At 34.6% G+C, this 72089-nt stretch overlaps 1 protein-coding gene across 2 annotated transcripts; it reads right to left on the bottom strand.

Annotated features, from left to right (window-relative positions):
- Positions 1-13445: 13445 nt before the first annotated feature.
- Positions 13446-47444, bottom strand: LOC149572976 (uncharacterized). Of its 2 annotated transcripts, none has more exons than XM_089814107.1 (6): positions 47076-47444; positions 19660-19804; positions 19306-19569; positions 19128-19209; positions 18803-18999; positions 13446-14158 (listed from the first exon to the last, which is right to left on the bottom strand). In XM_089814107.1, the coding sequence occupies exons 1-6, from the start codon at positions 47237-47239 to the stop codon at positions 13841-13843; spliced, it is 1170 nt and encodes a 389-aa protein (XP_089670233.1). In that variant the 5' UTR covers positions 47240-47444; the 3' UTR covers positions 13446-13840. The 2 variants fall into 2 exon arrangements, with proteins under 2 accessions (XP_089670233.1, XP_089670234.1); XM_089814108.1 differs by having other exon boundaries at positions 46991-47196.
- Positions 47445-72089: the final 24645 nt, after the last annotated feature.

Raw genomic sequence — 72089 nt, forward strand, 5'->3', positions numbered from 1 at the left:
ATCTTTAGCATGATCTTTTGGTCTAATTAATTCTAGTAGAAGCTATGGTATTCTAGGGGTATCCCCTATTAACAACATTCTAATCCTGGAAGCAAAATACTTATCAAATCTAACAAAACTGGTATCAGTCACCTCCCATGTCATATGTGCACTCCATAAATGGACAAGGATCTTTTCTCCATCTCTTTCCAATTCCAACTTCATTTCTTTAGATAGAAAGGTAACTCCCTTATACAAGCATATGTACATCAGCATGGAGTACCAGTAGAAGGGCTTATCAACTTTAGCCTTTGCAATTCCTATTAACCTAGTATGAATTTCTTCTGCCAAGAGAGTAGCAAGGTCAAAAATAGAACTCAGACCATACTGAAGGGTTTGGACAATGATGAAGACAATGGAGCCTCGGATGTGGTCTTTATCATCCATGCCAAATATTTTATAGAGAGAAAGATACAATGCCTATGCTCTAGGGTTGAAATATTTCTTCAAGAAAGGCTCTGGAGTGTTTGGTGTAACCAAGGGCAACGATCCTATTGTAACAAAGTGTTCTTGTAATGGTCTTCCCCTTAGATATGCTCTTTGTGCATCATACCTAGCTTAGAGGTCTTCCATGTCTATCTTCTCATGGATTACATGGTTAGGGTTTAATTTAAAAACCTCTATGGTCAATTCTAATGAAACCCTAAAAATATTATCACCAGCATGATTCTTCACAATCCTGGTAATTGGATCATATTTCATTGACATTGTTGCAAGAAAATCATCATCAAAGAAAAATCCTAGGATAATTAATTTTCCTATATCAAATTCCCATACATTATTTAAGGGAGTATCTGGTCTTTTTTTTGCAAACTATTTACGAAAAAGCCCTAATCCTCCAACAGATACTTTGGCATCCCTCAACTAGTTTTCCTTGTCATAAAAACCCTCATGGACCAGTAACTTAGGGTTCTTTGGAGTAAACTCTTTTCCCCTAGCAAGCTCATTCATGGATTGTAGCATTTGCTCTAGGAAATCATCATGCACAACTCTTTTTAAATAATCTACCTTACCTAAAAAATCCAATCTACCTTCCCTGAAAAATCCCTTCATGGAGGCATGTTTGATAATTATCCTACTGCAAATATAACTTCTCAATTTTTTAGAAACTCAAGAGACTCACCCGATTTTCTTATTTTTTCCTCTAAAAATTGCTTATCAGTAAATCGAAACACTCGAAGAATTTCACTCCTAGCTCTGAAGATCCTTTCTCTGTGAGAATTTTGCAACCTTACTATTTAATAATGGAAAATTAGAATTATTATTGCCAAATTAACCTCACACGAAATAGCATTGATCAAAATTAATGCTCCAATAGTCATATTTCATGTCGCATTGTGAAATTTGAAAATCAGCGGTCGATCTTCTCAAATCGGACGATTTAGATTTAGACTCGGAGTGACTGCATTACCTTTTTTTGAAACTGGCCATGTGTCAACAAGGCGCTTCCTTGCATTTCCTAAAGTTCAAGCACTTTCATATTGTGAGAAAGTGTTGATCGTAGATCTTTATAAGATAAACGATTATGAAAACCTTTGGAATTTTCTACATCTACTTTTAATATTTTGGGCCCACTTACACAATCACCCTCCAACTCAGCAAACATGTGAATCGCTCAACAAATCAGCATAAAATATTTTAGCATGCATCCCAACTCAGCATGACTAAGCAATCTTTTAAATGATTGACCACACTTGTCTACATGTCAATCAGGTGCTTCGTCACATTCATTAAACATCAAACATCTTGATAATGTGGGAAAGCACTCTCCATCGATTTTTATAAGATCCACAGTCTCACAAGACTTTCTTTCTTTGCAATCTAGTCAGTAACAACAACCAATAAAATGAGTTACCTTTTCTAGTGCATCCTAACATTTTCCAATTGTTCCAACACCTTTTCAAACTAGGGCTCATGACCTCATCAAGTACACATGTCACCCTAGAACTTTCTCACATTTCATAAAGCTCGCACATCTTCAAATTGCAGGGAAGTGCACACCGTCAATCTTCAAACGATTGACGGTGCAATGTTATATCATTTAAAAGTAATCCCACTACCTAGTTTGACTAATGAAATAGTTCAAACTTTCCAACATGTCCTAAAAAACATCTGACAGCTATGAACTTATTTTGACATGTCTAGCTTTTGTGGCTCACTAAGGAACTGACATCATCATGGGATACATGTCATGTAGGTGCTTCCTTGCATTTGCTAAAGGTCAAGAAAGTTTGAATTGCGGGTAAGCGCTCTCCGCTGATCTTTTTTTGATCAATGGTTTGTAAAAGTAACCCTTCCATGGTTAAAACAAAAGGTTAATGGCAAAATATTTTTGGGAAAGTAATTTAAAATAAATATAGTAAAAGGTAAAGTGAAGAACTTCCCGCACAAAATTTTTTTTTAAAAATACTTTTCAGATTTTTGAAAACTAGGGCAAAAACATAAGAGTTTCATGAAATTTAGAATTTTATCTAGGGTTTTTAACACACCTTACCTTTAAAACATTATAACACTAGGTTTTCACTATAAAATGCAACAAAATGATGAAAGGTGAAAAACTAGGCCAACATCCATCACTGGTCTTCTTGACATTTATTCAAGAATTTACACTTCAGTAATCTCTTCACCTCTCTTTTGTTACTCTTTTCTTCACATGTTCTCTTTAAGATCGCCACTCAACAATGAACCAACCTTAGAAATCCTCTCTTATGCCTCCTTAAATAGGTAATTTTGATATTTTTCCACTTAAACATCATCATAGATCTCAGGGTTAGGTCATATTCATCAAATCCTTTCATCATTGTGTTCCCCTCTTTTACCGATACTTCTAGAAACTTCTCATCAAATCCTTGCCATAGATTGGTTAAAAAACTATTTTTGTGTATTAAATATGCCAACTCATCAATCCTTGTCATCCACACATTTTGACTAATCCAAAAAGTCGACTATGTTGGCCTTAAATTTGATTCTTTTACAATTTGTAACTTTTTTTGTCACTCAGCAATCACTAAGTTCTTCTGCTAGGTCATCGTTGTGTAGCTAGGCAATCATTGTTCTATCTCACTTAGCATTCACTATCCTACTTAGTCGTTACTAACACTCAATCAATACCAACATTTTCCTTCATCAACTTACTTAGTCACAACCATCACTCAGCTTATACTGTTTGTTTGGCTTATTAAGTTCCTTAATTTTATGCTTCATTGATTGACAAACATCGGTACTTGATCAAGCTTAGAGTTTTACTCAACTTCTTGTCATTTTTCTCATACATCAATTCACTTGTCTTTTTACTTCATGTAATGATTAAACAACACATTATCTTATCAATGACTAACTTATCAAGTGTACATTGCTATTTCATGATACTTAACTTCTCTTTTTCAATAACTTGACTAGCTCACCTTGCTATCTCCTCTTATCAAATCCTCCTCATCAATCAAATGATATGGCACTCTACATTATTATTAAAATGTCTCACCAATAGGTTTGACATCAATGAAAATATAACAATTGTTCCAATTGTGATTTTGAACACAAAATATGTTAACAAGAACAATACCAGCCCAGGAATCAAGTAGACTAGCCCTCACAACATATCAAAAAATTATGATTGAAATAGTTACTAAGTATGGTATAGAAGTACAGGAAACATATCACATGCTTCAAAAACTACCACTCATTATTAGTAGTCATCCTTTCAAAATTGTGAATGTGGGACATAAAGTATTCTAGCAAAAATCAAAGAAATCAAATTAAAGCCAATTGCAATCTACCTACATATAAACATATATTCAGAGGCCCCGCAAAATGGAGAGCATATCCCTATTACAATCTGCAAGATCTTAGACCTATGTTGCAAATTAAAACTAGTGCAAGTGGAAAGAGATAGAAGATAAAGCCATGATCAATGTTTACCCATGATCTTTGTCATTCTAAATGAGGACTCTAATCAATTTGAAATACTTTGTTGGAGTGAAGTGTTGTCATACAAACACTTTCACGGTGTAGAGAATGAGTTAGGTTTAACAAATGATTTGATAGCTCCAAATTGGAGGAAGCTTTATGAATATGGTTGTCAAGTATGGTACAACAATCACATCGCTCAAAATGAACCAGCCTTGGAAGAGGAAGAGAGAAATAGTGATAGTAACACAGGGGAAACCTAAGGGAGAGATAAATGATAATTATTTTCACAAATGGGACCTTCAAATGAGAATGTAATAGATGAACTTGATATGCTTAGTAAAGTAAGGTTGAATAGAAAAACAAATGGGATCAAAATGTGATACCTCAATACGCACCACACTTCATAAATACGAAGAAAGCATCTATGCAAGGAGGATGCATTTTGTCTGACTTTGAAACTCCATGGTATGAAATGTTAGCAAAGTAGGAAGTCGCACTTAATATAATTTTAGGCCACAATAAATTTCCCTTTACCCAAAAGTTATAGATGATCATCGAAGAAAAAATAGGCACAGGAAAGTCCTACTTAACAGTGTGCATAAGGAATGCACTAAACAATGAGTTTCCAAGAAGAACAACTAAAAGATGTAATTAACTAGAGTCTTTCATTAGCTCAAATCGGGATGACCAAACATTGAGCTTGCAACATATTAATATAGCTCAAGCTCCAACTATATTTGTAGCTAGGTGCAATAGAGGTCATAAAGTAACAAAATTTGTTCATATAGCCAGTCAATTTAAGGCAATTATCATCCCATTTGCAGCTCTTGGTGGTGACGATGCATTCAAAAGAACTGTTAGATTTTCTTATTAATCCATTTTTCAAGGAAATTTCTTCACTCATTCTCAATACAGAGGTCTTTATGGTGGGAATGTAAAGCCCAACAGTCCAATGATTGTTCAGCTTCTTGACTCTTGGCTTGAAGCTTGTATGGTGTATAAATAGATGTGTGCAGTCATGTATTGCATTGTATCGAATATTTGATTAAATAAAGTTATTCCCTGTTGGAGTGTTGATGTAGGCAAATTTTTCAAACCAGAATAAATTATGTCTCTTATTTGTTCATTTTATTTTTTAATCTATTTCTCTATTGTTTAAAATTTACAATTGGTATCAGAGCCATGGTGAAGTATTGAGTGGAGATGGTGCCAAGACGTCATGTTCATTTGTGGGATGGATGGACAAAAGAGAAGGATTTAGAGGAGGAAGTTGGGTTTGTTTCCTTCTCAACTCTTGATGCATTCGTCACTACAACTGGAAAAGAGATGGAAGAGAACAAAGAGGTTGAGATTCAAGAGTATTGTCTTAAAAAGGAAATTGTTACTCTAAAAGAGGAAATTTTGATGTTGGAAGAACAAATTTCCTATATAATAAAAAGGAAAAAGAGAAAGTTATGAAAGAGTGGGAGTTTTCTGAAAGGAAACAAAATGAGGAGCTCAAGATGGAGTTAGTTGAGCTTCATATAACTCTTAGTGAGTTGGGAATTGATGGGTAAATATGTGAAATCGAAGAGTCGATACAAGACGAAATGATTGAAATTGAGAGTAAAACTTTTGAAAGAATTGGGCCAAGAGATAGGTGTATGTTGTTTGAGGTTGCCAATAATAATTGCGATGGTGAAAGACTGTGTATTATCAATAGGAATGATATGTTGCAACAGCCAAGGAAGTTGAAGAGGTGGGGGTTTCCATTAAAGAGTCGCTAGAAAATGAATGGTCTACATCGATTGTGAAGGAGCATAGTGGCCCCAAGAATAATAGCAACAATAAGACTGTGAATGTGTTTGTTATTTCCAACAATGTGGCCAATAATGGAAATGATAATAAACCATGCAACAATGATGTAGCTAGGGATTTTCTCTTTGCAGTAGTTCTAAAGGAAATGCAACTCAAATATAGTTGTCAAGAGTTGCATGTGGCAGATTTAAATGATGGATGGGAAATGCACATAGAGTAGGAGATGAAATTTTTGGCCCTCCACGTTTATTGGGAAGATCTCAATGAATCTATTTCTAATCTCATTCAAATAAGTTATGTTAAATCTAATTGATCTTGGAGAAGACTGATTCAAAGTGTTTGTAAGAAAAGTTTGGTGAAATTGAAATCTTCAATGGCCCTAATTATGATGTAAAGAACTGGAAATGCAGGGAATCTTGCAGCATGGTTGTGCTAGTTGGGCTTCAAGTGGGAGATTGTTGGGAATGTGAAGCCCAATGATCACACAATTGTTTCGTTTCTTGGTTCTTGGCCTAAAGCTTGTATGGTGTATAAATAGATGTGTGAAGTCATGTATTGCATTGTACTGGATATTTGATTAAATAAAGCTACTCCTTGTTGGAGTGTTGATGTAGGAAAATATTCTAAATCACAATAAATTATGTGTCTCTCATTTGTTCATTTTCTATTTTAAATCTATTTCTCTGTTGTTTAAAATTTACACTATCCTCCTATTACAACATTAACTGATGCAACTATACCAAACCTCTCTTCAGTACCTTCCATCGAACGCATTTATTTCCATTTGTAGAACCAATTGACACTGCAAGTTATAGTGAGATTTTAAATGATCGAAAACATTTCACAAGCTTATAATCTTTGGTGAAGAAACAAGTTGAAGAAAGCTTTAATAAGCGACATTGTATTCACTTGAATTATCTCGACAGAGGATTACCTCCTAACCTTAGATCAAATAACTTTTTATCAAGATCAGAAGCGAATTGTGCAAAAGCTTCTAACTCTGCAAGTTGAGCTAATTCTAATTTTAATTTCCCAGCTACTTGTTTCATAGCTTTCATCTGAGCTGCGGATCCTACTCTAGATACGGAAAGACCCACATTAATGGCAGGTTGAATTCCTGCATTGAAGAGATCAGCTGACAAGAAGATTTGTCCGTCGGTAATGGAAATGACGTTAGTGGGGATATAAGCTGAGACATCTCCAGCTTGAGAGCATAGAATCCTATATTTAGTAGATATAATATAGCCTTGAATGCAGATTCATCGGTAACTATTGCCAAGAATTCGTATTTTCAGCTATATAACATCACCCAAAGAAATCTCAACGATTATTGTCAATTAAACAAGTTCGTTTCATACCTAACCTTGTAAACAATTTGTTTGACAAATTGTCAAGTTCTCAAAATTGAAAATTAGTGTCACAACTAGCAAGGAATATTAAAGGTTTAAGCTACAAGAATTTGGGAATGAGAAGGATATCATGATCTTGTATCCGTTGGAAAATAAATTAATTATAATAAGGACGTTCCAGTAACTTTGACCACTGACTAAGGAGGTTCTCAAATACTAAGAAAGAGTTAGTAATTTCTAGATTATTCTTCCAATCCTCAACACTTTCTAGATTGTTCTTCCAGTTTCCATATTTTTCTATTGATATAAAATTGATTATAAATTAATGAACCGAGTCTGATATTTGAGCTCAATTTGGGAAGAGAATCTAATAATAATTATGTTTCGAGTTTATTTGTTTTAGATATGTGTGTGAATGAATTGTATGAGTGTCTGGCATTACAAATTGGTTACAACAGTTAGCATTAGTTGCTTTAGTTGGGAAAAATCTAAATAGGAGATGTGATGATCTGTTAAAGCTTATTGTCATGGTTTTCTGATTGTGGATGTCAAGTCTTTATGTTGTCATGGTCATGTAAAAGAAAATTGTGGAAATGATACCCCTCAAGCAATTGAAATTATTTGGGAAGCTCTTAAAAAAAGGGCCAATTCCAAATAGTGTGCAATCAAAAAAATCTAAGAATGTTTTATACTTGATCAATTACAAGGGGTGCATTATCAGTAGTACCCGACACCCTAAAATATTTTGGTTTTTTTATTGATGAACCATGTATCTGGAAAGCTACACTCTTAGAAAAATGGCAACCTGTGTGTCTCAGTAGATGGGTTATTTTTATATGGACTAAATAATCAGTTTGATGCAAGTACGGAAGGAGAAAAGCCTATAGTGATGATGGTTTGATTGCTTTGTGGTAATTCAAAATCACTTGAGTGCAAAATTTTATGGTGGTCTTGAAACCATTTTTTTGCGAGGTTTGTAGTAAGCCAAAACCACTTGTTTGGGTGAAAAATCTAAAGCAAAAGTGATTGTATTGGTTGGGGAAAATCCCAAATGGTTATGGGTGAACCGAATAAAAATCCAAAGCAATAATGACATGGGGAACAAATTTTCCAAAAAGATACTAATAAGGGGAACTAGGATTTTATTTTGTAAATAGGCACGTAACAAAGCTTAATGACAAGACTCGTCCTATTTGAACTATGGGGGATAGTTATAAAAATTGGTATAATTAATTTGGGGGGATGTTGGAAAATAAATTAATTATACCGAGGACATTCCACCAACTTTGACAACTGACCAAGGAGGCTTCAAGATACTTAGAAAAAGTTAGTGCTTTCTAGATTATTCTTCCAATCTTTAACACTTTCTAGAGTGTTTCTTTCAATTTTTAGATTTATATATTGATGTAAAAACTTATTATAAATCAATAAACTGGTTATGTGATCTCTGAGCCCAATTTGGGTTTCTAATAATCTATGGGGTAAATAGTCTTCCAAGACTATTCAGTTTGGATATCGATAAATTTCAAGTGGACAAATATAGAATTGAGAATCACAGTTACCTATATTAAAATGTATCTCAGCACATTTTTGTGGTGATGATACATAGTTTAATTAGTGCAATGGTCTAGTGTTTTGGCATGGTGATTATGTACTGCTATATATATATATATATAGTGGTGACTTTAATATTTACTGTTTGCAATCCTACATGTTGGTAAGATGGAAATAGTATGGAAATCATTCTATATGCATTCAGCAATACACAGAATCAATCATAAACTACAAACTAGGAAACAAAGTCTCTTAGGTAGCATGCAAGTTGTTTGACGTAATGTATTTGCATATTTTGTAACAAAAATCTGATTGTCTTGGCAACCAAGTGTTTGAAGAAAAATAAAAATAAAACATTACAGTGACATAATTTAGACAATAAAAAATATTAAGAATAAAATCTTCTTCAAAGAGTTCAATGAGACATTCAATGGTGAACAACTTAGAGACTTGAAGAAAGAGGAAGAGAACGAGAATGGACTCCACATCATTGGTATGCATCTAGAACCTATAAAATTAGGGACAACCTTCTTTCTAAATTGGATGGATGTTTGAAAAAAATGGACAAATCTGATTAGAAGTTGTTGAATTCGACCTTGCAGCCCTCAATCATTACCTTAGTTGGGCACAAATTAATAAAGCATCCATATGAGGATGTGAGACTTCTAGTTGCCTCTTGTAGTAGTGAAAATTATCAAAAATAACAACTCTTGTTACACCTTACAATGATAGTGTCTTGAAGAAGGTTATGCAATTGATTATGGATAGCCTTGGTCGAGTACGTGATGGTAAAGGCCCAATCTCTGGTAAAAAGGCTAAAACTTAGAACTTGTGGCAAAAGCCAAAAAAATTATAATGTTAAATCATGGTCGTGAAGGAATGATTCTTCAATTGTTTCATTATTTTTTGAGTGAGTTTAGGAAGGGTCATCCAAAACATGTGAGAGCATGCATTAAAACTATTATGTCTGTAGGAAAATGATTACAATCAAATTTGTTGGCATTCTAGACAAGGGAATATAAAACCTCACTCATGGCTTATGAGTTCATGGAGGAATCAATTGAGCATTAAATTGGAAGGTTCAAGGATCACATGTTGGAATGTGAGTTGACTGTTAGGCATACAAGTTGCAAGATCTTAGAAAATGAGCAAGAACCAATTCGCACGAGCAAATTTATTTTACTTGCAAGCTTGGTCGCTTGGTCACACTTGTGAGGATAACAAGGAAGAAGAGTCAACTCAAGAGATTCAAGATCAGTGTTGAGAAAGTTAAGATTACTATAGTTTAACTCCAACAAAATAATACTCAAGCTTGCAAGGAGATGGAATCAACTACGATTAATGGTAAGGGATATACAAGTCTCATTTTGATGCTCCCAAGGTAGGAAATGAAATGAATCTTCCTAAGATGATGAATCACTTGAAAATAATGACATAATAGAAGATGTCGATGCATTTTGAGATTGAGAAAAAATTTAAAATTTGTATAGTAGATAATAAAATTACTTCCAATCAAGGGGTTTTTCAAAATTGTAAAAATGAGCAAGATCATGAGGATGACATTAAGGGGACTAATTTGAACAATCAATCAAAAATATATTTTTTTGATAAGAAAATTGGGGTATATACTATGGACAATAAGTTTGAGGTCTTGAATGATATGGTTGTTGCAGCCTTAGTGCATATTGATAATACCCATAAAAGCCTTGAAATTGTTTTGTGGGAAGTACAAAGTGAGGAAAGAAAGGAAAAAAGGAATAGTGAGTGGAATTAATACTGCATACATTTATACACTTAGAAATAATGGAATTAATAGTGGTACTTTACATTTGTAGAAAGAAATTAGAAACAATGGAATTAATAGTGCTACTTTACATTTGTAGAAAGAAATTTATAATGTCTGTATTAACATCCAATTTTTTCAACATCAAATCACATAATATTGATATGTTTTTTATTGATGCAAAAAAAAATTTGAAGGGACCCAAAACCCTTTACAAACTTAAACTAAGATGTTGTCACTGGAAGATAATCATGAAAACACTTGACAACCAAAGGCACAAAAGCCCACAAGATGACAAGAGTTTTAACTACATGCTCCCACAACTTGAACAAGTGTTGTGCAAAAGGCATACTTGCAGACAAGAACTAAAAGAGACCAAATAAATCTCCAAACCCAAAACCCACAAGCATGACCCATTAAATTTTACCTTTGTCTTGTTCCATTTGGGATCAAAGGGTCATATCAAAAAAGGGCAAAGGTGCCTTGGATTTTTTCCTTATGATCATAATCCAACCCTCCTCCACCTTGCCAACCATATATTGTCAAGCCAATGAAACCAGCACTAGAGTCCCAACACCTTGAGAAGGAAGACCAACAAAACCCTCAAGAAAATGATAAACATGGTCAACAACGATTTGAGAGACAAGACCAACAGATAAAGCACAATCTCCAGTAGCAATCTTATCACAGGCAATAGAATTTTGAGACACGAGGGGTAGAACCAGCAACACCATTTTTCTTTAGCACCCGAACCTGCCAAAGAAGCAGCTAGTTGTAAAGTGTTTACAACAACCTCCCTATTATCCACCCCAACTTGAGCAACTGAAGCGGATGCCTCAGCATTCCCATCAGCAAAAACTGAAACCACCAAAGGAGGAGAAGTAAAATGTGAAGGACCATGTGCAACCAGAGTGTCCCCGTGCAATTTTAATTATCGATAAATAATAGTTTAGTGTCGTTTCCTATTTTTGTGAAGCAACAGCTGCTTAAAACTTGGAAATAAGCTTCGAAAGAAGAATAGGGCTTAAAAAAAGCAATTGCTTCTTATTGAAGAAAGCATACATGTTTGCACCCAATTTTTTAGTCTCCTATTTATTTGCCTTTAGTTTTGCTTTCAATTTTTTTTTTGCAAGATTTACAACTAAAAACATATCTTCAATTGATATTTAACAAGACTGCTTAAAGACAGCAGCAAATGTTTATGCATGGGACCATCGGCGCCACAAACTATGCCTCAAAAAGTTGAGCAGCTGCTGCTAGCAAATTTAAGCTAAGCAGCAGCAGCACCAGGACTTGCCCTTAATGTAGATATATCCTCTATGGCCAACTAACTTTAAAATTGAGTGACATCATTTTCATTAAAATTGGATTATAGGATTTTTTTTCATTAAAATTTCAGATCACACCCTTATCCATCTCTAGGATCATCATGCTACATTGAATGTTTTGCTCATATTTTTTTCTGTATGCTCTCTTCTATCATATTGATAATAGATCATTGATAGGAAAAAAATAACATAATCTAACCTTAAAAAATTAATTAATCTCTACGGATTGTATAAATTTGTTATCATTAAATAACTTTCAGATTTATAAAATATTTATTATCTAATGCAAATGAATTAAAATAGTTTAATACCCTAACTAAAACATTATAACATTTCATTAAAATATAATACCTCCATTAAAAATGAATAATATATTTTTTATTGTGGATTGCATGTATATTGTATAGATACAGATAGACTTCTAAAATTAGGATTTTTTAGATTTTTTATTAAACATGCTGCATTTGTTCAATGAACCAAAATGACCAATAGTAAGCCATCCTAAGTTGCTTCTAATTTAAACTTAGCTGTTTATTTACCACTATACAGCAGACTTAACACATGTTTAAAGTACATAAGGCGTGAATGCCTGATGTCTTGGAGCGCCATTATAATAGTCATGCTTCACATTGATGGACTCAACTTGAACTCAGCAGATACCATTTTTCTGACTTGGCAACACCTGAGCAACTTTAAAATATACTTTAAAGAATATATAAATTTAATACACAATAAAGTTAAAATCTATCAAATGAGCCATAAAATGTTGAAGTATTTTCTACTGGTTTGAAATGTATATTAACTGCAAACAGTAATGTAGGATTCGACCTTACATATCCTTACACCCAGTTCTTTCCTAACCTTGACTCTTTTCCCCCACCATGCAATCTTCATGCCCTTTGTCTGACACCCTGCAACCTCTTCACAACGGATGTGATGTTTTGCCCATGTTTTGTATCAATCCATAACTTGCTTTGGAGGTTGATGCTTCATTCTGTTTGCAACATGGCTGCAAAGGGGTCGCACAAACTCATGACCTCAGACATATATTATGACCTCCCATGCCTTGTCTCTGTCCTTGCAACCTTTCTAAAACCTGTCTAGTCATGATTTGCAGAAAGCTTAATTCCAGACAGCACCCACTGCTGTTGACAGTTCCTCGTGACCACAATTCAACCACAAAGTTGCAGTGTCAATGAGTGGAAAGTTCCAACTCGAGCTACTCATTTTGTAATTTCACCCACAAGTATTTGCAGTACTCGCACAGTCTTCAGCTACTATATGTTTGCTAGGGTATTACGAGCTGGATTTTACTTGCTTGGTCATGTACAGTAAATTAGTAACAGATAATGGTAATAAGAACTTTCTAGAACCCATAAATAAAGAGCACAAGGAGTCCTCGTGCTCTCTTTCGTCCTAATGATGGATCATGTAGTGTGATCCGAAACATTGATGAGAAAAATTCTTTACACAATGAAATTCACAAGTACGTATGAACATTCATATAGATTGTGGAGATCCGATAGCTTTGAATGTTATAATTTTCCCTTCCAGATCTCAAAACCGTAGATGATCTATGTAATCCCATAGATAACTCATTAGAATGCCTTACATTATTTGAAGTTTAGGATAATTAGACCTCTCAAAATGTTCAGAGAATTATACACTTCCATGCTACTTAGATGGTAACATAAAATACGAATATAATAGTATTACCTGCAAATTCAAAAAGGCAAAATAGAAGTATATTACATAGACCAGTCCAAAGATTAATTAACCTCAACTTTTCTAAACAAAAAATCCCAGACACCTGTATAACAGAGTGGAGACTGCTGAAAAATGAATCAAACATCTCCCTTCTTAAAACTGAGCTATAGTGGAGACCTCACAGCTGGATCACATAATTGTATGATACAATGGTGTTAAACGTAACTATAATATAATTAACACATTTTAGCAAATCATGACAATGTTAGAAAATGATATCAAACCACTCTTAGATACAGTATTTATTTGAGTGTGTCTCATCCAGCACCGATGAATGCATCTTGCTAATAGCTTACTAGTATTCGGTTCATTCATCACCAATGCTTGTTTTCTACAGGTGGCCTCAACAACAGCTGTTTTTGTATACTGTCTTTTGAGGCACCATCTTTTTTAATCAATTTATTCACAAGACATACCACAGCAAGCTTTGCCCCAACAGAAGAATGGCCTTTTGTGAGGAAGACTGTTCCACCCAATAGCAGTAACCCCTTTGCTAGCAATTTCATTTTAGAATGAGAAAATAAATTTCTCTTCTGCTGAGTCCCTTTTTTGTCTGTGACAACGGATCCAACACTCGATGCTACTATTGAATGCCTACCATCATCTGGATTCTCTTCAATTCCACTTGGCAACTGTCCATGCAAATACTAGATTTAGATTAGTCCAAATAAAAATAATTGACAAAAATATATTAGTGCTTACATATTACATATTTTAACAATTTAATAGTTATTGTGGTAATTTCAAAATGTACACTTCATTGCAGATAACTACAAAGCTGCAGACAGTTTTAAAAAAAGAACAGACATTGCACAAATAACACCATTTCTGGTCTATAAATGTACTGAACATCAGACATAAGTTATAATGACAGGACTTGCTTTATAACTAGTCACAAGTTAAATAATAGTGCATTTTGGTTGAATGAGTTATGTAAATTGAAAAAAGGTCAAAGCTCATAAGAACCAAATTGTGATGAACACAGTTTTATATAATAAGTTGATATATTCTGCTGCCTTCAAATTGGCTGTTTAATATCCAAAGGTTTTCATGTTCAAAATTGCTTTACCAGATGAGGCACAAAACTATCATTACATCTTGCTCCTTGTGATCCTTCCTAAAATCCATGTAATAATCTGAAGCATCTTTTAAAATCAGTTTAACCACATGGAGCAAATATCAATAGAGAAATTATTAGTGCCACCATACTAAAGAGCATTAAAATTACAAAAAAAATCTTTTGCAGTGTAGTGCCTACACCTAGTTTACTTTTCATGTTATATTGTCAAATTCTTTTAGGCCAGCTTTATAGTTATATTTTATGATTTAGTGGTACTTGATTACCTGATTTAATTGGATGTTATTCCATACTCAGTTTATATATTTGATGAGCTGCTTGATAGTTGGTTATTTCATGTGTTTATGTTTATGTTTATCCTTTCGATGATGATGTTTCATATGTTCATATAGTGATTTCAATTATCTCATGATGATAGTTAGATGGATGATTTATATGCAGTTTTCTATGGTTACTTATCCCATACTTGCATGTGTATGGTGTACATGTATGTTTTGCTTTATTTTTGACGTTTATGATGTAGTTGAGTGAGGGAGTCATAGTCACCTACAAGTCGAGATCTACAAGATGCACCACTCCCCGTCATTGCCTGTTTAGTTTAGATATATGTGTGTATGTACATGTTCGACTTTTATGCCGATTGCAAATACTGAGCATCGACTTCCCTAAATTGCCAGGATGAGTGTGCCCTATCGCAGTATCTCAATGGTAAAGAGGGGAGATAGTTCTCAAGTCCAAATCCTAAATCTACGCCAATTGTCCTAGAAAGTAGGACAAGTATTTGAGTCATTTACCCTTCCAAATTTGTCAAGTGACGTGAATTCAAGATTTTGACCCTTGAGTTTTGAATTTGTACTGTCTTTCAGTTAGGTTTTCTTATTCAAATTTGTGGGTTTGTTGTGATTTTCAGTTAAAATTAAATCAAATTAAGAGAATATTAAATGATTTAATTTAACTGAAATTTTATAAAGAAATAAAAAAAAATTTAATAATATTTAATTAATTGAAAAATTAGTTAAATAGAAGAATTAAATTTTCAAGATTTAACTAAAGTTCCAAATTTGGCGTAATTATATTTATTTAATTTAATAATAATTTATTTAGAAGTTTCATTTTAATAATGAACTCTAAATATTATTATAAGTTAAATTAATAAATATACTTTTAAAACATGTCTTGTTATTTAATAAAAGCAAGAGCGAATAAATTAAATAAAGTATATTTTAATTAAAATGCAAAAAAAAAAAAATTGCACATGAAATTAAAGTAATAAAAAAAAAGGTTTTTCGTATTTGTAAAACCAAAACCCTAAAGGAGAAAGCTCTTTATTAAAAAATTAGAGCTCATTTATCCACACACAAGTTTGGAGAAGTAAATTTCCGTAAAAAGTTTTGCGAGGGGAATTCTTGCAACTTCTGAGCGTTCGTCTGGATAGCATCAAATTGAGGTAGGAACTTTGTTGTAATTATCACAGTAGATTGCTTCGAATTTTCCCTTTGTCTTCTCCGTGTTCGTTTATGGATTTGCATTCAAAAATCGATTTTTGGTTGAAACCCTTGTTTGATAAACTATTATTAATTATTACTGGATTGTCTGCGAGAGAAATCAATCAAAAACTCTTGTTGGAAAATTGGAATTTTAGAAGTTTAAGATCAAGGTATTGTTTGAAAACGAAAACAAGATTTAATCTAATAATTTTGACTGGTTCAATTATTTTGCCTTATAAGATCTATACTGGAAAAAAATTTAAAAATATATATATAATGTATAAAAATTACCACAGTAATAATTATATTTTTTATTGGGGATTTGTTTGTTTGTTTGTTTTTTAACTACATATAAAAATAATAATATTATATGTATTAGGGAGGCAGGGCCACCACCCTCCAACCCCCCTCCCCCTCCATTTTCCCCACGCACGGCTGCATAAGCTTCCGGCAGGCTTCAAGCCTGTTGCACGACAGCCTCTGCTACGATAGCAACAGGGACTACCGTAGGCAATACTCTGTTGTTGCGTCAGCAGAGCTGCCACAGTAGCCAAGAAGCCTACGGGCCATAAAATTATGTGAGTTGAGTTTTGTTTTTTAATTTTTAGTTTTTTTTAATATTTATTTAATTTCTTATATATTAATTATATCAAATTAAAATCTATTAAATATTATTATTTTATTATTAGAATAGTAATTATTGTTATTAATAATTAATAAATATTATTTATGAATAATTTTATTATTATTATTATTAGTAATTTAAAAGTTATTAGCAAATTTTAATAATATTTTATTAAAGATCTTGTTTTGTGAATTTATTAATTAGAGATATATTTTATTTTATAAATTTGAAATTGTAATTCAATTTTTAATTGGGGAAATTTTACTAAAGTTTGATTTTGTTTAAATGAGATTTCATTTTTTTTATGAAAATGGGTCTTATGTACTGAGATGAATTTTAATAGATTGTTGAGTATTTTGAAATACTTGTGAACTTGAAAATTGTATCAAATGTGACACTTTGAAAAAAAAAAATGAACCCATTTGTGAATCAAACTTTTATGATTTCAAAACCAAGTGAACTATGAAACTACACTTGTGAAATGCTTGATGTGATGTATGGTTTATTTTACTGGGGTTGGGTTTGACTTATTATGTTGACTAGTTAAGTATGGTTAATAGAGGCTTGGAGCGCTCTTGTTGTATGATGATGTTATGTATAATATTTTGGTCACGGTCTTTTATTCCCAACCATTGTGATGCATTCACATAATTTTATGATGAGGTTTTTGATAAATTATTGCTAATGCTTTCCAATTGCTTGTATAGGACTGAGGCGAATAGTGTGATTTTCTTGGTGTAACCTATGACATTTTTTATCAATTATCTTTTGGTGCTTTCTAGTTGCTTGTATAAGACTGAAGTGAATAGTGTGATTTTATGAGTTATACTTTTTATAAGCGTAGGGTAGGTTATCTATGTGTATGCTGGGAAGTGGTTTGCAATGGAGGTCGGAGCCCTAAAGAGGTTGCCTGGGTAACCCATCGTAAGTTGTATTAATAACTGATAACATTTCATTAAATGAGTTAAAATGAATTAACAAGAGTCGATATTTTACCTCACCCATGCCTCGAGTGCTAGTACAGACTAGGATGGGAGTAAAGAGGATGCTTGGTTGCGACCTTGCCTTGTTAATATGCCTTGTCCGTAAGAAAGGATACAGATGCCTCATTGAGTCACTAGGGGGGCAAAGTCCAGAAAGGCTGCCAAGGTAACCTTGGAGTTGACTCATGTGATGACACTTGCCCACATGCATATTAGGTTTTCTACGTGACTTTGTTACCTCTAGGATTAGATGTTACTAATGTCTTGGTACCTTTGAGATATCTTGCTATCAGGATATCCTTGACCTAGGTGATGGTTATGACTTTTGGATTGATATTTGTATGGGACTTGAGATTATCTCCTCAGCACAGTGGAAGTGGGCCATTTAGGTTCTACGAGGTCGCATGGTAGTGTTTCTTAAAACTATTGAGATCTGACAGTTGGATGTACTTGTGCAGTTGTTCCTTTCATTATGGTCTTATGTTTATGTTCGGTGGTCATATTCTGATGTATTGTACTTGATTATTGGAGATCTTATGAGATGTTGTAATTATTCATGATGTATATTCTTTGAGTTTTTCATACCCTGTGACTTGTACAACAGATGATTATGCATTCTGGTTATGCCATGTGGCATCTTATGTAATTGTATATTATTTCATTGCATTCGTACTTATGGATATTCTATGATGTGGATTTTGTTATATATCAGATTTAGTATTAATAAAACTTATGTATGTGATTCAACGTCATGGAGCCCTTAAGAGATGTAATCTATTTATGTATTGTCTGTATGTATATGAGTTATTGCTTTTGCTATATTATCTCTCGTCGTTTTGATCTTTAAAAAAAATGTTTGGAAAACTTAGTGACTCAATAGGTTAATTTCTTTTGGGTTCTTTGGCGGAGCGTTACACACAGAATTGGCAGACAACTGCGCTATGTTCTATAATTTATAATGTATGGCACAGCTAAGTAGACCTTGTTCTTTGCACAAATGAACCACACTCATTTTTAAAAAAACAATATCTTTAATAGAAAGTCAAACATTGCAATAGTATCCATAAAACACATTTTGAACATGATTGAAATTAGGCACTTGCCTTCTGCATCAAAGTGACAGCATTTGGTTTGCTACCGTACAAAGATTTGGCTCTTTTTGCATATTTCCGCAAATTTGTGTCCATCTTGCATACATAGCTCCATATTCCTTTCGAGAAAAATAATTTTGCCATCTCACGCTTCAACCCAGCATCTTCCTGGTGAACTACTTTAATTTCACAAGCATCTCTACCACAAACTGTATCCACAAACCAACAAAAGAAATAAATAATGATTATCCAACCAGAAAAGTTTAGGACAGTGGAAAAGAAATTGTCATAAGCATACAGACATGAGGACAAAGACTTGATTCTTCAAGTTTCTGACCTTTCCTAATATGCCATCCAGAAAAATAAAATTCAACGCGTTTGTACTTGTTTTGTTGAGGTGCAAGTTGATGTTCACAGGCCTACCAAAAAAGCCATATCAGGATGTCAGTACTTCAGCCCCTGCAAATACTCTGTATGTAAAGAAATTATAAAGAATTTACTAATTATTGGGATACCTTAATTAGGCAATAGAAGCCCTTTTCCTTTCCTTCCCAAACACGCCATGCTAGAACATATTCTCTAGGTGTGAGAAATGGAAACTTCTTGATTATGCGACCAACTTCTATTCCATTTTCTTGGTCAATTTCTAGTTGTTCATGCTCAACAACAGTTTTATCCCATTCTTTCCGATATTCATCATCCATATAGAAATCTCTTAATAACTCCGTAGTGCAATTCTCAAAAATAGTTGTACTAATATATTTTGTGGCACTGCCATCCTGTCCACAACAAACAGTTCAAGTCACTAAATGTAACAGGAAGGTATGGTATTTTAAACAATAGAGAAATAAAAAGTCTAAGAAATAAACCTTTGGATCACAGCATTTAGCCCTATATGAGAAATTATCGTTCTTTTTCTCTATCACAGTTTCCCATTGTTCCTCGAGAGAAATTTTTTCTTCCAGCTCATTCACAAGCATTTGTAGGTGTGCCTCTGAAAACATTTCAAAGATGCTGTATAAAAACATAAAGAATCAGATTACTTCATTTAAGCAATTATAACATACAATAGTCAAATTACAACACAAACTTCAATTAAGCATTGATACATAAAATAGTGAAGTTACAACATGAAGTCCTGACACTTAAACTGGCATGTGAAAATAGAGAAAACATAAGCAAAGACAACAAAAAGGTCAAAATATTACTTCAATATAGCAAACCGGGTTCAGTACAATGACTAAGAACTCAGAAAAATAAGTATAAAAAAAATGGGACTGGCGTAACTTTCAAAAGACCGGGTTAATCCATATCCAATTAGAAGACATGAAATTCCTGGAGGATTGATGGGTGAAGATAAATTTACAATGGTGTTTCTAGAGGGAACCTAGGACCCTCAAAGGCTGGCTGTGTGGCTTGGGATTGGAAAAGAAATCTGATTACTTTTGATTCCAAGAAGTTCGCAGATGGGACATATATGGTGGCAGAGATACAAGCTGCATGGTTAGCTTTAAAGACAGGCATACGGCTTTTGGGATAAACCAAATGCAACTGAAAGGCTACTCACAGATTATCATAAATGCAATTATTAATTAAGCGTAGAAAACCTCCTACTGGACCTTAAATAGGTTGCTAAATCTGATTGAAGAGATTCTAGATGAGCTTGAAGAGATAAATGTAAGCCACATTTATAGAAAAAGGAATGCAATAGCAGACTGTTTGGCTCAATGGGCTTTCACAAGAATAGACAACAGTGGCCATTATAATCTACAAGATATAGTCAACAAGCTCAGTAAAGAGCTGAAGTAAATGTTTACATCTCAGTGTGGACTCATTTATTAGTTGACGGTATGGGGGAAGGATCAGAGAGCCACAATGAGCTGGAGAGAGATTATAAAAGGACAGCAGAGAACTTAGATGTCCACAGTTCTTGGCACACTCTAGAGTAAAAATGGAAACCAATTTCTGCCTATGAGCAAGGAGTGGCAAATTGCCTTTAGAGGCAAAATTTCTGATGAGTGGTTAGCTTGGAGATGAATTCTGGAGCACTGCACACAATACCACACAAATGCAAATATTGCATCCATTATTCTGCTTGGATGCTGGAATCGGACAGCAAGGAGGAAGGTAAATGGTAATGGAGCTATGTTTGTGAAGCCGATGGTGTGGTAATTTGGAGGAGTTCCTAACTGTGGCAGAGCCAGGGGCTGGATTTAGAGAACATGGACGTTGTTGCGCCAAGACTTCATTACAGATTCAATGCCCTCCAAAGCCATTCAGTATTTGGGATACCAGTTTTGAAGGGGACCACAGATGAGGGAAAGCAATGACCAGCTTAGAGTTCATAAAGGACGTGCTGGAAGAGCCAAAAGCGGTGGTTGAACAGAAAGGAGGTGGCAGCCAGAATTGCTAGTACAGAATAGTTTAAATGGATGTCTGTAAGAATTTTGATAGATGGGGAAAAGGATGTGCTTGGGAATGAAGCAGAGTCTATTTTGTTAATTTTGGCAAAAATTGTAATAGATAATGACTGTTATACCAGTCGGATATGTTTATGGATTAACTGTGCATGCCTATGATGTAAGAGATCATTCAAATTTGTATCTCCTGTGTAATATTGGGGCACCAGACCCCTACTCTGGTACTGTATATCAAAAACAAAAACTACGGATGAAGAGAAACATTCACCTATAAACATTGAGGTGCAGGTTCCAATATGAAGTCAGAGATGTCATTCAAATCAGGGTACCCCAATAACAATATATACACCACGGCAAACAGGTTTTCTGAAATCGCCTAAATGTGCCAGTTCATTGATTGATAATCACAGTCTGCATCTGTCATGAAGGATGCCAGACCGTAAAACTAGCTGTTCCTAAAAATACAAGCAGATGGGCAGACTATAGTATAATTTGCATGGAAACACCTAATGCTTTTACCCTTACTGATTCGCAACATCCTAGCCTAGATTCAGCAGCAGATTCATTCTGGTACGGCTGAAGATGCTGGTGCCCTGTGAATGTGAGCACATCCTGGGTGCCCGTGAGCTTCCACAAGCATCCACATGCCCATTGTCAAAACTGACGCTTTTTTTGATAAAAAAACAACTTAATATTATTTTGCAATGTAGAGTCTGATGACTTAGGCTGGTGAAACTTGTCAACTTTGATTACTCAATCTAATATTAACTCAATCTAGCAACTGCTTACATTTAGACTAGCCTGATATAAACCAGCTGCTTAGTTTCTGGAGCTTATCAATAATTTTGTTCAACTTGGTAATTGTTTATCTGTAGACAAGGTTGATGTGAACAACTACCAGAATGAGTACAATATATCTTCTATTTGTGATGTTCTAGATAACTAAAATATGTTGTTTACTTATGTTCTTCTAGGTAAGATCACATTCTGGAAAACCAAAAACAAAAGCAAATAGTTTCCAGAGAATTAGAGATAACCTTTTGCAATTGTATGCAGGAATTGCACTCCACAAAGCAGAGTTTTGCAACATCCTTAACTGCACATCATTCTTGTACTGTCTTCACAATGCATGAGCCGTGGCTTTTAGCTTCATCGCTTTTGGCTAGACCATTTCTATTATGTGATTTGTCAACCTTACAAGTAAAAAAAAATTTGCAATGTAGAGTCTGATGACCTAAGTCGTTGAGACTTATCAATTTTGATTACTCAATCTAGAAACTGCTTCTATGCAGACCAGCCTAATGTTAATGGCTTCTTTATTACTCGAGGTTGCCAACTGTATTGCTCAACTTGGCAATTGTTTATGTCTAGACAAGACCAATGTAAACAACAGTCAGATTGAGTACAATATACCATTAAGCACTATGTACAGATCTGTGATTAATATGGCGCCACCAAAACACTGATTGCCATCATAGGCAAAAACTTGAGTGAAACCAAGACTATCGTTTTCTATGTAAAGAATAGTAACCACTGAGAAATCAGAATAGTTTGGCATGTTATTGATGACTTGGAGAATCAATAAGAAATAGCAGCTAGTCAAAACCGATCAAGGAATAAGAAATCATCGGTATTCATGAAATGGTGCAAATAAGATAATTGCCCAATCTACAATGAAGCACTGCAATTAATAAAGACAGTTGTTAGGGACACGCATGGGTCATGTCTCTTGACACATGACCTGTCATTTCAACTACAGTTTATAAAACATGCCCAAATCATTCAGGGAGTATTGAATGAAGAATTACAGACTGTATTCATCAGATCACTAAGTCACTATTTATTGACCGACAATAAGGTGCAACAGCAAGTTGATAAGCTGTAACACATCTATGCATTGATATTGATTGAAAGTCACAGAATATTACATATGAATGCTACTTAGAAATATATGGTCCAGTACATGTACTGTAATTTCAATATCAGTTTATAATTGTGAAATCGGAAAAATATGTGTATGTATATCACTTATGTTGTATTTTATTTACAAGTACATGTTCATATTTATTCATAGTTAGTACACTCCTAGCCCATTCCTCAGTCACTCGCTAATGCTCACTAAGAGGATAGGTTGGTTTTGTCAAGGAGAGGCAGAGAGATTCCTCACAAGGTAGGGAAATCCCAAGACAGGGTATGGACATGTATTACTAAAACCTTGAGGGGGAAGTCCCAAGATTGATGAATATGTGTTTTGGAACCATGAGGAAACCTACTTGTAGATTAAATTCCAAGCACCCTAAGGACAAGTAATTCCCCAACCTGCTTATGGTCGATAATTAGGAGAGTAGGGAATCCAGCGATGCAGTATGAAAACTGAAAAATGTATTATGAATCCTTATAAATTAATCTGATTTAACTGCATGGTGATGTGTGTTAATCATTGCAAATCGGCAGCCATTATAACTCCCACTAGACCATTGTGCTCGTAACACTTGCACCCTTACAAGGCCATTGAACTTGAGTTTGAAATTCTAGAGTTATTGATGTTATGGGAGTAGGTCCCTCTTGTGACCTCCACTGATGCAAGGCTAGTCTAAATAATCTCAACTTAAATGACCAAAATAAAAAAGTATTCTATACTCGGTATTAACTCCATCATCAAACTCAGGAATAAATTCAACCTTGAGTAATAATGAATGCTCAATGGTACCACAGAGATATCTAATTTGAGACCTGAGGGTTATGATCTCAGTGGATAGGTTTGAGTCTGAGATGAATCCAAATCACAGTTACAAGACTCCAATCTGAATCAAACCCAACAAGCCCGTTTTTTTATTGAACTTCGAGCTCAAACTTAAGCAAGACTCAGCAAATTGATAAAACTATGAAACATGGGATTTAAAAAAAATATAAAGCTTTAATCATCACCCTTTAATAAATAAACATTAAAGGTACAATACATTAATCAAATAGATGCCATTTGATTACATACACAAGTATACATCAGTTAAATGACTATAAAAGTGGATTCTAGTTGAAAGAAACAATGTTTTCAAATAGATAGATATTGTCAATAGCGTACAGAATTCATGGATTATGAAATCCATAGGGAGTTCTGCACATGCATATAAGATAGGTCCTCAATGATGACATAGCCATAAAGTGTACCCATATATTACTGATGCCAACATCCAAGGGGTTTACTCATACTCTATCTCCTCTAGCATGGCTGCTACCTCTAGATCTATTTGATTGACTCACACAAGATCATCCTTATTGCAAACAAAATTCTCTACCTTGGTGATCCAATCTAATTGTGGATCAACTTCCTCTAGAGTAATGGGAGATAGCTTACACCTACGATTTGCTTGTGACAGAAGGTAAGGTTATAATAAACACAAACAAGATCATTCAACCTTTGTACAAACAACATATTGTGCCTTTTGGGTTGTATGTGCCCAATCATACCCCACTTGTGCTCGGATCATAAAGCACTACATGCTTGGCTCAAGTCACAATTTGTGATCACCTAAGGAATTGGCAACTTTGTACCTAACCTTTTCCAATGCATCTAAACTAATAGAAAATTCCAGGATCTCATTGTTCAACTTTGAGTTTATAAATTAACAGAGAAAAAAATGAAAAGTTTTTAACTTACATTTCATGCTTACTAGGTTGTTACAAAGCTCCACTATCATCCAAGTTGCCTTGCTATATGTCACGCAAAGAACCCCCTTTGCATAAGTTAATAGATCTCAAGATCATATATGATCTTCACTCCAACCTAAGGATCAATCCTAGGTAACTAAACTATTACAATAATAGAGAGTTTTTATTATGTCTATTTAGTATCTAATGGTTATCTATTGTATTCTCCTGTATTTATTAGAAACTTTCTAATATTTATTTTCCTGTTTCTAGTAGAATATTTCTGTTCTTTATGATTGTTTCCTAAAGAAACACCATTCAATCTCTTGTATAAATTGATCTCTTGATCACTATTAATATCAAGCAAATATTTACCAATTACTTCATAATATGGTATCAGAGCTAATTCTTTGAATTTTTTTTTTAAATATTATAATTTCTTGTTTGAAATTATTGCAGCAATATTTTCCGAAATTATTTTCTGTGATATCTGCTTCGAGCTCGGGTTTTTGTCTGCTAATAACGGCCATTATTCTGCAATTGTTGTTTGTATCCCTACAATTTTTTGTTTTTTGCTCCTTACATTTGGAAAAATTGAGCTAATTTTTTGGGTCGCTTTTTCTCTGTTGGGCAGCATTTTTTGGGTGCTATTACCTTTGCAAATTGCGACCCTACCTATGGTTTACTACCTCTGCAAATTGCAGCAAGTTTTTTGCTCAAATCATCGTTTTTTAGCCTATATAATCCGCATGTCGTTTTTTCCTTTTTTGAAAGCTTTTCCAGCCTCTAATTGCCATTTTTGTAGGCATCTAGGGTTTTCCAACCTTTTGTTGTTCACTCACATCTCAAATCCAACCCAAAAAACATGTTTTTTCTTTATTTCCACCATTTATTTTGGGGTTTTTTTGCAGCCAGGGCCATTTTTGGTCGAAGCCCTAATTTTCTGTACCGGATCAAAAAGAATTACAGATTCTTGGCAGGTTTTTGGAGACCTCAATTGGGCTGTCATTCATTTTTTTGGGTGCCTCGATTTCTAAGCCAATAGATCCCAAATCCAACAACATATTCTTTTTGAGTTTTTCAAGCTCGCTTCTAGGTACCCTTCAATTTTTTCTATCTTTTGATTTTTGCCTTGAAGTACGTGCCTTCACAGATTTTCACACTTTTTTATTAAAAAATGTGCTATGGCATCTTTGACTAATATTCTGCTCAAGGGCAATTCAAAATTCAATGGTCGGAATTATGGCACATGGAGGTAGCAAATACCAACAATCTTAGAAAACATATTTTTTCTACATTTCTGCAATTTATTTTGGGGATTTTTTATGTTTGGTCAAAACCTTAATTTTCTTTACTGGATCAAAAAAAATTACAAATTCTTGGTGGGTTTTTTGAGATCTCAATTGGGTTGTTCATTTTTTTGGGTGCCTCAATTTCTAAGCCAGCAGATACAAAATCCGACAATATATTATTTCTGAGTTTTTTGAGCTCTTCTAAGTACCCCTTCAATTTTTTTCAGTCTTTTGATTTTTGCCTCAAAGCACGTGCCTTTACAGATTTTCACGCTTTTTCACTGAAAAACGTGTATGGCATCTTTGACTAATATTCTGCTCAAGGACAATTCAAAATTCAATGGTCGGAATTATGGCACATGGAGCCAGCAGATACTAATAATCTTAGAATATCAGTGATGCAAGAGCATCCTGCATCAAAAAATATAGGGGGAAATTATTTATTTATTTTTTGTATTTTGTTTAAATTTTTTTCTTAAAGAAAAAAGAGAGGGAAAATTTATTTCAAAAAATAAATAAATAATAAAATAAAATAAAATTGTGGAGGAGAGAGATGGTGGTGAAAATTAGAAGAAAAATTTAAATAAATTAAAATGGAGAAAAGAGGGAAAAGGCATTTAATAGGTGGCATTATTAAATGTAACTTGTGGCTAGAGGGTTTATTTAATGTAACTTGCTAGTGGTCAACTTGTGGCTTGGTTTGGTATAAGTAGAGGGCCTTGTCTTGTCGTCATTCATTCATTCATTTAGAGGAGTGAGTGTGGAGAGTAGTTGAAGAGCGAGTTTTTCCAAAGTGTGCGGATAGAGCGTCAAATGTGAGGCAGTTTACACTTGGATCTTGAATAAAATTTGAGAAGGGTTAGTAGTCGAGGCTTGGGAAACAAGGAGATTTCTTAGTGGGCTTGTGAGCACATGTTTAGATCTTCCTTGAAGATTTCTACTAGAGTGTGGATCTGGACTAGCTAGGGTTTGGATGGGATTTTGAGGGATCTTGTAGAACTATTACTTGCCTTGTATCTAGCTGTAACCAGGAAGAATTTACAGCCCAACACATTGCATGTAATCAATTATTTTATAAATAAAGAGTTGTATTTGGTATCAGTGTGTGTATCTTGTGTTGTGTTTCCATTGTGTGGTTATTTGTTGGGGCTAGGACATCTCCTTTGAGAATTCTCCTACCTTGCACTGCATCAAGTGGTATCAGAGCGAAGGTTGTTCCTGAGCGTGTAGATAGATCGCCGAAGTTGAGGCAATTTGCACCAGGACCTTGGGAGGACATGTAGATGGATCAATGGTTGTGAAGACGGAAGGTTGATCTTGTTCGGGAAGGTTGATATGTTGGTGATTTGTTACAGAGTATTTGCGAAGATCTTGGAAGATGGCTCCGAGAGGATTGCACCCTAGGCAGATTGCGAATCTTCATGATATAGTGGAGAGGAGGATTAATGAGACAATAGCTCGGGTGGATGCTGTTATGGATGTTTTTTCTTAAAAAGTTGAGAAACAAAAGAAGGAAGTTCTATGCTATTGGAGTTGGAGTCTACCGATCCAAAAGAGAGTTGTCTAGTCGGTTAGAAGACTTGTTCGAGAGAGAAGATGGCATGGCAAGGTCGAGGTGGAAGAGATTGGTTTTGTTGATCACTTTGTGGAGTTTGATACAAAACCTGCAGAGCAACTCGAGTCTATTGCTGAGGATATTCCTAACTTTGTTGATGCTAGGATGGATATTGGTTTTCATGATCAGCTGGTTGAGTCTAACATCGAGATTGCAGAGCATTCGGTCGTGGATGATCTAGTTGCTATTGGTGTTGACTTGTATGTTGCAAAGCATCTTATTGTGAGCAATGAGACTGTTGGTGTTGAGAGTTTGGAATGTGTTGATGGAGATCTACATATTGTTGTTGATATGGAGTTTGTTGCTGCTGGCGTGGATTCACTAGTTGTTGATATGGGTGAGGTTTTGTTGATGAAGCATTATGGTCAGTTTGTTCCTAGGAGTGAGCATACTGATTGGATGGTTGAGTTTCTGGTATTTGACAGAGTGATGTAGATGTGGATGATTTGCATGTTGGTTTTATTGTCCTTGTTGGAGTGGAAGCCTTTGGTGAAGATGAAGATGGTTGCAGATAGTTCTTTTGGCGTCAAAGTGTGGGACACACTTTTCTATCTACCTGGGGAGTCTATGCAGGAGCATCTTGCATCAGAAAATATAGGGGGAAATATTTTATTTTATTTTGTATTTTGTTTAAATTATTTTTCTTAAAATAAAAGAGGGAAAATTTATTAAAAATAAAAAATTGTGGAGAGAGAAAGTGACGAAAATTAAAAGAAAAAAAAAACATAAATAAAAATAGAGAAAAGAGAGAAAAGGCATTTAATAGGTGGCATTATTAAATGTAACTTGTAGCTAGAGGGTTTATTTAATGTAACTTGCTAGTGGTAGACTTGTGGCTTGGTTTGATATAAGTAGAGGACCTTGTCTTGTCATTATTTATTCATTCATTTGGAGGAGAGTGCGGAGAGTAGCTGAAGAGTGAGTTTTTCCAAAATGTGTAGACAAAGCGCCGAATGTGAGGCAGTTTACACTTGGATCTTGAATAAAGTTTGAGAAGGGCTAGTAGCCGAGGCTTGGGAAACAGGGAGATTTCTTGGTGGGCTTGTGACAAATTTAGATCTTCCTTGGAGGTTTCTACTGGAGTGTGCATCTGGACTAGCTAGGGTTTGGATGGGATCTTGAGGGATCTTGCAGAACTATTACTTGCTTTGTATTTGGTCGTAATCGAGAAGACCTTACAGCCTAGCACATTGCATGTAAGCAATTATTTTATGAATAAAGAGTTGTATTTGGTATCAGATTGTGTATCTTGTGTTGTGTTTTAGTTGTGTGGTTATTTGCAGGGGGCTAGGACATCTCCTTTGGGGATTCTCCTACCTTGCACTGCATCAATCGAAATACCGATCAAATTGTTTTGGGTGTTACAAACCGTCTGATCTAATGTTCCCAATTTTAATTAATTTGGGGCCCAAGTTATTAATGTTTGTATTTAAGGGTTTCGATTGATTTAATATATCTCGAACCCTTCTTCTTTTTTTGTGTTTGAAGTTTGTGTCGCCGTCGGCTATCTTTGTATACCCTCGGAATGGTTTCTCGACGGGTATTTAAGCACGGCTTATAGATTGTAGTAGGCATGCTTTGGATTATATTTCTCTGTACTACCGATTCCTGTTGGAGATTCTCTTTAATTTGTCATTTCAGAAGTGAAAGACCTTCCCTATTTGGCTCGTGCAGTTTCAGTGGGATTCAACCCTCACCCTATTCCGTCTGTGTACTTGGCTCGAGAATCAGAACATCTTGTATGTGAAATAATTGTTTGGCACACGAGTGTATCTATTTGGTGTCTGGTTACCTGCAAGATGTTTTTGTTAAATATATTGCAACTTCATCAAATGACTCTGTATTTTCTTTACTATACCTCTGTGCATAGCATCGGCCATCTTCCAATATCCCTTGCGGCATTCACATTCTAACACACCGCACATCCGTACACTTCCTGCCATCTTTGTATCGGCTCATCTAGGGTCGTACGGCTTCCACCCATCAACTACACTGTACGGCTATGCTTTCCAAATCCTCCCGTACTGCTTGGACTCCATATCACCGTACGAACATTGTCTCTAATCAACTGTACGACTGCTCCTTTGTCACCGTACAGCTTGAGATTTCCCCACCATACGGCCACATTGGCACCTCGTACGGAACAAAAGAAATACCCCAACGTATGGCCAACAATATCCACCATATGGACTTGCCTTCTCCAACTCACTACAGTTCGTACTTCCTTCTTGTCAGCATTTTCTTGGTCAATTCCGTACGAACATTCAGGAGTTACATCTTGCTCAGTTGGGAGGCATCAGGAACATTACATCTTACTCTTTTTCACTAAAAAATGTGTATGGCATCTTTGACTAATATTCTGCTCGAGGGCAATTCAAAATTCAATGGTCGGAATTATAGCACATGGAAGCAACGAATATTGATAATCTTAGAATATCGGAATACTGATCAAATTGTTCTGGGTGTTAGAAAGCGTCTGACTCTCGCTAATACTGCTCAATGTACATGGGATCTACATATCCGAGAGGTGGTGATGCTTCTCAAATTATTTGTAACTGATGATCAGCTCCCTCAGATTCTATTCGGCAAAGCAGTTGCCGAGATATGGGAGCATCTCAAGAAACTTCATGAGTTATTAGACAAAGGCAGAGCCTTCTATCTCAAGAACGCTCTGTTTTCTATTATCATGGATGAGTGAAAATCACTCTAGGAACACCTGAATAGGATTCAGGAAATTCGTGATCGATTGCTTGCTATTGGATGCAAGATGGAGGAAGGACATTGTGGTCCTAACCCTCAAAATTTTGCCCAAGTTCTATGAGCATTTTATCAAGACTCTCAACATCACTCCTAGTGGTATTGATTTGAAGTTCACAAATCTCTGCACAATTCTACTTCAGCAAGATCGGTGGAAACAACAATTCGGTAGCAATTCCAACTCCCCCTCCATAGAGCAAGCCTTTGTTGTTGAATCCTTTCAAAAGGATAAGGGTAAGTCTCATTCACAACAATGTTCTCAACAGAGGTCCTCTGCTCCAGCTTCAAAAGGCTCTAGGATAAAGAACATTCAATGCAACTATTGCCACAAGTATGGGCACATGAAGGTTGAATATCGAAAGTACTTAACTGCCCTATCTAAGCAATCTAGGTTGCAGCCTACAGTGAACAGTGTTGAGCACACTAAGTAGACAAAATCTAACTTTCACACCTTTTGACAGCTTCATGCTCTGGATAGATTATAACCATTAAGGGAGGGTATTGCGATAATAGATAGCTTCTATTATCTATGTTTAGTATCTAATGGTTATCTATTGTATTTACTATTCTCCTGTATATATTAGAAAGTTTCTAATATTTAGTTTCATGTTTTTAGAATAGAATGTTTCTATTCTTTACAATTGTTTCCTAAGGAAACATCATTCAATCTATTGTATAAATTGATCTCTTGATCACTATTAATATCAAGCAAATATTTACCAATTACTTCGTTATATAAACATTCTCTACAAAATAAAAATTGGGCAAAGCACAATAATAATACATTATGTAGTCTGAATGTGGGAAGACCCCACAAACATCATTCATTGTTGAGAAAACTACAATAATGTTAATATAAAACAAGCCTATGAAGAGCTTTCTATTCAAAAAGTATTCCTCTCCTCCTCCCTTAATGTCTCGCATGCATATTCAATGCATTAGTATAGATCACATGCATTCTAACGTATATAATACAGATTCACAATGTAAGATATCATTTATGACCGCATATAATTTAAGTTGCCTCAAGGGTTGGTAAATAGGTCACAACCTTTTGCCATATAACCTTCTAGTTATATAGTTAATTAATAAATTAATTCTTCATTATAAAGATTAACTTTAAAAATTACACTTATTTTATATTATAAGGATAAATTTTATAAGTTAGAACCCTATAACTATTATTTAGGAATACTTGCACTAAATGTAATCCCCAAATAAATATTATGATCCAACACACCCCACTATTACAACTATTATCTTATGTTTAGTACCTAATGGTTATCTATTGTAATCTTCTGTAAATATTAGAATGTTTCTAATATTTAGTTTTTTGTTTCTAGAATAGAGTGTTTCTATTCTTTACAATTGTTTCTTGAGGAAACATCATTCAGTCTCTTGTATAAATTGATCTCTTGATCACTGTTAATAACAAGCAAATATTTGTCAATTACTTCCTTAATATGGTATCAGAGCCAATACTCTAAAAAAGTTCGAAAATAATTATAATTTCTTGGTTGAAATTATCTGCCTTTTATTTACAAAATTATTTACATGCATATTTGCTTCCAACTCTCTCTATAATCCGACTAGGGTTTCCGTTCTGAGAGATTTGAATACGCCGACTTCTAATTCTTGGTGGGTTTTTCGAGATCTCAACTGGGTCATCATCAGATTTTTCTAGGTGCCTCAATTTTTGAGCCAACCGATCCAGAAACTAACAACATATTCTTTTTGGATTTTAATTTTTTAAGTCTACCTTTTGAGGATTGCATGTACTTGCACATTGTTTGCATGTGTTGCTTTACCATGCAAAGTCTCATCTTTAGCCTCTCTTAAAAATTCTAGTGGGTTTTCATAAAAAAAATTATTCTAATGAGTTATCATTTTTTTTCCTCAACAAAAAAATCAATTGGGTTTTCATATTTTTTCCCCTAAAATTTTTTTTATGGGTTTCTATAAATTTTCCCTTGAAAATTTATGAATCTATAATTCGCAAAGTTGCATGGGATTCCTTTGTGGGTTTGTAATTTTTTCTTCAAAGATTATTTGTGGGGTTTTACCATTTTTCCTAAAAATAGAAGCTTTGTATTGTCAGGTGTTGATTGATTTTTCACCTCAAAAATCATGTTGGGTTTTGATTGATTTTTCCCCTCAAAAATCATGTCAAGTTTTGATTAATTTTTCACCTCAAAAATCATGTTTGGTTTTTTCGATTTTCTCCTGGAAAACATGGCTTTTTGCGGTTTGTTTTGGAGCATTATGCTACTCTGCAAAGTTTTGGAGCATTATCCAAAGTACCATCAGCAGTCTTCTCAACAAACATTCTCTGCTCCAAATTCAGAAGAAAAACATCAATGTAACCCAAAGACTTGCACCCCCCCTCCCAAACCTTGAAATAGCCATCCCCGAGATGCCCCACACCGAGTACTTGAGTACCCAAGCAGCCCCAACTCAATCATTCTGCAACCATGTCGTCACTGGGATGTGTACTTGAATTTTTATTTGAATTTTGATTTTTGAATGTTACTATTGGGTATGTAATATGTTATTATGTTGAATGTCAATGGTTTGAATTCATGTTGCAATTTTTCTATGTTCAAGTATTTTAATTTGGTATGTTCTAGTGAACTACTGAAACACCATTTCATAACTAGCATTTCAAGTTCTATATGTATACTATATACAACACCCCTCTCTTGCCCGTCCTCCCCTTGTCGTCGTCCCCTCGCCATCCCCTCGCCATCTCGAAAATGAGGCCCATCTTACTCGTGTCCTAGAAACTTGTCCCAAAGTACCCCTGTACTGGGGTAACGCTGAAAAACCTTTAATCCAACTATTGCCACAAGTTTGGGCACATGAAGGTTGAATCTCGGAAGCACTTAGCTGCCTTATCTAAGCAATCTTATTAGCAGCCCACAACAAACAGTGCGGAGCACCTTGAGCAAACAGAATCTGTCTTTTACACTTTTTGACAGCTTTGTGCTCTGGATAGATTAACCATTAAGGGAGGGTATTACGATAATAGATAGTTTCTATTATCTTTGTTTAGTATCTAATGGTTATCAATTGTAATCTTTTGTAAATATTAGAATGTTTCTAATATTTAATTTTATGTTTCTAGAATAGAATGTTTCTATTCTTTACAATTGTTTCTTAAGAAAACATCGTTCGGTCTCTAATATAAGTTGATCACTTGATCACTATTAATAACAAGTAAATATTTTCTAATTACTTCGTAATAATATTTATAAAGGTTCATACCATCCACTTCATTTAGAATAAAAGATGAAACACCTTAACACTTCAAAACATCTTCCACAAGAATGTCATAGGGACAAAGCTATACGCCAAAATGGCAATCATGCATTCTCAACTACATGAAGCTCCTCAGCTCAAAGAGGCTGGAAAACACTATATTCCTTATAAAATAGATGCAAGAACATAGAATTATGGGATTTAAAAACCAAGAAGACACTTTTTGGTTTGTTGGTTACCCTAATTATCCTTTATGGATGTGAGATTTGGGGCAACAGCATGTCAGATCAGAAATGGAGGCAACTAGAGAAATCCAAAAACATTTTGTCATCAGCAGTCTCAAAATTAAACCACTGTCCCATATAAGACCTTATTGGCGGAAACAAGCATATTTCCTTTAGAGTATTCTGCAATGGTCTGGTTAGGCTATCTAAGGAAAACTCAAGGTATGAAATAAAATCATTGGCCTAAATTGATCATGGATGAAATGGAATGTTAATATGTGTAAATGTCTGAATAACAATGAAGAAATAAAAAAATTATGAGGGAAAAATTCCGGGGTATCATATCGTCAAAACAAAATGGGCATAAAACGACTACTATATCAAAGAATTTAATCCCACAGGATATCATGAAGAGAAAGCATAAATAAAAGAAATTATTAAATGGAGAGCAAAAATGCTTATAGAGCATCTTAGGACAAGTTCTCATCATTTGAGAAGTGAAACAAGTAAATGTTACATGTGGGAAGAATGAAAGGAGAGAATATGTCTTTTTGCAACATGGGAGTGGTTGAGACAATGTGACATTTCATCATGGATTGCCTGGCATAGAACGACATACACTCCAGCTATGAGGATATCTTAGAAGCGGACAATTTAGCTACTTCATTTGAAGAAACACAGCGAGACAGGAGAGCAAACTTAGTGATCTAAATTCACTATCGAAGAGCAGACTTAAATAAGTTTCAAAAGGGCTAAAGTTTTGGCACACTACTCTGGGATGTGTGCTACTTTAGGGGGTTCCATAGGTTGCTTTGGCTTCATGGACATTATAAAAATCTTTCATTTCAACTACGCAAAATTTCTTTGACAAGTATGTGATATAGGGATAAAGAAAACTCCCAGAAGAAGGTCATGCATTCTAAACTACATGACAAACATCTTCTCATAATTTCAATCTCAATTTCCTAAAATGATGTTTTATTAATGTCTTATAAAGTTTTTGTTAAAGCCCAAGACTCCTTAAACTAGCATCCCAAGTTCTTGTAATAATAATAGTGTCTATAAGTCTTAGATACAATGGTTTTACAAATCGAAGAAGGAATTAGAAAAATGGAATACATTGTGTCATAGGAATTCCATATAAAGCATATAGATATGCCCTTAGGTCTTACATATAAAACATGTAGAATGCCCATAGGTCTTGCATTAAATTCTCGCACGTTCCATCCAACACCTGTAGGCCCTACTAGTGCTCTTGGGTTTACATGCAAGGTTAACCACTAGGACATGTCATTGTTATGAACACTCAATGGAAGCTCCATGAGGCTGGACCTTGTAATAGAGTCAATGCATACAGTATTTCTTTAGTGATTGTTGGAATTAAAGTGCAGTTCTCCTTTATCACAACATAGCTGCCACTTTATACTCAGTCTAATATATGCAAAGAGTAATTGTATGATGGAAATATTTACCTTGACTGAAGTGCCCATGAACCTTGATGTGCTTTATTTTTGGTGCATTAAAAAACAACAAAAATTGGATAGGTAAATAAAACAAATTTCAAACCCACTGTTTAAAAAACTTGATAAACAAGACAGAAAATGCAGCAAAGTTGCCCCCATTCACAATCAGTCACAAATCTACCTCCTTATAGAACCCTGTAACCACCCTTTACACGCAAGACGCTTCTACTTCTGAGGCTGAAATCTCAAGAAGACCCTATTGATTCCTTGAATTCTTGCTCCTTGGGGTGCTGGTCTTTAAAGGATTCCATTTACTTAAATCAATTTTAGGCTTGAGCTCCTTCAGTTGCTCCAATTTATATTGATATTACTGCAAAAAGTCTCTAGCCCTAGAGATTAAGAGTCTTAACAACGAAAGCAATAGGCAAAGGTCGTGACTATACCCTACCCTAGAATTTCAAGTGTCTTCAATAGTCAAACCTATAAAAAGGAGAGTACAAGGACCAGTCGGTGGTTGGATCTTTGTGGCCATAACTATTCCACCTTAATGCTAGGCAAATAGCTTCACCAGCACGGATGAATATATATCATTAGTCACAATCATTTTTCGAAGAATTTACATGTCAATTACTGTTAAATGACTAAAAGAAGTTGTGTCAAGTGTTTACCTTGAATATTAATGGTGTTAGTGTCTAATACATTTAATTTGTTATAAAAATTGTGAATAGCAGCTACCACTGGATGTCAATTCATTTTGTTTGGTTAAAAAATGCAAGTATTAATGTCAGTTACAGGCGGTTGTGTGACTGCCTTATGTCAACTATAGGTGGTGAGGATTTTCAATAATGCAAGATTCTCTATATCAAATTAAGCACCTACAAATTCATATCTTAAATCTAGTGATTTGCATATTCTATTTTAGGCAGATGGATGTCTATTTACATTAAATGTGAAATGGTTAAAGTGGATTTTTTTCTATTTGATGCATATAAATTAATCTGATAAAACAATATTTTAATCTCATACTATCACCCTTTGTTCCATAGACAACCATATTGTTTTTAGATGGTGCTGGTGCATATTGGGACTGCAGGTAGCCTTTGGAGCACATTTCTGCAACCACTGTCGATAGGATTTTGGGTCTCTGTGGTTTTAATCTATTCTCTCCATTCAGGGACCATTTGCTTGTGTTCCATTTTGCAAATTTAGGGGAAAATGTAATGTCCCCACTTTAGCAGTTGTCTAGTTGTGTGACAGTTAGTCTTTTATTTTAGTCTTTTATTTTATTTTACTTTATTTTATTTATCCCACATTGCCTGTGTAAAGCAGTCGACCCTATGAAGTTGGAATAAAAGGAGAGCTTGTAGCTATTGTTAGGCATGGTGGAATATGAGAAGAACATGGATGTGTGAGTTAGAGGACGTCTATCCTCTCTTGTGACATTCTAGACGTCATTCCCTTGGGGTTTGGCCTTTGGAATTCATTGCTATCAACTTCATTAACAGGCAGCTTGGGCACATTTCCAGCTATAGGCAGATTGGGTGTAATTAGTGAGTTGAAGAGTTTGTTATGTATTTGATTTTATGAGGCCGGAGTAATTAGTGAGTTTGCTATGTATTTAATTTTATTAATTTGAAAACTAATATTATTTCAGCAGTAGTTCAATCATCAGTTTGCATAAATTCCTTCTTGTTCATGTTATGTGGTTTCAAAATCTATGCAAAAAACATTAAACTCTCTATCAGCCGTTGGTTCAGTTTTTGGGCATTTCCAGGGTGCTCAATACAGTGGTATCAAAGCCTAGTTTCCTGCCATCCTGTGGGGTAGGAAATTTATATTATTGTCAAATTTGCTGTTACATTTGGAGTGACTAGCACTCTAGCATTTTCTAGCCATGGGCAGACACAGGAGGACTGGCAGTTCTAGAAGTCAGTGGAGTAATGACGAAGTTAGCGCAAAGATGAATGCTTTGCGGGAGAGTATGAAAAAACTTATGCTTCATCAACAGAGATTGACAGAGAGCTTGTCGAATCCAGAGATAATTGAAAGGGCAGCAAGGTATATGGTTTCCGCCTTTAGAAGGACGACATCAAGATTGCAGGGAAGGAAGCTTGAGTTTTCCCCAACAGAAGTCCCTGATGCAAATGTACATATATTTAGTACGACACCTGCTAGTCCTATCTATAGTATTGGCGATGGACTTATTTCACAGGGACATGCAGTTGTGTCAGTGGCAACAGAGGATAACAACACCAAGCTTCAGCAGGTTGAGGCTCCCGAATCTCTTGCTTGAGTTAATGCAGAGAAAGTTGATGCACTTATTACCATTAATACTTGCGGCTCTCTTGAGGACAAGATTATTATTGGAGATTTGTATGTGAGATCTCATGGTGTTGCTACAGTGCAAGAGGCAGTTGCTTCCTCAAATGGGATCAAGACGCGAGACGCGTATAGAGCCACCCAACTACGATGTTGGTCATGTCGGTGTTTCAATGGAGTCAGTGAATGTGGGTTTGCGCTCTAGTATTATTGATTCGCAATCTAGCGTTGAGTCATGTGTGCAGAGTCAGGAGTCCACATATGAGGCTTTGTCAGGGGATGGTGATGCAGCAATAGTGGGATTAGGAGAATGCGAGGATACTGTCATATCAGCAACCACTTCTGTGTCAGTTGAACCATCCAATGAGGAGTTTAGCAAGTATGCATGCAATTGTTGATGTGTGTTCTAATGATGGCGTGCATGTTGATGATTATGAGTTTTCATCAACTACAGATTCAGTTCAGTTCTTTGTTGCGGCAGTTAGTGTTGTTCCTATGTCCATATATTTTGATGTGGCTACACCTATTGTTGATACAGTTGGCATGAGTGCATATGGTTCGCCTATAGCCACATCTTTTTCAATGCATGTTGGTTATGATCAAGATTTCAGTCCAATATATATTATGTGGGTGGATACAAGGAAGAAGAGGTTTCATAGATCTTCTACAAAGTTGCCTACTAGTAACATTATGACTTCTACATCATCAGCACAAGTTTTGGGTGCTAGGCTGCAGGACATGTGATTGGTCCTGATGATGCTAGTTTGCAATTGGTTTAATGTCCACAGGGATGTCACATACAACTTCATTGGCATCCGGGTGGAGGTTGGAGTTCACTGTGTTGTTGGATTGCTTGAGGACAAGCAATTTCAAGGAGGGCGAACTGTAATGTCCCCACTTTAGCAGTTGTCCAATTCTGTGACAGTTAGTCTTTTATTTTATTTTATTGTATTTTATTTTATCCCACATTGCTTGTGTAAAATGGTCAACCCTATGAAGTAGGAATAAAAGGAGAGCTTGTAGCTATTGTTAGGCACGGTGGAATATGAGAAGAACATGTATGTGTGAGTTACAGATCTGTTGTTGGCATTAGAGGACATCTATCCTCTCTTGTGACATTCTAGATGTCATTCCCTTGGGGTTTGGCCTTTGGAATTCATTGCTATCAACTTCATTAACAGGTAGCTTGTGCGCATTTCCATCTACAGGTAGATTGGGTGTAATTAGTGAGTTGAAGAGTTTGTTATATATTTGATTTAATGATACTAGAGTAATTAGTGAGTTTGCTATGTATTTAATTTTATTAGTTTGAAAGCTAATATTATTTCAGCAATAGTTCAATCTTCAGTTTGCATAAATTCCTTCTTGTTCATGTTATGTGGTTGCAAAATCTATGCAAAAAACATTAAAATCTCTATCAGCAGTTGGTTTAGTTTTTGGGCATTTCCAAGGTGCCCATTACAGAAAAGAACTCTTTGTATTTTTCTTCCTTAGTAGACATGATTCCCAACATCTATCCTCTCAACCTACCCTTGCTCTAAATTTCGACCACATGATTTCCCACATCATCAACCCAGAAAAGCATACATGCAATGACATAACTAGTCTAGTTATCCTGCTCTACTTGACAAATCACACTAACCATATAACTCCAAGAAGATGACCAATATGGTTCCCAACAAATTTTAAATGACTCTCCCCAAATGATTGTCACCTAACAAATTTGAAGAGCGGGAAAGTAAACTTGTCATTAACATCTCTGAATCTCCTATTAACATATCTTTCTTGAAAAGGGATCTATGCTTTGCTAGCACTCTTATTTCCATACCCAAGGTTGACTTCATTATTGGAATTGAAAATCGTGTTATATCTCTACCTGATCATTCAATAGAAGAGATCAAACAAAATTGTGTGGACACCTAAAATCTTGTCAAATTCCCCAAGTGTAACATTCTGAAAGATGAACTAGATGCCTCTAAGAGATTAACTAGAAATAACTTAAAATGATATTGTCATACTCAAGGCACAGGAAGGGAATGACGCAACAATCATGAACAAACATAACTATGTTTCCAAAATGTTAGACCACTGCAACAAAAGTGGAAATAAAACAGCTTTGGACCTCAACCTCGTCTCTAAATTCATAAAACAGTTGAAAAAAATCCATTAGACAATATTCCTCAAATGAAAACACTGAAACATCTCATCCCAAACAAGGAGCTCGTCGGTATTTCATTGGGGTCTAGAGTTGACACCACCAACCCTCCAACTTTAAAAATTGCAGTTTTCCTCACAAACAAAACCACCATGCTTGTGGGAAAGTTGAGATCATTTGCCAGATACTCCTCCCATTTTCATTGAGTTTACTTAGGATAAAGGAGTAAGAGATGAAATCCTAGTCAATTTCAATGTTTTGCCCTAGTTAATGGAAGTCTCGGTTGACACAGCTATCGAAATTGTTGAACACAAAACTAGTAATGAAACAACTTCCTTTATCGAGTAGTGCTTCAATGTATTTTTTTCAATTTCCATGGAGTTGTCTATGAATAGTCTAATGGCATTGCTATGGGATCTCCACTATCTCCTCTAGTAGCCAATCTTTTCGTGAAACATCTAGAGGAGACAACTCTTAATTCCTTTCTTTACCAAGATAGTGGAACATTATGTGAATGATACTAAACTATGCTAGCAACATGATTTGGTCGAATTGGAAGAATTACATTCCCACTTAACATTGTCACATAGAGCATTGAGCTCACCAAAAAATTTGAACACAATAACAAACTACCCCTCACTAACATTCTTCTTCATAGGAAAAACTCAATGAATCTTTGGCCAGACAAGTATTGATCCAAAAAAGGTCTGATTTTTTTACTTCATGGCATATTTTTGGTAGGACAGCTTCTTTAATGTTGGATAATGTTCAAGGTGAAATAGTGCATCAATGTCAAGGCTCCGGTGTGCAATAATATCTTCAAAACTGAGTATTTTGCCCACATTTAGTGAAATCACCTATCTCAGAAGGCAACAGAATGCTAAAAAACAAAACTATGCAAGGAAAACGCAAATGCCTCTTTAGTGGAAGCAGTGAAATCATCACGACAAGTTGTGTACATCCAAGGATGTTCCAATTCCGAATCCCTCCTCTTCTTGGTGCAGTTTTCAAGGCTTTCTGGTTCCCAAAGGTGTTGAAAAATTAGTTGTTGTCCATCCCTTTGAGGTTTGTATAGACGTTTTTAGTGTTATTGTATATTGTTAGAGAGAAGAGAGCTCAATTCTATTTGTAAACTCTTTGGTATTGGTACTATCACACTAGAAGCACTAGGGGAGGTGGTTTTTGAGTGCATTTGGAGGTCATTGGGCATTCTCCATGTTGTTTAAAAGCTCTATCGATTGAGCCAAAGGGTTGTTCTCCATTGTAATGCCATTTTGAAGCCTGAGACTCACAATTGTTTTTTTTGTTTTGTTTTTTGTTAAAGTTTATAACCACGAGGATTTTCTCCAAGGTAAATTTGTATTATGATGATTGGTTTTGTGTTATTTCCTATTTCTAATTTAATTTTTCATGTATGCTCTCTTAGACAAGAATTGAAATCTGTTTTTAAACTGTTATTTAAGAAACATCCTTCATGTTTGTGATCAATTATACAAAAAAGCCACACACATTGACCTTTTTTCTACACATGTTCCCATCGCCATCCTATCTAAAAAGCAAGCATCTTAAAAAGTCTAGCTATTATAGCATTCTAAATTTGTGATTGGGAGGCCATTGGGATTGTAAAATCTCTCAAACTGACTAGAGTTTTCAAACGAATGGGTACAAGAACAAACACGATTCTAAAGCAAATAAACATGCCAAAAACATAAGAGTAATTCTTGAAAAAACAATGAAGCAAGGCATACCTAATATCCCAATTGCTACATTCCCTTATGCCCAAGGTGTCAACACAAAAATTACAAAATTTTGAAGGAGAAAAACTAAGTTGTTATTCGAGTTCAGTTCCAAGTTCGAGAACCGGTTCGCAAGTTCAACAAAATTTTGGAAAGGGGTTTGGGTTTGTTTGGGTTTGTTAGTACAAAAACATGTAAAAATTATAAATAAATATATATATATATATACACATTTTTATGAAGCATGAGTTAAAATTAGAATGTAGCATAGTAGCATAAACACATTTAACAACAAGAACTTTAAAACACCATAAACAATTAAACTTGTAATCATAATGATCATACCATCATATAGTAACATAGTTCAATCAATTTCAAAATCAAAGATTGAAAACATTTAAAATATCAAGTTCAAGTATCATTGTTTCACGTTCATTGTTCAACTAATGGAATGAAAATCTATTAATATTCTTAGTTCTAAGTTCTTCAATCTTCATCTTCTTCTTCATATTCAGCTTCTTCTTCTTCATCTTCTTCTTCTCCGGTATTACTTGCGCTAAGGCCAATGGGATCAGCAAAAGAATCAACAATGGTATTGACATCAAAGTCATCAAAATCATCATCTGTATGCCGAGCAGTGGAAGCATCCAAATCCACAATCTCTGCACCTACATCCCGCTTCTTTGTCTCCCCTTCTTTGTATTCTTGACTCTTGTGCGAAAGAAGGCACAAATTGTTATGCACAAATACCAAGTTCTCTACTTTTTTTATTGCAACATATTGCACTTCACTGAGTGGATGAAAGAATAGGTGCTCCAATTTCTTTCTGATGCGGAAGAGCTAGCAACCTATAAAAACAACATAGGGTAAGCAATTAAAAAAAAATTAATTCAATCTTATATAAAAATTAAAATCACCTTCTAGTCATGATTCTTTTGAAGATTCTAGCCAATAGTGGCATGTTGTGATGGTTAAGTTGTTGAATTGTTATCCTTGCCATCAAGGTTCAAATCTCATGGGGTGAGGTCCCCTGTTTGTGGCCTCACTGGTTCATAGCTCCAGGTCAAAGCGTTTACCCTCTTTAAAAAAAATGATTCTTTTGAAGATAAAGTGAGCTAATTTTTTTAAAGTAAAACTTATTTGTGATATAACTTTGATTGCAAGGGGCTGCAATGTTTGGAATTTTTGGCCATGGAGGTACCACCAACCATGAGCATCCTTCTTGAATCGATGACAAAGAACATCATTACTTAGACCTCTAGCACTGACAAACTCTATGAACTCATCCATTATTACATCTCTGATATCATCATCAGGAAATATTCTTCTAAATGTTGCCTGGTACCCGTCAGACACTTCCATATCTCTATATGGTGGCAACCTTCCTGGCAGATCACAATATTGTGAGCTATAGTATTTGGGGGTCAAGGCATAGGCAAGCAAATGTAATGGAGTGGTCATTTTGTTCCATCTTTCATTAATAATTTGTTGCACTTGTTTGAAAAAGATCTCTTGCGGATCTTGCTCCTTCTCATTTATAACTTGCTTGATCTTCTCAATCATTGAGTCTATGCCATCATAGATCAAGGCCTATCCATGTCGGTGTACCTAAGCATGCTCATAATGGGCTCATGATCTTAAGGAGATATTCCACACGTTCCCACCATGACTCAGCCAATAGCCTATCCTTTATTTCGTTTGCCCTTTCAGTGTTCTTTTGCTTCCATACACCCCAATTGTGGTTGATTACCATACCTTGAAGTGTATCTTTCACTTGCACAAGTCATCTTAAGATGATTATATGTGATGCAAAATGGGTCTCAACAACTTGTGACATAAATTAGAGCAAAAGACAAGAACTATTAGATACATATTTAGAAAAGTATACACATTGCACAAGTAAAATATGAAAAAAATTATTTTTAACTTGAGTTCAAGTTCATTTACCTTCAATAGCTCCAATTTTGAGTAGTACCTGAAAAGAGATTGAGTCATGTGGTGGTTTGTGACAAACATTTATGTCCTCGGCCTCATCATACATTGTTTTGATCCACTCAATTTGGTTCTCAATCTTTTGTAGCATAAGATTTAGTGAATTGACTGCACAAGGTGTCCAAAAGAGATGTTGATATCATGATTCAACCAACAAACCTGCTGCTCTACAATTCTTTGCATTGTCCATTGTGACTTGGACAACGTTTCTTGCCCCACTTGTTCAATGGCCCCAATTAGGATATCAGCAATAAATGGCCCATCTTTTACTTTGCCTTCACAATCCACCACTTTCAAAAACATTGCCCCTTTAAGGAACACCGCAAGGACATTGATCAAGGGACAATTATTGGAATCCTTCCAGCCATCTGAAACAATTGTCACCTCTGTCTCAACCCATGAGTCCCTCATGGGCTTCAATTGATTTTCAATCCGTTGGACCTCATCACCAACAAGGTGGTGCGCACTTTCTCGCACCTGGGCCCACAATACCCTTTTGGAGCTTCATTGGCACCCATCAACATGTCCTTCCAAAATGGAAAGCAAGCAACATTAAGGACAACCCATTTGCATACAGGCATCTTCCCACCTTAATGTCAACAATGTCTCAGCCCTTATTTTGAAAAGCAGTTTCTAGTGGCCCCTTTCTTTTCTGTACAACGAGGACAGATTCAGTGTCAGTGTCAGTGTCCACTATGGTACTAAAGAAGGGGTGGTCTTGTACTATAACATCTGGGGGGTTCCATTCCCTTTGCTCTTTTACTTTTATTAGGATTGCTACTGTGTTCTGTTGCCCTACGTCCTTCTCTCTCTTTTGCTGCCTCATGCTCTTCAATATATTTTAACAGTTTGATTTGGTATAGGGGTACCTTTTTTGCCAAGACATTTCTTGACTCCTCTTCCAATATAACCACATAAATGACCTACCACACGATAATAAGAACTATTTCTTTCTACACCACATCCTCGACATCTCCAATAGAATGCACCACCTCCTGGAAGGGGTTTAAAATGCCTACATACTTCCATAGAGGAGAATCAAAGTTGGGTTTCATTCTTTGATCGGTGTTGCCTATTGATGAAGAGGTAGATGACATTCCTTTCCCTATGGTAAGAAATTAGATACATGTTCATAATTTATAAGGAAGAAAATGACAAATTTTGGAATAATGGAAAAGATTTAGAAGAACATATGAAGATTGAAAGAGAAATGGAAAAATTTAAAAACTACAACAAAAACAATAGCAAATGGAATAAGATCTTACCTTTTTCCAGCCATTGCAAGCTTGCAAATGTGTATGAATGATGCACAAACACTTGAAGAACACCAACAAATCAATCTTCAAACTCCTTGCACAATCGGATGCTTGCTCAAAAACTTATGTGCTCTCCCTTAAGACAAAATAACCTAGTTAGAAATATAAAATGACAATGAGAGGGCACAAAAGCAATTAATAACAACTTTTAGGTTTTATGGACACCAAAAAACAATTAAAACTTGCTGATAAAACACTTTTCCAACTGTCCACGGGGCCCAATTTGCTGCAGGTTCAAACTGGGTTCGAACCCGATCAAACCAGCAATGCAAAAATTGCACCCTAGTCGAACCAAGTTCGAACTGGACCCGAACTTCGAACCAATTCAAATTTCTTGGGTGCAAAGGGGGGGGAGGTACCCATGCAACTTAGAAAAAAAATGGCCTAGAGTGTTCTTTCAAACCACATAGAACACTGGTAAGAAATATTGTTCCTTCCGACAATGATCCTAGAGAAATCCTCCACAACTAGGAGTTGTGTACTATTGAACGCTCATTTGGAACACATTAAATTGCATTGGAGAAAGGGGTCAATCTATCAGCACATGGACAAAGATGCATAGCTCTAACATTGAACAAGAGCAGATTAGCACATCTCCCCTATTGAACAATCAAGATATCACAACAGAAGAAGTGCGCAATACTTTCCGATTTGATTCAGCTAAACTTGTAAGTTTTGATTTTGAAACAATTCACAATGCCAATTATTCAATGTGCCTCTAATTAAGTATATTTTTTCTTTCATTACATATAGTTCTCAATATTATATCTTATCATTTTATGTGTTTATCTACTGATAAATAATTATAACATTAAAATTCATAAAAATACAAATCTATGTATGTCTCCAAAACCATTTTTAATTCATTTCTTATGCTCACCCTCATCCAGACCTGATTTTCTATTAGTTCATTTCTCGCACCTTGTAACTATGCAGTGAACACTATAATAAAAAACAAATAATAATTCTGCATGCAGTCTGGGAAGAAGAACGGTAGTAAGTAAGTGATAGAATGTTGTTCCTATACTAGCTTCTCTGCATTTAGGCTGGGGTCCCATGGAGGGGGGCTTCCTTAATAATAGAATATGGGCAGCTGCTGAGAATTCTTAGGAATATTTAGAGGCAAACGGTCGCATGAATGTTTTTAGTTTGTTTCAGTTTTAAAATTGTAGTTCCTAAATTTAAGGAAGCTAGTGGTCCCATGATTATCACCTTGAGAATTTTTAATTTAAGATGTCATTGTTTTATTACTATCGTAATTAACCTTTTAAAATTAAAAAATAGATTGTTGACATGGCCAAAACAAATTCCCTGAGCTGGTGGGGCTATTTGCAGTCCCACCCCTCAAATTGGGAGGACTAAAAAATTAGAACTCCTATTTTGTAGTAAAAGATTTCAAACCTTTAGCCCCCCAGAAAAAATATCGAGGCCACAAAAATAGAGCTAAGCTCAACCCACATCTATTTACAATTTCACATCGTAAATTGCAACAGTATTATTTTTAAAATCATTACATACAGTCTCAATATTATATATTATCATTTTATGTGTTTATCTACTGACAAATAAATGTAAGTTAAAAATTCATAAAAAAATACAAAAATATGCATGTCTCCATAACCAATTTCAACTCATTTCTTATGCTCACCCTCATCCAGACCCGATTTACTATCAGTTCATTTCTCGCATGTCGTAACTACGCAGTAAACCCTATAATCAAAAACAAATAATAATTCTGCACGCGGTCACCTGGGAAGAACAACAGTAGTAAGTAAGCGATAGAAAGTTGTACTTATCTTAGCTTCTCTGCATTTAGCTAGGCTCTTTGACGTTGCTTTACATAAAATAGGTCTCGTTAACAGAAAAGGAAACCTACAAACCCTATTTCCAAAATCTCTACCAAGCAACGAAAGGTTAAGCGCTTGTTTTCTTTAAAAAAAAATAAGAATTTCACATCGTAAATTGCAAAAATTTACAGTTTGACTGGCGGGAAAATATACAAAACCTAAAATATGCCCGCCAAAGATCCAAATGCATATCTTTCCCATGGCAAATATCGACAGCAGAGATGACTGAAGTGGGAGACCGACCTGACATTAGAGGATTGCGGGTGTTTCTGAGGCTTTGTTTTTGTCTCCCTCTTGATGGGCCATAACTTGTTCAGTGCAAGACGAATCAGGTAGCCTAACAGCAAAATCGCGAACGCCATGGACTTCGGCCATGCATTCCACTCGTCTGATAACCACCCCTCCATTGAATCTGGACCAACGGAAATTCAGCTGCAATGTTACAGCACACTCATCATTTCTCTCCACACCACTCGGCCTAAACACTCTCCGGAGATTGCTTTGTTTGTACAATTAACGCCGTGTTCAGACCGATGATACCTTGGAGTTTGGAGTTTAGATCTCACTACGACACATGCCGAAGGGCCTCTGAAGAAATACAGGTCGGAATTCAGAGAATAAAGTCAAAAGGAAAAAAATATATCAAAATGTGGATAATGTACACGTAATATGGTTCAGGCCGTGGTTGTGCAACTGTGAATGGAAAATTTTATTTTTTTCTTTGTATTAAAAAGTCATTTTCTCAATTATGGAGCCGCTGGAATTAAGTAATGCAATTGAATCAAATATAAATCATATGATAGAGCTTTCAAAGTATATAGTAATAATAATAAATAAAATCAGATATAGATCATATGATAGAGCTTTCAAAATGACACTACATAAATAGTATAATAATAAATAAACAAGAGTTTGGGGGAGCTAGAGGGAGACCTTTAACACTTTTTTTTTTTTTAATGAAGGGGACACTTGATTTTTTTCGAACTTGTAAGTGTTTCCCTTATAACAATTTGTTTTTAGTCATTTGTTAAAAAAAGAGGGTAGACTTATTCTATAATTAAAACATAAAGACTAAACATAGAAGAAACCAACTCTAAACAAATTTGAGAAAAGATAAAAAATTATGAATCTAAAGTTCTATACTTAAGAAAAGAAAAATAATTTAATGAAAATACATCCATTTTCCTAATTGGTACTCTTTCAAAAAAGAAATGGGAAATGATAACTAAATTATTATATGAAAAAGAGCCATATAGAATTGTAACAAATATATAAAAATCGTGTATGAACTAGATCTTATTCTTAAAATCTTAACATAGATTTATCTACAAATAACATTATCAGTTAAATATTTATAACAAGCATTTGTAATGCAATCTTCCAAATCCAGCATTTCAATATTAATTGTAGATTCAAGCCCAAGACCTCCCACATGAGAGGCTACAAGTTACCATTGTGTTGTAGGTTTTTGCCCATATGACTATAATATTTAACTTCTTATTTGATAGAGATAAATTAAGGGTAAGATTGGAGACTTTGCTATAGGTTTAAGAAAGATTAACTCATAAACATGATCTCAAGATTTTGTTAGATGACATCTTTACATATGGGGCACTTTTACCAATTGGTGCAACCCATGTGGAAAATATAGTTGCCTGTAGGAAGAACTCGTTCATCAAAATGACACTTAAAATGAACGGTGTCAAGAACATTGATAGACAACTACCAGCAAATGGCGGTGAGAACACTGACACATGCCCACAACTATCGGCAAATGGCAACTTTCCAAATGGGACAACCATGCAAATAATGTTTGTAATTTGGAATGGAATGTTGTTTCAAAGCATCAAAACCTCCAAGAATTTGCCCAAAACCTGCAGTTATTTCTCTCTCAAACCCTTCGTGTAAGCCTTTCTTTCATGATGAAAATTCATGAGCAAAAACATTGTTCAATTTCACATTCACCGTGTATATTTCCTTCAAGGAAATTGAACTTGCAACTTCAAAGATACACTTCATATAACTTCAAATGATTTTCTATTGCAAATTTTGACAATTCAAATATTTAAAATAAACATAATAATTTTTTTGAGACCTCATAAATTGTGGCCTAGAAATGAATCGAAGTTTCTCAAATTTGAATAAAGCAAAAGATTGTGGAAGTAAATGGCCCCTATTGCTGATGTGATGATGGCTTATCTTGTCATGCTCAAGGAGTTAAGAGAAAATAGTTTTATTGTATCGGTCTTATAAATGCATCAAAAATGGGTTTTTGGTTGAAAAGTTCAATGGTGGTGGCTCTAGTTACCTAATTTGTGTCATGTACTCTAATCATCTATCGGCTAAAAAGTTTTCTAGGGTATTCTTTATCAATTCTTGGATTACAAGATCCCTTTATTCATCACCCATTATTTTTCTATGTGAAGGAAATGAAGAGAACTACATGTCTTTTGGATAAGAAAATGTAATAAACGCATAGTAAAAAATGGCTCTTTTGAAGAAGTTTAAGAGAAATTAAAGAGAAATTACTATGTGGTTATGTATTCTATAGCGGAATGTCAATCTTATTGACAAAAGCCTCTAGTAGAAAAAGCTAAATAAAAATGTCAAAGTGTATAGCCAAATAGAGTGTCAAAATAGCCAAAGGGTCTTGTGGGCTTGATTTTTAATGCACATAGTTTAAGTGTAAGTTTGTGGTGACTGATTAGGGAAGTACTATACATACGTCATAATTATTCGGGGCCTATTTTATTAAGATTTTGGGTTGACATGTAATAATTAATTATAAACCTAAAGCGGTAAAAATACTTGTATAAAAGAGCTTAGGGTTAGGGGTTTTTCATTATGTGTGATGCAAAAATTGCTTCTTGTGACGGTATTGAGCTGTAAGGGATTAGAGATTATAAACAGGTTGTAATCACTAGATCGTAATAATATTGGACTTGTGGTTTGGTGGGTGTAGCCCGAGATTTGGGTGAACCACGTTAAATCTTGGTGTCTTGTGTTCTCTTATATGTGATTTATCATTTTTTTGATATCATTTATATTTGTATGTAATTGTTATTTATGTTTGAGGTTAATCGTAACAAGTGGTATCAGAGCTAGACAATCGTCATTTTTTTTAGCCATACCGTCATCATTTTTATTTTTTTAGTGATCCTCTACAAGAAGGTCTCACAGTCGAATGGGAGTCTCACAATTGAGTGGGAGCTATGGCAGACAACGATAAGCTAAAGGTTGAGAAGTTTAATGGATAGAACTTTCAATTATGGAAGATGCAAATGGAAGACTATCTTTATCAAAAGGATTTATGGAAGTTGTTGGAAGGAAAATCCAAGCAACAGGGAACTATGACAAATAAGGACTAGGAGATTTTAGACAGAAAGGCACTTAGAAGCATCTGACTATGATTGGCACCATCAATGACATTTAATATTGCAAAAGTGAAGACGATGGAAGGGTTGATGCAAACCCTAGCGAAATTATATGAAAAGCCCTCTGCTTCAAACAAGGTATTTCTCATGAAGTGTTTATTTAATATGAAGATGATAGAAGGTGGATCTGTTGCAGATCATTTAAATGGGTTTAATATTGTTATTAGTCAGTTATCTTCTGTGGGTATCAATTTTGATGAAAAAATTAGGGCTCTCTTGATTTTGTGTTCTTTGCCTGAAAGCTGAAATGGCTTGGTAATGGCTGTGAATATTTTTGTTTCTAGATCTAATACCCTAAAATTTGATGATGTGATTGGTGTTATTATGAGTGTGGAAACTTGTAGGAAAACCTTGGGTGGATCTACATTAGGAAGTGCTTTGAATGCACAAAGAAGAGGCAGAACAACTGAGAGGGAAAATAATTCTTAAAATCATGGGAAACTAAGAGGAAAGTCAAAGGGAAAGGGGTCTCAATCTAGAGGACCGAGAGATTGTTGGTACTATGGTAAACCAAGGCATAAGAAGAAAGATTGTTGAACTTAAAATAATAATGAAGGAGATAAGTTGAAAAGGAACAAGGAGGCAAATATGGTAAGTAACAAATCTGAAGAGGATGTTTTGCTTCTTTTTTTAGAAAGTATTGATGATTTATGGGTTTTAGATTCTAGTGCTTCATTTCATGCTACATCTCATAGAGGTTATTTGATTGATTATGTCCAAGGGGATTTTGGGCTTGTTTATTTGGGGGATAGTGAACCCTGTCAGGTTGTTGGAAAGGGAACAGTTAAGATTAAGTTGCAGAATGGGAATCATTGGCTACTACATGAGGTAAGACATGTTCCAAGGCTAAGTAGGAATTTAATTTTGGCAAGGCAACTTGGTGATAAGGATTGTGTAGTTACTTTTAATGATAATAATTGGAAAGTTTCAAAAGGTTCCCTCATAGTAGCAAAAGGTGTGAAAGTAGGCACCTTATATCTTTGTACAAGTCATATCATTCCTTCTACTTTGATTGTTTCAAAGAAAAATGAATGTTCAGGAACAATTTTTGTAGTTGAGTAGGGAGAACAAATAGTTGTTGTAAATTCTAATACAGTGTTGTGGCACAATATACTTGGGCACATGAGTGAGAAAGGTATGAAAGTACTTCATTCAAAGAAAGTTTTACTAGGTCTGAAATCTATTAATACAGATTTCTATGAAAGTTGTGTGTATGGAAAACAAAAGAGAGTAGGTTTTGTGAAGACTAGGAAGGAAAAGAAAAGTGAGGACAATAGAGCTTGTGCATATAGATGTACGGGGACCAGCTCAGGTATCTTCCCTTGGTGGCTTTCATTATTTTGTTACATTTATTGATGATGCAATCAGAAAAAGTATGGGTTTATTTCCTTGGATGGAAATTTGATGTATTTCAAACTTTTAATAAATGGAAATGCTTGGTTGAAAATGAGACTAGTAAGAAATTAAAATGTCTCAGATCTGATAATGATGGTGAATATTGTAGTCATGAATTTGAAGATTGTTGTTCCACTAATGGTATTTGTAGACATAAAATTGTTGCAAGGACTTCACAGGATAATGGAGTGGTTGAATGCATGGACAGGACTATAATGGAGTGTGCAAGAAGCATGAGGTTGCATGTAGGGTTGCCATTAAACATGTGGGTAGAGGTTGTTATTGATGTTGTATTTTTTATTAATAGAGGTCCCTCTACTCCTTTGGCCTGTGGTATTCCAGAGGAAGCATGGACTGGTAAGAAGGTGAGTCATTATTTTCTCAAAACCTTTCGTTGTGAAGCATTTGCTCATATAGATTATGAAAATAGAACCAAGTTGGAAGCTAAATCAAAGAAATATGTATTTTTTGGATATGGCATTAATGAATTTAGTTATAGGCTTTAGGATTTTAAAAATCATAAAATTGTAAGAAGCAAGGATGCCATATTCAATGAGAAAGTGTTGTACAAAGATCTGTTGCAACAACACGAGAAGAAAGAAGGTGATTATGTGGTGCTAGATGATACTCCAAAAGATGATGTTCCAACAATTCATCATGATGTGCAACAACTGCAACAACAAATACCACACATACCATTGAATGGTAGATGGTCAACAAGGCTAAGTAGACCTCCGAAAAGAGTTTCTCCTTCTTTGTACTCTATTTTACTAATAGATGTTGGTAAACCTGAATGTTATGATGAAGTTGTGCAGGTGGATACTAAGATTCAATGGGAGTCTATAGTGGAAGATGAAATGGACTCTTTGCTAAAAAATAAGACTTAGGATTTATGCAAGTTGCCTGCAGGTAAATGGGTTTTACAGAATAAATGGGTTTATAGGTTGAAAGAAGAGGATGGAGGTAAAAAAAGATTTAAAGCTAGGTTAATGGTAAAAGGATTTGCACATAAAAAGGGCATTGGTTTTGATGAGATATTCTCTCCTATTGTTAAAATGACTTCTATCTGTACTATTCTAAGTATTGTGGGTACTAAAGATTTGCATTTGGAGTAGCTTGATGTTGAAACAACCTTCCTTCATGGTGATTTAGATGAAGAGATATATATGGCACAACCACAAGGATACAAGGTCAAAGGTAAGGAGAACTTAGTGTACAGATTGAAGAAAAGTTTATATGGCTTGAAGCAAGCACCTCGACAATAGTATCTAAAATTTGATTGTTTTATGCATGAGCATGGATATGGTAGGCATCATTCAAATCGTTGTATTTACTTTAAGAGGTTGGATGATGACAACTACATTATTTTTCATTTATATGTTGATGATATGCTTGTAGCCGGGTCTAACATGGATCATATTAAGGGGTTCAAATGCCAGTTAGCACATGCATTTTCTATGAAGGATTTGGGGGCAGCCAAACAAATCCTTGGTATGAATATTTGCAAAGATAGAAAGAAAAAAACATTGACATTATCTTAGCTTGATTATATTGTGAAGGTGTTGCAACATTTCTCTATGGAGAATGCTAAAGTTGTTGGCACACCTTTACCTAGTCATTTGAAGTTGACTAAGGAGATGTGTCCCAAGACACAAGAAGAGGAGGATAAGATGTTTAAGGTACCTTATGCTTCGGCTATAGGAAGCTTGATGTATGCTATTGTATGTACAAGGCCAGATATTGTACATGTAGTGGGAGTCATTAGCAGGTATATGAGTCATCTAGGAATTGAGCATTAGAATACAGTAAAATGGATTCTCGGATATTTGAGAGGTATGTCCAGTAAGTGTTTACACTTTGGGGGCTCTACTACTAATTTACAAGGATATGTTGGCTCGGATTTAGTGGGGAATATTGATACCAGGCGAAGTACTACAGGTTATGTATTTACTATCGATGGGATAACAATGAGCTAGATTTCTAGGTTATAGAAGGTGAACGTTTTATCCATTGCAGAGGTATAGTATGTTGTTGTTACAGAGGCAACCAAAGAGATGATATGGCTTTAGTTCTTTTGGGAAGAATTGGGACACCCTCGAAAGGATCATTATTTGTTTATAGATAGTAAGAGTGTCATTCATGTTGCAAAGAATTCAGCTTTGCATTCAAAGACAAAACACATACAGTTGTGGTACCATTTCATCTAGTTAGATTTGGATGATGGACAGTTAAAGCTGGACAAGATACATACATATGACAATCTAGCGGATATGTTTACAAAGGTAGTGACAAGGGAGAAGTTGAACTCATCTTCAACTTCAGTTGGTCTTTTACACTATATAGAATAAAAGAATACCAAGGTCCAATGTAGTTTGATCTAGTGGGAGCCTTATGAGGTACTGGCATAGCTATAGGATCAGTCTCCAAGTGGGAGATTGTTGTCTACTGTGAGCCCGATCAGTCCCTAAGTGGGAGATTGTTAGTTTTTGGTAATTGATCAGGGAAGTATTATACATACTTCATAATCTTTGGGGCCTATTTTATCAAGATTTTGGGTTGACATGTAATAATTAATTATAACCCTAAAGCAATAAAAATACTTGTATAAAAGAGCTTAGGGTTGGGGGTTTTTCATTATTTGTGATGCAAAAATTGCTTCTTACGGTAGTATTGAGTTGTACTTGAGATAACAGATTGTAATCAGGTTGTAATCACTAGATCATAATAATATTGGACTTGTTGTTTGGTGGACATAGCCCAAGGTTTGGGTGAACCACATTAATCTTAGTGTCTTGTGTTCTCTTCTGTGCGATTTATTATTTTTCTGATATTGTTATGTAATTATTATTTTTGTTCGAGGTTAATCCTAACATCAAGGAGATGATAGTCTCTACAATATTATTGAGTTAGTCGAGTAGTTATGTCTTTTAGATTTCATAGCTTATCAAATTGAAAAAATAATTATTTACTAGAACTTTCTAGAAATAATTGTTGTTATTTTTTTAGCTGAAAAATAATTAAAATCCTACCAAGATTAGAAGTAGCCAATCAGAATAAAGAAATTAAAGTTGAGAAATTAATTTTAAAACAAATGTATTTCTAAACTTTGGTATTATAGCACTTTTTTTTGTGAAACTAATTAGATGCATGCAATTGAAAACATTAGTTCCCTGCCTATATATAAGCAGGGACTAATAAACAAGTTCTACAAAATTGATAAAAGGATATTTATGTACTTCATTTTCTTGTGAGAAGAGATTTTAGTTTAGATTGTGTTCATTGATTTAGTGAGGTGTTTGATGTGTAGATTTGAAATTTAAAGTTTTTAATCTAATTATTGTATTAATAAGATTAACTTGTATATTTAAATTTTTTATTTGGTTTATTAGAAATTGTTAACAGTATTTCAAAGTTTTCATTAGAGTTTTTATTTGGATATTAGTCTTAATCACATTCTTAGAATTAATTGATTTAATGTTTTGAATATTTAAAAAACTAGATAATTAATTATGCAGGATGTCTAATGTGTATTTATTAATGTGATTGTGATTTAAATGGTTCTCAAATGGTATCATATGATAAAGCTTTTTTTAATTGATGGGTCTTGTTTGTGATCTATAATAAATTAGTTTTGTCCTTTTATACAAGCTTGAACATTTTTAGTTGCTACTACTTTTTCCAAGACCAACAAACTTGAATTAGTTGATCAAGCACCTTCCATTTAATTTAGAACAACCAACTTCGTAATTTTTTCAACCATAGTTGTGGCATGAACTATATTACACAAAGTATGTATATCAGAAGCTGGGGTTGTCATTGAACCAAACGATCGACCTATCAATACTTGATACAACCATTAGACTTATAAAATGCATAGGAGATAGTTAAGTCGTATTGTGAACCCTACAATGGATGTTGGCCCATTGCCAACAATCCCCCTTCTAGTATCACACATCACAACTTGCATAGATCCAAACACATGGCCAAGCTCTAATGGCACTTATAGAAGCTAAGATTGTTCTTGCACCATAAGATCAACCTATCAATATCTAATACAACCTCTATACTTTTAGAATGTGCAGGAGGCAATTAAGCCATGTCACCAACCCCACAAGGAACGTTGGCCCACTATTAACATAATATTCGTATTAGAATGCACTAAGCCCTTCATGTCAAGGTCATCCCTAGGCCTAGACCTAAACCTTAAGGGTTTATTTGAATGGTTGTACATGAATTTCTACTTTTGGAATTAGAGGCTTTCTAGTTCACACACCAATAATATAAAACTACATCCTCACATATGGGATGATATTTGACTTCTCATTTAAATTGTATTGTTTATTAATTGTATGATATCAATTCAATCTAATCAAAATGGAATGATAACAAATACATCCAATCAAGTGTTCATTGCATACAAGCACTAGTATTAGGGATAACTTTAAGAAACCCCCTCAAGGGAAAATTTATAAAATTGTGATAAATTTAACGTTATTTTTTAGGGGGAAAATTCAATTGCTATTGGCAATATTTTTTTCAAAGTAGGAGAAACTTTAATTTTATTGACAATTTGTTTCTGACCATAGTAAATGTCACAAATCAAGGTAATTAATGCATTAATATTGGAAAATATATATAATGTATGAGGCAATTTTTTTTTACTTTTGATGGAAAAAATATATAATGCATTGGTGAATGTGTTACCTATAAATGTAAAAAAAAATCAACTTGTACTCATGAACAACCAATTTTTAATGTGTTATGTATTATGTGAGAGAGTTGTAAATGGCAATTGATTAGAGATATCATAGTGCATGATGTTGTTGATTTGTGTGTTGTACACCTAATATTCATCTATTGTTCAATGATTATACATCAACAGTTGAAGTTTTATTTTGGGTTGAGTATTTCAAATAAAACCTTAAACTTATTTAGGTCTCTAGAATGGTCGCACATCTCCCTCTTCCGAGTTCCACTTGTAGTGGACATTAAATAAATGTATTATCGTCGTTAGTAACATTCTCTCTTCCATTTGCCCTGCATGCATTACTTCTTTTTAGATATTAATGATATTACAATGTTGTATTTATTGGAAATATTTCCAAAGATTTAATCATTTAATTCAATATAACTAGAAAGACATAGAGCTAGGGAAGACATTTTTAGGCATGTGAGCTAATTTATAGGCAATCAAGCTTCTTTCTTCCTTGTTGCTCAATTTGTTTTCCTTGTTTTTGTAAGTTAAGATGAGCACTCCAATTCTTTTGATATGCAAATTGGAGGATCTTGAGAAGGCCTTTTTAGGTCCCTTCCCTTATTAAAACCTCTAGTTAATTCACAGTGAGGTTGGGCCATTCGTCTTTTAGGTTGTTAAAATGGTGTTGGGTTACAAGATTCTAGTAAATGATGACAAGCACCGTGTGAAACATGGATATTACATCCTAATCTCTAGCCTCTCTCCTCGACCTTATAGGAGAAAAGGTCAGCATTTCAATGTTGCTAAGAAAGACCTTCAAAGTGGAACTTGGGGCCATGCCATCAAGGTTTTCATCTTTACAGAAATAGGGGTGGAGATCTCTTGGGCAAGTCAAATACTAGAGCTTCTACAACCTAGCTCGAATGTGGCCATGCAACTATTTTTATTGAACCTAAATGTTGGGCAGTTGAAGTGTCATAGGAAATGGGCACGAATTGTTGGGGATTTTTTCTAAAAATTGTTTTTTCTAGAAAAAGTGGAGGGATAGTATGACTTTCTTCATTAATTCTCAAACTTAATCATGTCTAGAGAATTCTACTTAAATTCAGGGGAAAATCACTAGGGTTTCCATGGCTCGTCACCCCTAATTGATTTTTTTTTGTCTTTTTTGTTGTTATTACAAATTAAAATCATTGTACATATAACCTATGGCTATAGATTGTAATTTTCCTCAAATTATTAATGAAAACTTTGTAACTTCATTTCAAATTGTGTTTTATGGATTTGTTGTCTTCTTAAATATTTTAACTTTAAAAGTTTAATATTTTTAGAGGTTCCAAATTTTCTTGTAATTTTTTAGAAATGCAAGAGTCCAATACAAAAATAAGATTTATCATTTAATTAAAATGATAATATTGTGATGAATCATTATAAGATTGTAATTAAGTTTATGACAATATTAAAATAAATTATCCTACATAGTTTACATATATGAAAATAAATATCCAAAAGAAGTCTTCATTTGTTTGATCAAAAAAATTAAAGGCTCAAAGTGTATTTTAGGTCAAAGTTGAGAACGAGAATTAGGTTGTCATACTCCTTTGAAAATGTGACACATATCATATTCAAATCAGAAAACACTTCCAGAACATTTACATGTGTCCATTGTCACTAACCACTGATTGATCAATATAAATCAATGACCCAAGATGTACTTTGGGCTAACTTGGGGAGTGCTCAACCTTTTTTGCAAATGTCCCTTAGAAAGAAGACACATGTTCATCGTCATATATTAAATGTTGGTGATAATTTAACATCATCATGTTAAAATAATAATATGAATTGTTGTATGGATAACAACAATAAAAATAGTCATAATGAATTCTTCTAAATTTTGCAAAACACTTAAGGTCCGTTTGGTTCATGGAAAATGATTGGAATTGACATTTGCATAATCCAGATTTGAAAAAAATTGTGTTTGTGTCAAGAATGAAAAAATGAGATTAAAATATCAAGCTTCTAATTTTTCCTCAAAATTAGATTTCTTCACTTCCCTCTCCAGACTTGTAATTGAAGATTGTAACCTAGTTACACTTTTTTGAGGAGTGTAATAAAATTACATTGGACTATTTTTTTGGAGTCCACTTGTAACTACAAAGTTGTTTACCTAAAAAACAAATTTACAATTTTCATTTTCATATTGGTTCGGACTTTGCTTTGCATATTCATACTTCACAACTATGCATGTTCATACTGGTTCAAACTTTGCTCTTGCTTAGCGTTTACCATTTCTTCTATCAACATATCTACTCAATATGTACAATGATTTAAGTAGGATTCTCAAGATCCTCCAATTTGCATATCAAAAGAATTGGAGTGCTCATCTTAACTTACAAAAACAAGGAAAACAAATTGAGGAAGAAAGAAGCTTGATTGTCTATAAATTACCTCAGGTGCCTAAAAATGTCTTCCCTAGCTCTATGTCTTTCTAGTTATATTGAATTAAATGATTAAATCTTTGGAAATATTTCCAATAAATACAACACTGTAATATCATTAATATCTAAAAAGAAGTAATGCATGCAGGGCAAATGGAAGAGAGAATGTTACTGATAGTGTTAAGACATTTATTTAATGTCCACTGCAAGTGGAACTCGGAAGAGGAAGATGTGCAACCATTCTAGAGACCTAAATAAGTTTGAGGTTTTATTTGAGACACTCAACCCAAAATAAAACTTCAACTATTGATGTATAATCATTGAACAATAGATGAATATTAGGAGGGTAAACATGTTTTAAAGTTAAAATATTTAAGAAGACAACAAATCCATAAAACACAATTTGAAATGAAGTTACAAAGTTTTCATTAATAATTTTAGGAAAATTACAATCTATGGCCATAGATGAAAATTTAATATCATCACATTAAACTAATAATAGATGAAAATTTAATATCATCATATTAAACTAATAACAATAATAATAATTGTATTGATAATAACAATAGAAATATTCATAATAGAATTAATCCATATTATCATCATTATTTGTTGCAGACTACATACTATTGCAATCACTTTATTGAGTTATTAATATATCTTATCTAAATCAATTAAATTCAAGTAGTTTTATATTTTAAATTTTTTTAGAGATTATCCTAAAGTATACATGTGAAATATAAATGTAATGTACATCTAATTTTTAGAATTGAAATATGTTACTTCATGTCTCACACACGCGCGCGCGCGCGTGCGCACACACATATCGATGAAACATTATATTAATAATAACTGGTTCAAAATAGCTCCTAGAGAAAACAACGAATAAAGAAAAACTTTGGTCATTGCCTGATACAAAAAGGATGTGAAAGAAGAAATACTAATCTATTAACACTAATGAATCAAGTGTCTTTGAGATTCCCAAATTGAGAATATTGTGATTACAAAAAGCCCAAAACTCGTACAAGTATAATTCATTGTTTGGTGTCAGAGATAAAACCAAGAGCCAAGCCAAAAACTATCATAAAAGTTTCCATCATTAATCTTATTCGAAACTCCAATCCAAACTGTGATATTAGAAAGTCATCTGATGCAAGTGCAATCCAAGACCCTGAACTGCATATAATATCTCAAAAGAACAAATGAGATCCATAAAGTAAAAACATGTAAAATCATAGAGAAGTCATGATTTACTATCAAATAATATATGAGAAGGACTCAACATTATTCTAAACATATCCTTTTGTCATAAAATTAACCAAGTTGGGGAAAACAAGGAGGTTAAGTGGGGAAAGTAAAGAGTTAATATAAACTCCATCAATATCCAATTAGCCAGACAATCAACCAAAAGATTGTCTTCTCTATAAGTATGCATGATGTAGCATTCAAAGATTGAATCAGGAAGAGACCAAACTTGATGTGATATATATTGTATGGACCATTATATACATGATGTTTAATATACACATTAATAATAATGGATGAATCCTCTTCAACATGTAACTTAGATATAGATAGTGATTTTGCAAGTTCCAAACCAAAAAGAAAGGCCAAGGCCTCAGCTTTGTTATTAGTACACGAAGGGAGAGGAGATGATTTTATTGTAATCACATGACCTTTGAAGTCTCTAATGACTATGCCATAGCCAGAGTTGTCTAGATTTCCTCTAGAGGCCCCATCAAATTTGAGTTTGAAATAACCCTCACTTGGAGGAATCCACTTGGTTTGTGCCCAGATAAGAGGAATCTTGGATGGAAACAATGGAGCAAGAAGATGAGGAGAAAGTAAACCCTTCCACCAATCAATAACATAGTCGTCCTAATGAGAAAAAAATATGTTTACCCTTATATCCACTTACTAAAGCATTAACAAGCTCAACAATTGATCTCTCTAATCCTTCTAGAAATTGAAGGATTGGAGATGATGCCTGTCTAAAAATTATCTTGTTTCTTTCACACCAAATTTCCCATACTACAGATGCAGGGATGCACTTCTAAAGACATGAAAACATTAATTCTGAATATAAGATTGGCCATGCCTAGAATAAATCCCATAGAGATTTAGGTAATGACATATGGAAATTAAGCTTAATAAGAACAAAATGCCAACAATCTAGGGCAAAAGGTTAGTTTAAGAGGAGGTGATTTGTTGTTTCTATAACTTACAGACATAACACATAGTTAAAGGAATAAAAAAGGTTTAGTCTATGAAGACGATCACTAGTTAAAATTTATATCTTTAATGCAAGCCATGCAAAGCATCTTGCTTTTGGTAGAACTGAGCTATTCCAATAGAACTAAAAAACACAATATGTGGTTTGATTAAACTAGTTGTGTTGGAGAGCTAAGTATCCTTGTTTTACAGAGTATTTGCCATCTTTAGTTGGAAGCCAGAAGATGCAATCTGGTTGGTTAGACATAATAAAATTCCTTTCAGCAATCTATTTAATATATTTTATGAAATATAAACACAAAAGTAAAATTTAACTTTGTAGTAAAAAAAATTGTAATGAATTTTTATTTTTTTAAATTTATTTTTTACCTTCTTATTATATCATTGCTACTCTATCTATTTAAATATATGATAATGTAATATTATAATTACAATCAACCAAATTTGTTCCTCTATAAAAATAAAATTGATAGGTAATATTTGTATTGTATTGATAAAGAGAGTACATTATGGTGACATGGCTAAGAGCCTTACAGTTTAAACTATCCTTACCTTGCCCATATAGATGACATTAGATAAACAAAAAATAGAGTATAAACACTCAAAAAGTACAAATCACCCACCCATGCATTAAATTGATCAACCAAGACAGAGCCATCACCACCCCCGTTGTTAGCTACTTCTTGAACCGATTCACTGCTTCCTCATGAGTGAAAGTTAGAGTTTAGCAATCATCCATCACCAAGATCCCCTGGCTTACCCTACAATACTTTCCACTACCCTTCCCCTCATCAGCAAGCAGAGAGGCATCAACCCAAACTCCCTCTGTTGTGGATGCGCCCTCATGCAAGTAATATTTCTTTGCAATCTGATGGTGAATTTGTTGTCCAAGGGCTAGCATGCTCTTCCTAAAGCCTTGTTCATGCTCCTTTGTCACCCAAATGTGCTCAGTTAGGAATTCCATGATCATTTTCCAACTGTGTTCTGCTTTGGGGATATGAGTGCCTTATGGATTTGAAGAAGGCCACACCACCAATGGTTGAATGGGAGAGTCCCCTTCACCAATTAGCCTCCAAGGCTCAGTGCCCATCTCAATTCTAACCCAGAACAACTCTCTCAATAATGTCATCCAATCTCAGAAGCCATTGCTTGTCTACATTTGTAGCCATGACTCGACGAACCTCTTCTTTCGATCCCCCCACCATCAATGCGAGCGCAACAAACAATGATACCACATCGAAGTTTGATCTCCTCTTCCAGAATGTCTCCAGATACTTTGGCCCTAAAATCTATTGAATGCCGTTCAAAAAGCTCGGATCATCAAAAACAAATATATGCTTCAGACGTTGCATGGATATTTGGCCTTCATAGGCCTATATCTGAGAATTCAAGTCGAGAGCAAAATTTGCCTCCATTTCTATCTCAGAGAAAGAAAATGAACTTTACTTGCCTTTAGCCTGAATATAACTGCCTCTGAACTTTCTGGAATAAAGTATCAAAGCAAACTAAACACTTATTTTGATATGTGTGAGGGATACATTGGTAGTGTAATAACCTAAAAATGGTCATCTAGACTATTAGCCCCCTTTTCAGCATTTTGGCTAAATTAATTTAATCATTTATCTAGACCAAATTGCTAATAATCAATTTATTTGATTATAACCTATAGTTTGACTATGCTATCCTAAGTTCATTATTTGATTAAAAGAACATGTCCCCTTTTAATTAAATAAAAGACCCCATTCTTCTAACCCACTTAAAGTGCACACATAAAGTCCTTTTTCTATTTTGCAATTAAAAGAAAAGGCTTTGTGACTTTTGTCTTATATGACAAGTCAACTTATATTCTATTGGTTGACTTGTGTGTGCACATGGATCACTTCTCTTTTCAAATTCCACCGTTGATCATCCACCATCTTCATCTTGATCTCTACTATCCCTATGACTTTAAAAGGGAGAGAGCTTTCCCCCTCAATCCATCCTCATTTTGAATATTGTTATGCTGCAGGTTTTCTAACAGGTTTCTTTGGAGCTTTGTGGAGAACTTCTATTTCTTGTCTACATTCTCTCATACCATAGCATTTTAGCTTAGATTCATGTTGCATGTTAATTTAGTTTTTATTTTGCAATAATCTATCTCACATAGCTTAATATTTGGATTGTAACACTCTCATCCATGCTTAGAATAGCTGCACTTTTCATATTCATTCTAGCTTAATCTTTATTTGCATTGCATCCTTGAAGAACTCCTTGAGACATTTGCATTCTTGCATCTTGTCTTTGGAACCTCCCATTGCATGGTTTACTAGCAAGAAGAGTATTCCTAAGGCTCATCTGAGAGCCCTTGAACTTAAAATATACTCTCTTGCACTCCGTGGATAGTGAGCTCTAAGTCGGCATCCAAGCATTCCAAACTCATGGAATCGTTTGGATAGAATGGTTTAGAGTGGGACACTTTTGAATGTACAGGTAGCATGGAGATTTTTGATTACCATGGAATGATTAACGTCATTTTAAGTCAAACTCATGATGTCTTTCCCTTCAGACTCCAAATTGAAGTGTCATGAGTGAATTATTAAGTCTAATGGTCAAACAAGTTTGCTCTCTTTAATTAACACCAAGGTGATGGAAGTCCTCAAAAATTTCATATTGAGGACCCAATGCTGAATTGGCACCTAAATTGGCTAACCAATCTGCCACTCTATTTGCTTCCTAAAAGCAATGTGAAACCTTAAAATCGTCAAAGTCCAGAAGTAGCTACTTGATTTGCCTTATACTTTGATTCAGATGCCAAGCCTCCATCTTTCCTCTCTTAATACCATTTATAATGATCTCCGAGTCTTCTTCCAAATGTATACATTTGCATCCAAATTTTGCCCCTAATCCCAAAGCCTCCTTGGTAGCAAAATGTATTGCAGTTTTATTTGTACCATCCTGCAAGCGTTTAGCTGTAAATGCAAATATGTTGCCCTTATGGTCTCTTGCCACACATCCACGCCCTAATACACCTGGGTTTCCCCTTGCTACCTCGTCAAAATTAATTTTTAACCATCCCTCATTTGGAGGTATCCATAACGCCACCTCCTTTTTCAAAATTGGATTAGCCCCAATAAGCCCATGAATGGGCAATTTGTTCCTCTATAATTATTACCCTAAAAAATCATGATATATTTTACCTCATTGAATTATGTTTAGTATTATAGTTACAACTTAATTAGAACTAACGAAAATACTTGCCACTACATAACACTTTTTAAGATTAATGAGATAGAAATAACAATTACATGAAAATATAACCAATATTAGAAAATAATATACCACACATAAGAGAACACGAGACACAAAGATTTAATGTGGTTCACCCAATCCATAGGCTATGTCCACCAACAAGAAGTCCAATATTCTTATTATCCAATGATTACAACCTGATTACAATCTATAATCCCTTACAACTCAATACTGTCATAAGAAGCTATAACCTCATACTTCATAAAATCCCTAACCCTAAGTCATTTTATACAATCTATTAGTTGCTTACAAAATTAGGGCTAGAATGAGCCAACCAATAGAAAAGTGTAACTCTTGGTGTCTTTTACAATTTAGTAAATTCATTTTATTTTGCTTCGCTTGGGGCCGCTGACCTGAGGACCCCAAAGGGGTGTTGCCTTAGGAACTTGCAACGGACATTGCCCCTTAACCCCTAAAGCATGGGACCATTGCCCCCAAACCCCCGCAATAAAAATTGGGGGAAAACCATACCGAATAAAGTGGGGGGAAATTAACCTCTAAGTTTGATTAGGCTTCACATTACAATAATGCTTTTATTAAATCAATGATTTTGAATTATCCTTAATTTGAACATAGATAATTATTTTTATATTATGTATTTCATTTGACACGTATCATATTGGGTTTCCATACTCCTCTGAAAATATGACACATATCAAATTTAATTTAGATTAATTATAATTATGGGGCCCATTGTTTATTAAATAAATTTATATTGAGGGTCGACAACCATTAGATCACCATAGTTCAATGACATACAATGTATTTGTGGCCATATGAAAAATGAAAAATATAATTTGTAAAACACTTCCTTAATCATGACACGTGTCCAGTATCACTAATCACTAATGATTATGATGTGTAACAAATGGCATGGAAAATATCAAAGGGACATGCGACATCTACATAAATTACAGCCTACAAACATAGTAGCACGTCAATTAATGATCATCATTCAGTCAACATAGGTCAATGACTCAAGATGTATTTAATATTGATTTGGAGAACACTCAACCAGTTTTGCAAATTCCCCCCAAAATAAGGCACATGTCATAGACATGCCATCAAAAAGAAGTCTTTAGAAAATAACAATAAAAGTTAATGTCAAATATGTTGCATGTTATTAAATACAACTTGCAGTCTTGTAGAAACTTTCTAAAATACTACAAGTTGTACTTAGTGGCAAAAATAAAAAATTGCCCTTTGTGTACACTATAAAGTAGTGTTTTCATTTTTCAATCTAAGTGTTTTAGTTCTATCTAGAAAAAGTATTTGAGATTCAAAAAGGGGTTATGGTTTATGACTTCTAGGTTGAGGAATGCAACACAATCTCTCAACACTTTGCCCACTCTTAGTCTTCCACTTCTCAAATTGATATTCTAAGTAAAATATTGAGCATTATTATGCACCTTTTAAAAAAAAAATTCTTGCCACATGGTTTACAGTACTAGTAGATTATATAACTAAGGGTTTAATTTTGAATCATGCATGTAAGCCTAAATAACTACATTCTAGCTAACTTGCTAAGTAAAATAATTTTTATTTTTTTAATTTTTAAATGAGTGCAACTGCATGATGACCAAGATAAATTAGGGTTTAATTTTTTATTGCACTTGTAAATCATAATCTGTGACCATTTATAGTTATTTAAAAATTTCAACTAGTACATATCACGATGATGAAAATATACACTAGGAGTGCAATGCAAAAATAGGAGAAAGAGATAATGGACTTCTGGAAATTGGTTAAAACACCAGGTTTCACTGATAAATTCTATGATGTTTATGATATAGTTATCTATGGAAAAAAGAGTAACATGGAAATTAGATTTGCACTTGAAAACAAGTGGAAAGATCCACTTAAAGAGACACCATTTTGTAGACTTCTCTTTGGCACCAATGTATCATAAAATTGTAGGTACTTCAATGCCAAGATCACATGTACCTTATATAGATTGTGTTCAAATCAGAAATCAAGTACAATTGACTGATTGGTACTTCATGGAAGAGTACATTGTTTTAAGATTTTATGCTTCAGTAATAGAACCCTACAAACTTCCACTACATGTGATAGAGAGGTTTTTGCATTGGAATATATATAGTTGTTAGAGGGCATAGATGTTGATGAGGCATATTAATGTCTCAAATTTGATATAGTTTTTATATAGTTTGAACTTACTTTTTGAGCCTTGTGAAAAAAAAACATTTCTAATAGATTTGTTTTAAATATCCTGTGAACTTATGTCAGGTATGGCTAGAACCTATTAAACTTATGGATAGTGGATATGATATACCTTGCTTAATATTATACATAATGTGCAATATTTCATACAAGTATTTTAAGCTATGTTCTAATATTTGAATAAGAGCAGAAATGTTGTTGTGCATATGTGTTTCAAATGTTTCTAATTTTCAGGAAATGGAAAAGTGGCGCAAAGAGTAGTGATTACCATATTGAAGGAGGAAGTAATGAAGACTGTTAATGGAAAAAGAAGTGCAAATCAATTCCAAATGATAAGCCACGTCTACAAGGAGAGTAATTGTTCTCAAAAACTAGGAAGATCCGAGTTGCTGTATTTCTCGCGAGCTGCTATTATGTTGCTTAATCAATGTTTTATGTCATGATTGACATTCCACCTTCTTTTCTGGTGATGTTTGCTCACAACTTTTATGTTATGTTTGTAATAAGTATCGAATCCTCTATATATAATGAAGAGGGGATCGTCTAGGGAGATGGAAACAATTAATGAAATTATACTAGTTTAAGATTTGGAAGTTGCTCTTTTCTATTCTTCATGAATTATTCAATCATGTAATCAAAGAAGAATTCTAATGAGAGAGTGATTTTGGAATACCTATTGTGGTTTTAGTTAGTTGAAGCCAACCAAGGGGGCCCACTTGGGAGGTGGAATAGCTTTAGGTAGAGTAGATTCATTTCTTGCAATCTCCTATTTTAAGATAGATTTACTGTATTGGTCCTGTAGCATAGTTATTGTGAAAGTTCCTGCAGCACTTGTGGAAAATGATCATAGTGGATGTTTGAATTGTTAACTAGTTTAGAATTCATTTTTCAAAGTTTTTACAGTTATCTATTGTTAGTCTATGTGTGTTTACTATTTTGTATCAGTAGTATAGATCCCTTTCATACATTTTACTTTCCTGCAGCATAGGTGTTGAGACTCTTTAAGGAACTTAGTGCACATATCGTGCTGACCCATTTCAAGTCCTACATCCCTAGGTTGACAATTCAAGTGTATTTTTCATGATGGAATAGATAGTTCTAAAAAATGGACATAATACCCTTGAGAGAGGAATAATGGTGTGATTATCTTGATCTATTATGGAACCGTGCATTTTTGGCGTTGTTGCCAGGGATGGTCTCAAATTAGGAACCTTTGTGAGTCTTTTATTTTCAGATTAATGTGCTAGTTAGAAACCACAAAATTGTGGGCTTGATTAACAAGTCACCAATTCAATTGCATGCATTGAAGAGGGAGACAACGAGATGAATATGGTAGATTTCTTCCATGGGAGTCTGTTAATCTGAACGAAGAAGTTGAGTTGCCTTTTCTGATGCAAGCCCTATTTTTCCTATAAAATCATCCTCAAGAGCAGAACCTCTAGATACAAGTGGTCTTTAACCTTTTGCTGAAATTTTGGCCAGTTTCCTTGACAGTGCTGATCCAAATCCACTAGTTGTTAACAATCCAATACCCAATGCTCATTTTTAGCAGCAACACCATAATCAAGTACCTCCAGTAATTGCACAAACTACTTTTCCATTTCCTCTCCTAAAACTCGTAACCAATGTTAATCTCAAAAATATACTTCCAAATGCTCTTCCAAAGTTTTATGGCCTTGCAACCGAAGATCCTGATACTTTCTTGTTTGAGTTTGACATACTCTATCATAGCTTTGACTACAACACTGATACCCATAAGCTCAAGTTGTTTCCAACAACACTAAAAGAATTAGCTTTACAATGGTTCATGGGCTTAGGAGCCAATGTAGTAGGTACTTGGGATGAAATGTAAACTCTATTTCTGGACAAATACAAAGAGTATTGCAAATCAAATGATTCTAGAGGAGATGAAATCTTTAGAATATCACAAAAGGAGGATGAAACATTGGAAGACTATGTTTCACGTTTCTTGTATACACTGCAAAAGAACCCTCAACATGTACTATCAGAGGATTCACAAAAGCTAGTCTTCTTGAGAAGGGCGAATGATAATTGTTTAGAGGCACTTGACCTGATGGCTGGTGGTGATGTATATCAATCTTCTTGGGATGACCTTAAGAAAATCTATCTTAACTACTCAAGGTCAACTATGAAGAAAGGAAGGGGACACCAAACTATAGCTACTCAAGGAATTAGTCAGGGTATTTCAAAACTTGAGATATCTAATCTGCTCTCAGATTTTAAGCAAGATATCATAAATGAAGTCGCTAAACATCTTGGCACAATGACTACAAAGAAGAAGCATGAAGAAGCTAAGGTGCAATTAGCTGAATATTACCTACACTATCAAAAGCAGAAGAAAGACTACCAATGCAAATTGGTCGCTAATGTGGAAAACCAACATCTTCCAACTGAGTACATAAAGATAGATGGAGAGGATGAGCAAGTATTCTTCATTGCTCAACGTCGGCCATGGGCCCAACACCAAGGTATGCCTCATGACCCTTTACAAAATTCAAATATATATGGTAATTAATGGAAAAACCATAGTACCCAAGGTCCTCCACAATATAGTCAACCTAATTGGAATAATGCCTAGCAAAATAATCCACAATAGCCTCAATGGCCCCCATATTCCCAACCTTTCTAGCCAATACAACAAAATAATCAATGGCAAAAGTAGCAGAACCAATGACAAACACCCCCAAGGGAATTGGCAGTTTATAAACGAATGGAGAGGACCTCAACAATGGCCTAACCAAAATAATGGTAATCTACAATTACCACCTCTACTCCAATGACCCTCATTAATGCCACCACCTGCAATTTTTGGACCTCAAAAGCAAATTTAATTACCTACACAATCTCAGCCAAATTCAAATAGCTAGCAATTGCAACGACCTATGTATTCTGTCGATGCTCAACAATATCCTACTTATACTGGTACAATCTACTAGCACCTAAACTGCCTCTCATAACTGAAATACTAGATACTCCCGCAGCATCAAAACCCATAACTTCTAAGCCACAAGTGGTTGACCCAACCAATGTAACTAGCCTAGCTCAAACTCAAACAATAGTTGAACCTCCTTTTCTAGAAAAGCTCATACAAAATAAACTTGCACAAATAGAGGGAAAAATCCTTTGACATCATTGATTAGTTAAAGAACATGCACGTCCAAATACCCTTATTCCAAGCTATTAAAGATGTTCCTATTTATGGAAAAGCCATCAGAGAAGCTTGTCTAAAAAAGCCTAGGAGGAAGAAAAATGGTCCAACTATAGTCCATGTTGTAGGACAATTCGCTGACATCATGTTAGGAAAATTGATCATCCCTAAATATTATGATCTAGGAAGTCCAGTTGTGAATGTGATTATAAACGAATAGTCTGTTAAAAATGTTTTAATAGATCTTGGTGCTGCTATAAATATCATGACTAAGGATACTATAAAAAAGCTGAATCTAGAAGGATTGAGGGCTACCCCAACAATTCTGCAACTTGCAAATAGTTCTATTGTCACTCCTGATGGGATGATAGAGCATACAGTAGTAACCCTACACTCTCTATAGTACCCTACAAATTTCATGATCCTATCTTCAAAACTCAATTTATCTAGTTACCCTGTTATTTTAGGATGAGCATGGTTAGCTACAACTAATGCAAATATAAGTTGTAGGTCAAGGAGTATGACCATATCCAATGGATAGGCAACAAAGAAATTTGATCTATATCCTCTAGAACAACCACAACCAGATTTAAGTACATTTATATGGCCAAATTTAGGGGATGGAGAAGAAGAATTAAACTCTATAACACAACTTATGATGTTACATAGATAGTCTTTTCTAAAGCTGTAGGAAGAGGATTTAGTAATTCAGCGTATTCTTAATAATACTTGTATGGTAGAAAAAGATGTATCTGATAGTCCTATCTCAGAATTAACTACATATGAGGAGTATAATGAGAGTTGGTTTCTACTCAAGGAGCCAGAAATTATCTGTCACCTCTTACCATGTGAACTAGATACAAGTCCAATCTCTTTACCAGCTATAGTTGATCTTACAACTACTGTTGAGTTGTCAAAAGGTCATAATCTCGATGTCAATCCCAAATTGTCTTCTACACGAATGAAACAATTAACGGAGCTTCTTCAAAAACATGAAAAGACTTTTGCATGGGACTATGAGGATATGAAAGGGTTGAGTCCTACATTATGCACTCATAGAATATACATCAATGAAGGGTGCCTACCACTCCGTCAACTCCAGAGAAGGATTAATCCAGCCCTCAGAGTAATAGTTAAAACTGAATTACAGAAATTGCTTGATGTTGGTTTTATATATCCTATATTTGATAGTAGATGGGTTTCACCTCTGGTCATAGTGCCTAAAAAAGGAGGAAAATAATGGATTTGTGTAGATTACATAGAATTGAATAAAGCAACCAAAAAAGGATCACTTTCATTGATCAAGTTCTGGACACTCTAGCTGGTAAGAAACATTTTTCTTTTCTAGATGGGTACAGTGGTTATAATCAAATAAGTATAGCTCTTGAAAATCAAGATAAAACCACATTTACATGCCCATGGGGTACTTTTGCATATTTTGTCTTGTCATTTGGCCTTTGCAATGCCCCTGCGACATTTCAACAAGCAGTGATCAACAGTTTTGCTGATATATCGCATGATTGCATGGAAATATACATAGATGATTTCACAACATTTGGAGTCACCTTTAAAGAAGCCTTGATGAATCTTGAAAAGGTTCTTGTCCAACACAAAGAACATAGTCTATCACTCAACAATGAGAAATGTTTCATGCTCGTGCAGGAAGGTGCGGTGCTTGGTCATTTTATATCTCCCACAGGAATACAAGTGGATCTGGCTAAGATAGAGGTGACTCTAACACTGCCCATACCTACAAAACCAAAAGATGTAAGATCTTTTTTAGGTCATTCTGGATATTATAGATGTTTCATAAAAGATTTCAATAAAATAGCTAGTCCTCTATATACACTATTAACTAAGGAAGCTAAATTCATTTGGACACCTGAATGTAATGAAGCCTTCCTGCAGCTTAAGAAACTTCTCACTATGGTACCAATTTTAAAGGGAACTGATTGGTCAATTTCATTTCATATCCATACTGATGCATTAGATTATGTTGTAGGAGTTGTATTAGGACAAAAGCATGCTAATCTTGAAAATGCCATCTACTACAGTAGTAAAAGCCTTCATGGACCTAAATTGAATTACATAGTAACTAAAAAATAACTTTTAGCTATAGTCTCCGCATTGAACATATTCAGACATTATGAAACTAGATATCCTATTTTTGTTCATATCGATCACTCAGTTATAAGGTACTTAACGAACAAACCAGCTATAATTGGTAGATTGGCAAGATGGCTCTTATTGTTCTAGGAGTTTGATATTACCATTATTGATAAGCTAGGAAAATCCAATATAGTTGTTGATTATTTGTCTAAATTGACTATTACCAATGAAGATCCAACTCCAATTGAAGATGCCTTTCTAGACGAACACTTGTTCCATATAACAACTCATACACCATGGTATGTAGACATAGCT

Source organism: Cupressus sempervirens, chromosome 2 (genome assembly GCF_028749045.1).
Source record: "Cupressus sempervirens isolate cs-2001-9-10 chromosome 2, ASM2874904v1, whole genome shotgun sequence".
Lineage (NCBI taxonomy): Eukaryota > Viridiplantae > Streptophyta > Pinopsida > Cupressales > Cupressaceae > Cupressus > Cupressus sempervirens.

Coding starts and splice junctions, on each gene's coding strand:
- LOC149572976 (XM_089814107.1), bottom strand. CDS start 47,239: ATGGAGGGGTGGTTATCAGACGAGTGGAATGCATGGCCGAAGTCCATG. Junction 19,570..19,659: donor CTAAATGCTGTGATCCAAAG/GTTTATTTCTTA, acceptor TGTTGTGGACAG/GATGGCAGTGCCACAAAATA. Junction 14,159..18,802: donor CTGTCACTTTGATGCAGAAG/GCAAGTGCCTAA, acceptor TTGCATGGACAG/TTGCCAAGTGGAATTGAAGA.